The sequence below is a fragment of the Heloderma suspectum genome, chromosome 7 (genome assembly GCF_057233095.1).
Source record: "Heloderma suspectum isolate Gila_16-S chromosome 7, 16-S_ref, whole genome shotgun sequence".
In the NCBI taxonomy this organism is placed as follows: Eukaryota; Metazoa; Chordata; class Lepidosauria; order Squamata; family Helodermatidae; genus Heloderma; species Heloderma suspectum.
The window spans coordinates 3,573,164-3,643,604 of NC_139464.1; the positions used below are offsets into that span (position 1 = coordinate 3,573,164).

Here is a 70,441-nt window from a genome sequence, read left to right on the forward strand (position 1 = left end):
GTAGCTTGGCCTGCCTTCCACTTCCTATGTGTGTCCTTTTTTATTTTCAGATCATCTCCAAGCTTTTTGTGACGCCACATTGGCTTCTGCCTTTTTTTCTTGTTGGAATTGTTTGTAATTGTGCCTTGAGAATTTCCTTTTTTAAAAGCTCCCACCCATCTTGGACTCCTTTTCTCATTAGAGTCGCTTGCCATGGGACCTTACTGATCATTGTTCTGAGTTTATTAAAATCAGCTTTCCTAAAATCCAGACTACGTGTTTGGCGACACTTGGCTTTTGCTTCCCTTAGAACCAAGAACTCAAGTATGACATGGTCGCTGTCCCTCAGAGTTCCTGTAACTGCTACTTTATCCACTAAGTCATTTCTGTTGCTTAGGATCAAGTCAAGGATAGCCGATCCTCTAGTTTGTCTGCTTTCTGTAGGAGGAAGTTATCCACCACACAAATCAGGAATTTCCTGGAGGGGCTATGTTTTGCAGAATTTGTCTCCCAACAAATATCAGGGAAATGGAAGTCCCCCATTACTACTACATCATGCTTCCTTGAAACATTGGCTATTTGCTTTTCAAAAGTTTCATCCTCGTCTTGTCCTTGATTGGGTGGCTGGTAGTAGACTCCGACCACCATGTTCCTTTTATTCTTTGCTCCATTTATTTTAAGCTAGATGCTCTCGATGGGGCTACCAAACTCATTCTCCTGTATTTCTGTGCAGAGATTAATACTTTTAACATATAGCGCGACTCCACCTCCCTTTCTTTTCCTTCGGTGCTTTCTGAACAAGTTATATCCATCAAGTGCGGTATTCCAGTCATGGGAGTCATCCCACCAAGTCTCAGTTACATGTATCAAGTCATAATTTCCCTCCTGTATTAAGAGTTCAAGTTTGTTCTGTTTGTTTCCCATACTCTGGGCATTAATATATCAACATCGAAGACCATGTGCTGCATGGTTTGGCTTTCTTCCTACATGTTTGTAATTGTGCCTTTAGAATTTCCTTTTTTAAAACCTCCCACCCATCTTGGACTCCTTTTCTCTTTAGAGTCTCTCACCATGGGACCTTACTTATAACTGTTCTGAGTTTATTAAAATGAGCTTTCCTAAAATCCAGGGTACGTGTTTGACTACACTTGGCTTTTGCTTCCTTTAGAACCAGAACTCATGTATTACACGGTCACTTTCCCCCAGAGTTCCCCTAACTGCTACATATCATATTCTGTCCCTTTTTCAAGATCCATCCTAGATCTGCTGATTGCATTCAGCATTCTTGCAAAATGTGTTGAAAGAGCGCTTGGGACATTGTCGGGTCAGCACTGGTTCCTGGCATGCTGTTATTCCTGGCATGTCTGTTATTCCCAGTTCCCAGCATGTCTGTTATTCCCGGCATGCTGATTGGCTCTCCCCCCCCCAGGTGTCCAGTGTTACAATTGTGTGGAGAGAGCTGGGGTCGCGCACTCCGCCCACTCCATCTCTGACCTCCCCGTGTTCACAGGGACGGTCTGCTGAGGAAGCATAACTGTGTTCAGGTGAACATGATTTCAAAACTCCGTGCAGTCAAGAAACCTGATAGTGCTGGGTTTCCCCCCAAAGGACAGTGTCCTCCTATTTGCAACCATTGTTTGTGCCCTTTAAATATGCTGTTTGTATTCTTCTTTGGTCAGTTCACAGTCTCTCAAGAATTCAAGGAAATTGCAGAGGTCTTGCTGTTCCTGGTGAAAATCCTGTATATGATGTATTAAATCTCAATGTTAATCAATTATGGTTCAACTGTGGGGTCCATTATCACAATGCCATGTCATGATAGACCACGAGAGAAAGTTCATTATTGTGTCTTTGTAGCAACCCCACCCTTCCTGGGGATTATATCATCGCTGTATTTTTATTTTATTTTCTAGGCAGCAAACCTCACATCCTTGGGTTAAAAGTTCTCTGCAAAAATTCCTGCAGTTGTTGTTGTTACTATTTTGGCAACATGAGCAGAATTGTCCTATATCCAAATTACACATCGTTCTTTCTTTTTTATGAGCTGCCATGCCCAGTCATTTCATCTCTTCAGTGCTCCCAGATGGAACGCTAAACAGGATTCCAACTTGGAACAGTGCACAGAACAGGACTATTACTTCCCAGCCATGGGAACATGGCACTTCATAACGCAACATTAAGATTACATTGGCTGTTAGTGCCAAATGGCACTAAATGGCTGATCACTCCCGCCCAACATTGCCTATTCAAAACTCGCTGAAAGTCCTGGTTAGCTGCCCATCTTGTGCTTCTTGTTCAGAAATGTCATGTCATAAGGAAATTTCTCCATTTGCCAGAAGTAATAAACCTGTTTAAAAAATATGAAGTTAGGCCAATAACTCCCTGAAAGAACAGAATGTACATGAATGCATCATCGCGGTTTGAACGAAGGCCAGTGGCCATTTATGATGGACAAACATCTCCATAACTTCTTCCCCCACTTTCTGCAGGGCCCAGGAGACTTGTAGAAATACGTGTCACACAAGAAAGATGACTAAATACCATATCCTGAATTTTGCTGCTGATGTTATCAAATTGTAGCTATTTTCTACAGAAGAGTTCACTGGAATAATTACCCATTACTTTCTGTCCACAAGCACGGGCATGAAAACTTCTGGGTTACCCAGGCCTGTTTACCTGAGCCCAAGAAAGAGGGTTCCCCCTGAGGCTTTTGGCCCAGCATGGCACAACTCAGTGGGAGTTGCACAGCTGATGTCACTGCTCTGCGTAGGCCTCCATGCCTCCCTGCAATGCAGCAGAGGAGGCTTCATAGCATTGGCGATGTGGAGACTCCACAGGTATGTCATTGGGACAATTTCATGGGATTAGACCAATTTCAGTGATTTGAGGACAAACAACATTTTAAAGAATACATTTTGAGAATAAAGATTATAGGATGAGCTTTGCAGTAGTGTGATGAACATTCTCCACAGGTTTCATGAAAGCATGACTGATTTCTGCAAAGCTGATAATTTCTAGAACAGCCTTCACCTATCTGGTGGCCTCCCGGGGTGTTAGGCTACAACTCCCATCACCCCAAACCAGCACCCATGCTGGCCAGGGGTGGTGGGAGTTGTAATCCAACACCCCAGGAGGTAGGGGAAGGCTTTTCTAGAGTTATATTCAGGAAGGTTAGGAAGGTTTCCTGGGGTATTTTGACAGCAGCAGCCCAAAGCTTCCTACCCTGCCTGGGGGGAGAAAGTGGGTGATTTTACCTTTGTCTCCTAGAGGGATGAGAGCATGTAAAGCAGGGAGGGAGGGACTGAGCTGCATTGTGCAGCCCAGCCGGGGGCGGGGGGTAATTGAAGGTTGAACGAAGACCTGCCCTCCCCAGGCCAGAGTTGCCCACCCACCTGACTCTTGTCAAGACTGGAGTAGCTGCTCATACTCAGGGATTGGATTGGGTATACCCATCACTGGACAGGCTCAGTGCAGGAGGGAGGAGAGTGACGGCACAGGGTCAACGGTGAGCAACCCAAGACATCGGAGTACTGGGGGCCGGCTTACCCAATTGACCTGCCATGCCCATGCCGCACTTCTTGCTGTGACCTTATTCAGCTGCTCTTTTGTTGCTATGCAGTAATTTGGGGGCCCTGGTCTGCTTGATGGTTGTTAGTGTGGGTGGGCCTGGCAAAGCTTTCGCCCCAATGGAAATAGCAGCTTCTGAGGAATAAAATTCATCAGGACCACAGCAGGGGAGGACAGGGTTAGACTCCCCCTCCCTGCCTGCTGCAATCCTGATAATGACCCCCCTCCACTAGTATTTACACTAAAAAGAGAGAGAGAAAAGCATGTCAAGTGCAAATGTGCATTTTCACAGTCTGTGTGGGAAACGGTGGGACGCCGCATTCTTGCTCCCAGCGTTGTTGTATGCAGCATATAGCTTTGGGGAGGAGGATTTTCAAGGTCGACACAAGACATTTTGTTGCCTGAGACAGAGCAGCAAACGCCTCCTGCTAACTGACAAGGTACGTCATACCTAAGGCTGGTCAAGTTATTTTGGCATCTGAGCCAGAAAATCCCAAAGTGCCTCTCTCCTTCCTTGGCAGTAAAAACACATCAGCAATACATTAAAGGCTTTCTGCACGAGGGTGTTAATGTGCTGCATCTACTTTCAGTTTTGTCACAGAACTGAGATCTGAGCACTACCTGAAGAGGGTTTCCTTTCCTGCTTTGCCACTGCATAACCTCTAGGGGGCACCATGGTATGGTGGAATAGCACAATTGCACAAGTGGGGAAAAAGAGTGTTCTTTTGCTTTTACAAATATGCCTGCTCTTCCCTGCTCTAAAACTTGCTGAAAGTGACTTTAGACACAGAAGTGAAACTAGAGGGTCACAGCATTGTTTAAAGAACCCATAAACAACCGTGAGTAAGGAATGATGAGTGCACACTAAATGTCTCATGTAGAAAAGCTCAAAATAGCTAACAATTTGCAGCCCTTTCATGACACCCCAGGTTTACTGCCTGAAGCAGCTGCTGGGCTGAACTCCCCCACTCTGCACTATAGTGGGAATACGCTTGGTGCTTCAGAGTGGTGCCCTAACGAAAAATTAAGCCCCTGTCACAACCAAATTCATAGGGACTCAGAATCCTTTGAATGACATGGGAAGAGAAACTGAGGAAGAGAAAGAGTTCCTTTTTTCAACTGCAGCAGAGTAAAGAAACAGAGGCAGGCCCAGGCAAAAGCCAGCTCCTTATCAGCTGCGGATTATATTCATTTAAAGCACAGTATGTTATGTTTTTATCGTACTTTGATGTATTTAATTGTTTTAATTAATTTTAATTATCTTGTAAGCTACCTTGATTGCCATTTTTTGGTAGAAAGGCATGGTACAAAACGAACAAACAAACAGACAGAAGGTATGAGCAACACTTCGCAGCTACTTTTTTAGGTGCGGTGACCAGAACTGTACACAGCATTCGAAGTGTGGTCCCACCATGGGTTTGTATAAGGGGAGTATGATATCAGCAGTTTTATTTTCAAATTCCTTTCCTAATTATGTTTAACATGGAAATTGCCTTTTTCACAGCAGCTCCATGCTGGGTCGACATTTTCATCGAGCTGTCCGCCACAACCCCAAGAGCTTGTTCCTGGTCAGTCACCACTAGCTCAGATTCCATCAAGTTATACCTGAAGGTGGGATGTTTTGTCCCAACATGCATCACTTTACACTTGCTTACACTGAACCACATTTGCCCTTTGGATGCCCATTCTCCCAGTTTGGAGTGATCCTTTTGGAGCTCCTCACAATCCCATTTTGTTTTAACCACTCTAAATAATTTGGTGGCATCAGCAAACTTGGCCACTTCGCTGCTCACTCCTAATTCCAGATCATTTTCGCTGTGGACGCTGATCCCCCCGAGGAGCTTGGTGGGTCCACCTCACTTTGGTCTGGTGGGCACCAGTATCATCTTAGACACTGCTGCCAAGCAAAGCCAAGAGAACTGTGAGTTAAGATAAGATGAAATTCAGGGATGAAGGACTACGTAGAAAACTACTGCTGCATTTCTGATCAGATGGTTCCCCGGCATCCAGGGATGGGCTGTGTGCTAGTGTGTGAGATCAAATCATTTGAAGCAGCCAAATACCCATTTTTACAATGAAACACCAGTCTGGACATGCTCAGAGGAACTTTTTAAATTATTATTTTCCTGGCACTTATATTCCTCTGGAGTTGGCAAGGCACTGAAACAGACCCCCAGACCTGAGTTGTGGTGAACCCTAGAACTGCCCCGTGGCGGTACTGGTCCAGATAGGGTTGCCAAATGCCATCTGTGATAGGGTCCCTTGCCTTTAATAGTTGGGTAACTATTAGAGCTACAGGGAAGAGCTGTAGCTCAGCAAAAGGGCACCTGCTTTGGAGGCAGGCGATCCCAAGTTCAGCCCCCAGCATCTCCAAGTTGGGCTGGAAAGGGCCCTGTCTGAAGCTCTGGGGAGCCGACTCAGTAGATGCTGCTTCCTCTGTCCCCAATGTGCAATTTCTCCCATCGTTGCAAAACTTTCCCAGGAGAAACTGAAGGTGACGGAACTCTATCTTCCCTAGAGCTCTCGCAGGCACTGTCTTCCGCCCCTTTCAACCTCATCCCCACTGACACTCTCTCTTGTCCACAGGAAAGGGAGAAGGAGGATGGGGCCTTCTGCTTGCTCCAGCCTTGCCGCCTTCCTTGGCTTCTTGCTCTGTGGGATTTTCCTGAGCGGTGAGTTCCTGTGGGGTCCTTCAGAGCGGCAGCCCCTTCTGACAGTGAGCATGCTTCTGGTTTGCTCAGAGCACTTTGGGATGACTCACATCAGGGCGTGCCTGTAGCAAGCCGGCATCCCAGGGCAGCCCCTCACGATGGGTTATGCGGTGCCTCTCCCTGGCAAGGACAAAACATGCAGGTTGAGAGCCTGCCTGGCATTAACAGCCACCCCACTGTGATGCTGGGGATATTGAAACAGGGATCCACAAGATGTTTTACTTTTACTGTCATTTTTATCAGGGGCCACAGCAAAGTGGACTCAACCAATGTGGGTGTCCTGTCCTAGTCATTCAGATGTGTTGTTTTTTCTCATGTGTCTGGATTAGACTAATGATACTTGCAAATGATGACCCTTGACTTTGGTCATTTCATATTAAGCATATGCAAGTGTTGTCCTTTACCTGTTACGAGCATATACCATTATGAACATATATTTTTGTTTGCATGTCCATTTTCTCTTTATTTGTAAAGAAACTTGAATAGTTTTGATTAGTCACTATACGTGACTAATTTCGTATCATCTATCTGTCTGTCTATCTATCCACCTACAGCCACCACTTTAACCAAAGGCTTTAAGGTCCCCTTTGTTGCAATATTTCTCTTTCAGATTCCAGCAGGCAGGGAGGGAATTAAAGAGTGCAGTCATCCCACTGGAGTGGGGGGAAAGTAAGGGAGACATAGCAATGGAGTGTACCAGCATTTTGGCAGAAGGGCAGGGGGATGTCTTTCTTTAAGTTGCCCCACCTTCTTGCTGGTCTTATTCCCACACTCTCCAGCCTAAGGGCACAATCCTAGGCATGTTTAGACATGGCTGGCTGGGGCATGCTGGGAGATGTAGGACTTTTTCTGTCTAAACATGCATAGGATTGCGCCTAAATCTGGCTGTTATTAGGGACTGGTGAAAATTTCATTTCAGTTGTGTTTTGATGAGAACACTCACAAAGTATGTACTTGGGAGAAAAAGAACTTGAGATTGAACAAATCTGAGTGCAGCAGAAAGCAAAATGGACAAATTTGCCCATCCTTAGGTGTAATAAATACTTGGTAGCAAAGGAGAGGCACTCTATTCATGATCAGAGGTTGTATCATCGGGCAACAGGCATTCAAACCGGCTACTGGTTCCAAGCCCCAGCGAGTTCTGGCTCAAAAATAAAATCTTTTTCTCAGGACAGCAAAGACCCTGGTGCTAACAACAGGGGCTGATAACTGCTGTGTTTCTTTAATTTTTATATTCTCACACTGGGAAATTATTAATGGGAATTACTTGTGGGTAGACTTGCTTAAGATCATGTTCATAATTTGCTTCTCAGGTCCCTTCTGCCTCATTGAAACAATACTTGAGACCTTTAGGGAGCAATTCTATGTGGATTAACACTTGCCTCCGACCCGGGGGGCGACCACCTATCCAGTGCAGGGCGGGACTGGAGGAGTGGTGAGGAGCGAATCTCCTCCCCCCGGCCCCGATCTGCTTTTGCAGCTAGACGGCTGATTTTGGCTGTCTAGCTGCTGCGGGACCTCAGAGTGCAGGAAGCGGCAGCCGGACAATACATAGGATGTGTCGTACCGGATTTCTGACTGCCCTGCCCTGCCCTGGGAATGCTCCATTTTCATCACTCCACCCTGCACTTATGAGCATGGAGCACAGGCCCAATCTGCACTGCCTGCAAGGCAGTGCGGGAGGTGGTAGGGGCTGGGTCTCCGGGAACTGACCAGGGCGCGGGCTCTGAGGTCGGTTCCCGGGACCTGACCTATCCTATGGCCGTCTAGCCTCTGACTAGCAGCCATAGGATTGCGCCCTTAGTACAAATGAATACTGCACAGCTGTGATGTTATTTTTTGATATCTTATGTAACCAGGGTTGGAAAGCTACCCTAACCAATAGTTGCATACAGCTGTTTTAAACCAGTGGTGCAACCTTCAGCCCGTGGGCTTGATTTTGGCCACCAGGCCTCCAAATCTGCTGAGACCCCAAATGAAGCTCCATGCTGCACCCTGAAGCCCTTCCCCAGAGCGCCAGAGCCTCAGAGGAGAGTGAGCAAAGGTGGTTCCATTGGGAACCATGGCCGCAAGGTGCCCATCAGGAAAAGCCACTGCAGAGTGCCAAAAGGGTTGAATTATTTAGCCCTTTTAGCACGGCTGAGTGCTGCGGGGTGGCTTGCTGCCAAATTTTGATGCCAAACCAGCCATTTTAAGTGTGTGTGTGTGTGTGTGTGTGTATATAATTTTATTTTTTCTTCCCAAGGCAGGCCTGGGAGGGGGGAGGGGTATCCTGCAAGGTGAAAAAGGCCCCTGGGCCTCCCACGGTCGCCCTCCCCTAATGTAGGGTCACTGACAGTCAGTGTAGGCAGTACTGAGCTAGATGGACCAATGGCCTGGCTCAATATAATCTCTAACCAGATCAAATGCACCACAAGAAATGTCATATGCTCAATTATAATGCTAAAAATATTTATAAGAATCAAAACATGCCAGTGAAATTCACACACAAAAAAGACTAACCAGAAGTTTACATGCACACCACACTGTCTCTAAATATTAATACTTGGTGAACTTGCAGGTGGTCATACATAATCAGTTGAAGAAATACATATCGCTGTCAACAGTTCATGACGGTAATAAGCCAACCCAAGTATCACGGTGAATAGGTCAACCTGTGTATATATACATTGAACCAGCTCAATGATAAGAAATTTCATGCAGTAATAAGTTCAAAAGAGGCACGTATCTTTACAACATAAATTGTTTTAAGTGCATCAGTCTAAAGAGGCAACCCAGATTATCTTGGGTAAGAAATCAGCAAATGTATATATACATAATACTTTCTTTAAATTACCACACTTAACAACAGTAAAGGCGCTTGTACATCACTCAGTACAATGGATACACACCACTTTTGTACAAATCATAATAATGATGAGCCAGACCTGATTATCTTGGGTGAATGTCTTGGATAAATTCTTGGGTGAATGAGAGCAACTCCAGAATGTGGTGTTCTTTCTACACTTCCTCAGAAGAAACTATTGTTTATATGACCAGAGTGTCCAATCAACTATATTCCTCCCTTACACCATGCTCAGTAATGAGGCTGAAGGCTGTTTGAAAAAATAATAACTTGGAGTGCTTCAGAAGATTTTTGCAGAAGCTTGTTAACTCCAGCACAAAAGCTTATTTTGTTGCCCTAGTATGTTGTTGTTGTTGTTGTTGTTCAGACGTTAAGTCGTGTCCGACTCTTCGTGACCCCATGGACCATTGCACGCCAGGCCTTCCTGTCCAACGCTCTCTCCCAGAGTGTGCTCAAGTCCATATTCATTGCATCGGTGATGCTATCCAGCCATCTCATCCTCTGCCGTCCCCTTCTCCATTTGCCTTCAATCTTTCCCAGCATCAGGGTCTTTTCCAGGGAGTTTCCTCTTCGCATTAGGTGGCCAAAATATTTGAGCTTCAGCTTCAGCATCTGTCCTTCCAATGAGCAGTCAGGGTTGATTTCCTTTAGGATGGGCTGATTGGACATCCTTGCAGTCCAGGGGACTCGTAAGAGTCTTCTCCAGCACCACAGTTGGAAGGCATCAATTCTTCGGCGCTCAGCCTTCCTTATAGTCCAGCTCTCACAGCCATACGTTGCTACTGGGAAAACCATAGCTTTGATTAGACGGACCTTTGTCGGCAAGGTGATGTCTCTGCTTCTTACTATGCTGTCTAGGTTTGCCATAGCTTTCCTCCCAAGGAGCAAGCGTCTTTTAATTTCAGGGCTACAGTCACCGTCTGCGGTGATCTTGGAGCCCCCCCCAAAAAATCTGTCACTGCTTCCATTTCTTCCCCTTCTATATGCCAGGAAGTGATGGGGCCAGATGCCATGATCTTAGTTTTTTTAATGCTGAGTTTCAAACCAGCTTTTGCACTCTCCACTTTCACCCTCAACAAGAGGCTCTTTAGATCCTCTTCGCTTTCTGCCATTAGGGTGGTATCGTCTGCATATCGGAGGTTGTTGATAATTCTCCTGGCAATCTTAATTCCGACCTGTGATTCATTCAACCCGGCGTTTCTCATGATGTACTCTGCATATAAGTTAAATAAGCAGGGTGACAATATGCAGCCTTGTCGTACCCCTTTCCCAGTTTTGAACAATCGGTTGTTCCGTGTCCAGTTCTTACTGTTGCTTCTTGACCCTCATACAGGTTTCTCAGGAGACAGGTAAGGTGGTCTGGTACTCCCATCTCTTTCAGAATTTGCCACAGTTTGTTGTGATCCACACAATCAAAGGCTTTAGCGTAGTCAATGAAGCAGAAATAGACATTTTTCTGGAATTCTCTTGCTTTCTCCATGATCCAGCGAACATTGGCGATTTGATCTCTAGTTCCTCTGCCTCTTTGAAACCCAGCTTGTACTTCCGGTAGTTCTCGGTTCACATACTGCTGAAGCCTAGCTTGTAGGGTTTTGAGCATCACCTTGCTGGCATGTGAAATGAGCGCAATTGAACGGTAGTTTGAACACTCTTTGGCGTTGCCCTTCTTTGGAATTGGAATGTAAACTGACCTTTTCCAGTCTTGTGGCCACTGTTGAGTGTTCCAGATTTGTTGGCATATTGAGTGCAGCACTTTAACAGCATCATCTTTTAGGATTTTAAATAGCTCAGCTGGAATACTGTCATCTTCGCTAGCATTGTTGTTAGTAATGCTTCCTAAGGCCCACTTAGGGATCGATGGAACACTTACCTTACCTTCCGTTCCATTCTGTTTCTGCGGTGGGGGGGAGGCACTCGGTCCCTCCCCCCGGAATCTTCGACAAGGGGGGGAGGCGATCCGGTCCTCCCCCCTGGAATCCTGCCTGGCTGGCTCTGCTCCGTGGCCAAGCCGCGGAGCCGCCAGCCTGCTCCAGCCGCCCGCAGCCGGACATCCAGCTGCTGGGCAGCCCTGCAGGGACGCAAATGGCGGCTGTCGTAGCCGCCGCCATTTGCGTCCCTGTTTTTAGCCATGATAGGCTACATAAATATTTACGTAGCCTATCACAGCAGGGGAAAAAAACTCAGTGTACGCAAATGGCGGTAGCCACCGCCATTTGCATACGCTAGGTTTTTTCCCCCCTGCCGTGATAGGCTATGTAAATACTTACGGAGCCTATCACGGCCTCTGCAGGGATGCAAATGGCGTCCCTGCGTTAGCTGTGATAGGCTACGTAAGTATTTACGTAGCCTATCATGGCTATGAAGAGGAGGAAGCAAATGGCGGCCGCAGGACGGCCGCCATTCACAAAGCAGCGCGGACGGGAGCAGGTAAGTGCTCCGTTTCACGTGCCTTTTGTGGGTTGGGGGCAGCGGAGACTTTGTCCCGCGCACCTTTTGTTGGTTGGGGGCGTGGGGGCTTCGTTCCGCAATGGATTTCGGGGGGCTGAATGCACTGGCATTCGGCCTCACCAAGATCCGTTGCGGAATTCTCTGACATCCCTAGGCTCACTTGACTTCACTCTCTAGGATGTCTGGCTCAAGTTCAGTGACCGCACTATCATGGCTATCAGGGACATTCAGATCTTTCCTGTATAGGTCTTCTGTGTTTTCTTCCCACCTCTTCTTAATCTCATCTGCTTCTGTTAGGTCCCTGCCTTCTTTGTCCTTTATCATGCCCATCTTTGCACAAAACGTTCCCTTGAGATCTCCAATTTTCTTGAAAAGATCTCTAGTCTTTCCCATTCTATTGTTTTCCTCAATTTCTTTGCACTGTTCATTTAAGAAGGCCTTCTTGTCTCTCCTTGCTATTCTCTGGAAATCTGCATTCAGTTGGCTCTATCTTCCCCTTTCTCCCTTGCTTTTCGCTTCCCTTCTTTCCTCAGCTACTTGTAAAGCCTCATCAGACAGCCACTTTGCTTTCTTGCATTTCTTTTTCTTTGCGATGGATTGAGTTGCTGCCACCTGAACAATGTTACAGACCTCCGTCCATAGTTCCTCAGGCACTCTGTCTATCAAGTCTAATCCCTTACATCTATTCCTCACCTCCACTGTATATTCATAAGGGATATGATCTAGGTCATACCTGAATGGTTTAGTGGTTTTCCCTACGTTCTTCAATTTCAGCCAAAATTTTGCAAGAAGCAGCTCATGATCTGAGCCACAGTCAGCTCCACGTCTTGTTTTTACTGACTGTATGGAGCTTCTCCATCTTTGGCTGCAAAGGACATAATCAATCTGATTTCGATATTGACCATCTGTGATGTCCATGTGTAGAGTCGCCTCTTGTGCTGTTGGAAAAGCGTGTTTGCTCTGATCAGCGTGTTCTCTTGGCAAAACTCTATTAGCCTTTGTCCTGCTTCATTTTGTACACCAAGGCCATGCTTGCCTGTTATCCCAGTGATTTCTGGACTTCCTACTTTAGCATTCTAATCCCCTATGATGAAGAGGACATCTTTTTTTGGTGTTAGTTCTAGAAGGTGTTGTAGGTCTTCATAGAACCGATCAACCTCAGCTTCTTCAGCCTCAGTGGTTGGGGCATAGACTTGAATTACTGTGATGTTGTATGGTTTGCCTTGGATTCGTACTGAGATCATTCTATAGTTTTTGAGATTGTACCCCAGTACTGCTTTTCCCACCCTTTTGTTGACTATGAGTGCTACTCCATTTCTTCTAAGGGATTCTTGCCCACAGTAGTAGATATGATGGTCACCTGAATTAAATTTGCCCATGCTTGTCCATTTTAGTTCTCTGATTCCCAAGATGTCGATGTTCAATCTTGCCATCTCATGTTTGATGACCTCCAGCTTGCCTTGATTCATTGATCTTACATTCCAGGTTCCTAAACAATATTGTTCTTTACAGCATCGGATTTTCTTTTCACCGCCAGACACATCCACAGCTGAATGTCCTTTCGGCTTTGGCCCAGCCGCTTCACTCTTTCTGGCACTACTTGGAAATTCCCTCTGCTCTTCCCCAGTAGTATATTGGACACCTTCCGACCTGAGGGGCTCATCTTCCGGTGTCATATCTTTTAGCCTTGTGATGTGATACGTTCCATGGGGTTTTCTTGGCAAGAATCCTGGAGTGGGTTGCCATTTCCTTCTCCAGTGGACCACATTTTGTCAGAACTCTCTGCCATGACCTGTCTTGTCTTGGGTGGCCCTGCACGGCATAGCTTATGGCTTCACTGAGTTATGCAAGCCCCTTCACCACAACAAGGCAGTGATCCATGAAGGGGTGCCCTAGTATGCTCCCGGTCAAACTATGTTGCTAAACACAAATGCCGAGCGTGTAGGAGGTATTTCATGGCTTAAGCATTAGTATATTTTGATTCCTATGAACATTTTTAGCATTATAATTGAGCATATTGCATTTCTTGTGGTCCATTTGATCTTGTTAGAGATTCTCCTTAAGGTTCAGGCAGCTTCAATATCAGGCAGCTTCTTCTGTTCCTACTTATGGATTCTGCCCTTTCCTGCCCACAAGATGATCCCAGGAAACCACACAGAGTTGGCTAATCAAACGCAGGTCCCCTGCCCCCCTCCAGTATAGGTTTCAGTTCAGTTCAATGCAAACTGAACTCCATGGCCAATAAACTGGAATTGATCCTGTGTTATGGAGAGAAGCTGAACTTCACCTTCTGAGCACCAAATTCTCACATCCAACCTGTGCTCACATACCTTCCCATTGTCGGAATTCAGAGTCACTCCATGCATGTCGCCCTTCTTTCTTCTAAACCCTCCATCCCCATCGCCACCATAGGGCAGCCGCTGACTGTGCTTTTTTTCTGACTTCCTGAGCAGATGCTGAAGCCTCATGCTTCCATTCTCATCGCCGGATAATATATCATGCAAAATGCTACAGGCTCTTCCTTACCAGAAGGTCCTTTTGGGAAGCAGAGGTGAGTGATGCTTCTTGAGTGTTCTGTCCACAAAACGTCAAAGGCCTTGAGGCAGTCTGTGGTGTGTGCTTGAGTGTGCATTATGGGCAACTCCCTTGGCAACCCACTAACCTTTGTTCTCCTTCCCAGCAGAGCAAATGGTTCTCTGCCTCATAGAGTCATCACAGGATTCGTTGTGGGCCAAATGTCCCCTCCCAACATCATTTGGTCTATGAGAAACCATGCTTCCTGACAATGGTTCAGGGTTGGGGTTGGTTCCTCCAGGCATCACAAGAGCCTGAGGACTTCGCTGCAGAATCCGTCCTGCTGTGCCCCTCTAGGTCCTGAGAGACAGAGCACTTGTGAGGGGAGTGGGCAAGGCCTGAGGGAGCAAACAAGGGATCAAGGATGGCCCAGGGGAAGCCACAGAGGAGCAGCTCTAGACAGCCCGTTTAGAGGCTGCCCAGCCAGATGCTGAAGGATCTGGGGGAGCTGCCAGGCTCAGCAAGAGTTGGTCCTACAAAGCCCATGGCTCAGCTGAGCCCTTGAGTTGCCAGCCCCAAGTTCAAAGTTCTGCCCAAGTACAAAAGAGCCACTTTTAGCTGATCAGACCGTTTGCACGGTTAAATCCAACCAAGTCATTGACCAAACATGCCATTCTTGGCTGGTCAGTAGCCACTGTGTTCCTCTGGCCCCTTCCTGCCCACTTTTCCAGGTCTATTCTCTTGCCTTCTCTCAGAATCACTGCATGAGATTCAGAGGTGGCCACCTTGCCTCCATCTTTAACAAAAGCGGGGCAGCAATATTGGCCAGTTACATTGGGAAGTGTCTCCGGCAGAAAAATAGTGTCTGGATTGGACTGCACGACCCAGCGAAAGTGAGTACCAGCTCTGCTTGCTTGCTTGCTTGCTTGCTTGTTGATTTTGGGTCGCCTAAGGTTGCCACCCCAAGCCCGCGTGCCGGGAGCGGGCTCCGCCGAGCGCAGCGGGACTCACTGCTGACATGTGCAGTGTTGTGCTGTCAATCACTTTTCGTCTGTTGCATCCGAAGTGGTGCAGACAGAGTTCCCTCATAAAGAAATGTACTGCAATCCATCTTTTAAAAAGAATCAGTTGATTACATTTGCATCTGCTCGGTCCCAGATCGCGGGGCGGGGCGGGGCGCTTCGGGGTGAGCCACGGGCCTGGCCACTCGCCAGGATCGATTCGCAAAGCCGTAATAAAACAGGCAAAGTATGTGTGCATTAAACAAAGGATGGTCCCTCTTTCACTTGCAGCGTTTTAAGGTAGTTTACATCCTTCGTAGATAGAGATTACTCCTGTGACATTCCTCGAGAGAAATGGTCCTTTGGCGAACTCTCTCTGAGGTAAAAAGTAGTTGGTTTTCCAAACACAGTATATTTATTACCTTCCTGCCCCTCTCAGCTTTTAAATGGTGCATCTTCCATCCTTGCAGGGATTGATTTATTATTTAGTTTTGAATATAGATTTAGATTCTGCTTTTTAGAAAAGGTGTGTGTGTGTTTTTTACAAAGCAGATGATTAAACATCTAAACCAATGAAAACAAGTAATATAAATTATTTGTAGCAAGTCATTTACAATGAAACCAAGTAAAGTAATAAGCCAAATGCCCATATTTAAATATTTATATGCTGCTTTTCTAACAATTTCTTCAAAATGGGTCATGGTAAAAACACAAAAAACATCACAAAGCAACGTATCAGCATTAAAACCAATATTTTAAACCCTAAGCAATAAGAGAAAGAGCAGCAGAGATATATAAATAACAGAGCATCCAAATCAAAGTCATGAGAGAAAAGCACCATCTTCTTTGAAGCCTAAATGATAACAATGCAGGTCAGGTGCCAAGCAGGCATCTCTAAGGGGGGGTGCTTCCAATGTGTGGTGCCACCGCCGAGAAGGCCCTCTCTCTGGGGGTTCATATGTGTGATCTAGGGTTTTATAGGTCAGAAACGGCACTATGAGTTGCAGCCAGGCCAGAACTAACATGGAATTCAATGCAGATCTTATAGTTCAGGCATGATAGGCCCACTGCAGCAAGTCTTTGTTAGTTAGCAGTCTTGCTGCAGAGTTTTGAACCAGCTGAAGTTTGCAAGTGGCCTTCAAAGGCAGCCCCATGTACAACACATTGCAGTAAATGGACGACTGTGGCGATGTCATTTCTGCCATGACTGGTATACCAACCAAAGCTGTTTAAAGGCACCAAGTCATAGATCTCACATGATGCATAAGACGGGGTACAATCTCATTCAAAAAAGCCTAATGCCATAGTCCTGGTCAGACACCTGCCTCATATAGCCCACCAGTCTTGTTTTGATTAAGTTTCAGCTTGTTAGCCCTGGTTCAACCCACTACTGACTTCTGGCATCTCTACAGCAGGCCCACCAGCATGCCTGGCCCCGACGAAAAGGAAAAATAGTGCTGGGTGTCATCAGCATACTGATAGAACTTCATTCTCCTGGAGGAGAAGGCTATCAATGGCTACTAGTCCTGAAGGCTCTATGCTACCTCCAGTACTGGAGGCAGTATGCCTATGTACACCAGTTGCTGGGGAACATGGGCAGGAGGGAGGATGCTGTTGCACTCATGTCCTGCTTGTGGGTTTCCATGGGCAGCTGGTTGGTCATGGTCTGAACAGAATGCTGGACTAGATGGACCTTGGTGTGATTCAGCATCAGGGCACTTCTGATGTTTTTATGTCCTCTTCTACTGTTCTTATCCTCCAGCCCCTTGATCCTTCTTCTTGGATAAGGCTATCACTATCAGTGGCTACTAGCCCTGGTGGCTATGTGCTACCTCCAGTATCAGGGGCAGTAAGCCTATGTACACCAGTTGCTGGGGAACATGGGTGGGAGGACACTGTTGCACTTGTCTCCTGCTTGTGGGTTCCTGGTCGACAGCTGGTCGGCCACTGTGTGAACAGAATGCTGGACTAGATGGGCCCTGGTTCTGATCCAGCATGGCTCTCCTCACGTTCTTATGCCCTTATTCTAAATCCTTGGAGAACCTCAGCCAGGAGTTTCATAGAGATGTTGAATAGTACAGAGGGAATAATAGAACCTTGTGGGTCTTCATGGTACAAACACTGTGAAGCAGAGCTTTAAAAAGCCCAGCACCACCTCCTGGAACCTACCGCACAAGTAGGAGTGGCGATGCTTCCAGGCCCTCAGTCAGGCAATCCAGAACAATGCTGTGGATGATAGTATTAGAAGCCGCTGAAAAATCCAGGAGGATCACACGCCTGTCCTTCTCCCAGAGTAGATTATCCATCAGAACAAACAAGGTGGCTTCAGATCCAAAAAAGGCAGGAAGCCATATTGCAATATGTAATCATGTCTTTGGATTAGTGTTAAAACCCTTCTGTAGTGGTAAAGAAAGACTAGAGTAATCAGAAAACTGATTCTAAATCTGTTGGCTATGTTGGCTGTAGGCTGTAGCTGAGGGGAGTTGTAGCCCAAAACATCTGGAGGGCCACAAGTCACCCACTCCTGTTCTAGATCCTGAGGGAGAGGTAAAGAAGTAATGGGGTTGGGAATAAACCAAGTTATTTTCTGATTGTTGAAAAAAATAGCTTGGTTTCCCAAGCCCAATTACAAATGCAACCACAGTGGGACAGGTGTTTACTCATAACTAAAAGCTGTTTCCTGACTCCTAGCTGAGCAGAGCAGAGCAGAGCAAAGGAAGCTGCTCCAGCTGGCCTAGGGGTTATACAAGCAAGAAAGCTCCCAGACAGCAAGCCATCAGAGAGAGCGGACAGGGAGAGCGAACAGGAGTTTGGCAGAGGGAGGTCAAGGGGGAGGTCCCTAACAATTTTTTAAATTTATTTTTCTTGTAACATCCACTTCCATACCAGTGGGAATCTGTTGTTAACCTCCAGTGAATAGAGGACAAGGCACAGGCTATCCCAGTACCATCAAAAAGCTAGAAACATAAAGGGAATGGAGACTATGGAAGGAAAAGACTCTCCAGTGGTGGTGACCTGCAAAGTCTGTGCCATGTTTGTTTTCTTGCCCGAGATCAACATGGCCTACACGTGCAACAAGTGCAAGTTGATCATGCTGTAGGAAGAAAAAGTAAGAGGACAGGAGCAGCAAGTGTCAACCCTCAAGGTAATAAGAGAACACGAAGAGTTCTTGGACAGAACGGTGGGACTACAGCAGCAAAGTGAAGAACAGAAGCTAGAAGAGCAACAGCAAGTTCTTTATTGTTTTAAACTGTTTTTATTATTGTTCATCACCCAGAGTGGCTGGGTGATCAGCCAGATGGGCAATTAATAAATTTAATAAATAAATAAATAAATAAATAGGTTGAGGCAGAGGTGGAAAATGCTGAGGCAAGGAAAAATGAAGTAGACGATACTCCTTGGAAAAGGGGGACAGGAGCAGAAGAACTAGAAGCCACTCTGCACCAGTGGAAGCAGTGGAGCTATGGAACCATTTCCAGGTACTTCAGGATGAGACTAGAGGACAACCCACAGAGGAAGAATTACAGGGTACCCCGCAGGACAGCAGGCAAGAGGTTGAAGGTCAGTCAAGCAGGGGCAATGAAACAAAGGGAGAGCCAGTGCGGTGTAGCGGCTAGAGTGCTGGACTGGGAGTCGGGAGATCTGGGTTCTAGTCCCCACTCAGCCATGGAAGCTCACTGGGTGACTTTGGGTGAGTAACAGACTCTTAGCCCAACCTACCTCTCAGGGTTGTTCTTGTGAGGCTAAAATGGAAAGCGGGAGGATTATGTATGCCGCCTTGGGTTCCTTAAGGAGGAAAAAGGGTGGGATATAGTTGTAATAAATAAATAATAAATAAATAAATAAGGCCTGAAACAACAAGAAGAGAAGAGTAGTAGTTGTGAGAGACTTCTCGCTGCGTGGGAGTGACACCCAAGTGTGTTGCAAAGACCCAAGGACTCACCAGGTATACTGTCTCCCAGGAGGAGAGGTTAGAGATGTGACTGAAGGGTTGCCTGCACTCATAAAGCCCACTGACAGGTATCCCTTCTCATCCATGTGGGAATGAATGATACTGCCAAGTGGCTCTATGAAGAAACGACATCAGACTTTGAAGCTTTGGGAAGGAAACTCAAGAACTTTGGGGCCCAGAGAGTTTTCTCATCCATCCTTCCAGTAGTTAGAAGAGGGAAAGAAAAATACTCCCGGTGAATGACTGGCTACAAAGGTGGTGCCGGCATGAGAGATTTGGATTCTGGGACCATGGGCTATACTTCCTGGAAGATGGACTGTTGGCAAGGGATGGGTTGCACCTCACAAGGGCTGGGAAGAATGTGTTTGGCCACAGCATGAAGAACTTCATCAGGAGGGCTTTACACTGAATCCAGTGGGAATTCAGTTTAAAGTTCCTACTTCATTTCCTACTTCAGCTCAGTCTTCTCCCGAAAGAGGGCTTATGACCCCCTGGCAAAGGCGAAGTAGAGGCTGAAGGAGCAGGACTGCAGCTTGAGATCGATAAGCCTATGGTCAAGGAACATCTAATTACTTTGAATGAGTTCAAATCTCCAGGGCCAGATGAACTGCACCCTAGAGTAATGAAGGAACTGGCAGAAGAGCTCTCAGAACTGATGTCTATTATCTTTGAGAACTCATGGAGGACGGGGGAAGTGCCAGATGACTGGAGGAGGGCTAATGTTGTCCCTATCTTCCAAATGGGATAAAGAAGGAACCTGGGTACAGACCAGTCAGTCTGACATCAATCCTTTTGAAAATTCTGAAACAGATTATAAAGCAGTCATTCTGTAAGCACCTTGAAAAAAATGCAGTAATTACTCGAAGCCAACATAGATTTCTCAAGAAAAATCCTGCAAAACTAATCTGATCTCATTGTTTGACCAGCTAACCTCCATTGTGGACTGTGGGAATGCGGAGGACATAATATACCTCAACTTCAACAAAGCTTTCAACAAAGTGCCCCACGATATCCTGACTAGCAAACTAGCTCAAAGTGGGCTAAATGAAACTATGAACAGGTGGATCCACAGTTGGCTACAGAATCGGACTCAAAGAGTGCTCATCAATGGGATCTTCTCAAACTGGGGAGAGGTAATGAGTGGGGTACCGCAGGGCTCAGTCCTGGGCCCGGTGCTCTTCAACATTTTTATGAATGACTTGGAGGAGGAGGTGCAGGGAATGCTGATCAGATTTGCAGATGACACAAAATTGGGAGGGATTGCTAATACCCTGGAAGACAGAAACAAAATTCAAAGTGATCTGGATAGACTGGAGCGCTGGGCAGAAAACAACAGAATGACATTTAATAGGGATAAATGCCAAGTTCCGCACCTAGGAAAAAGAAACCAAATGCACAGTTACAAGATGGGGGATATGTGGCTCAACAACACTACAAGCGAGAAGGATCCTGGAATTGTTGTCGATCACAAGCTGAATATGAGCCAACAATGTGATGTGGCTGCAAAAAGGGCAAATGCTCTTTTGGGCTGCATTAATAGAAGCATAGCTTCCAAATCCCGGGAAGTACTAGTTTCCCTCTACTCAGCACTGGTTAGGCCTCATCTTGGGTAGTGTGTCCAGTTCTGGGCACCACACTTTAAGAAGGATGCAGACAAGCTGGAGAGGGTTCAAAGGAAGGCAACGAAGATGATCAGGGGACTGGAAAGAAAGCCCTATGACGAGATACTGAAAGAACTGGGCATGTTTAGCCTTGAGAAAAGGAGACTGAGGGAGACAGGATAGCGCTCTTCAAGTACTTGAAAGGTTGTCACAGAGAGGAAGGACTCTTCCTCACAGAGAGGAAGGACTCTTCTCTAGGGATGGGGGAGAATTTCTCCCCGAAACTTCAGGGGGCCGAGTGCCAACGCATTCGGCCCCCCGAAATCAGCGGTGAAATTCTCCACCCCCCGCCCCCCCCCCCATGGGATGGGACTTACCTTTCACGAATGTCCCTCCCGGCAGCGGGTCCCGGCGGCGGTTCGTCGGGTCTTCATCAGGGGCGGGGGCGGCAGCCAGTCTTTCGACCGGCTGCCACCGCTGCCATTACAAGTGCAGTAAAAAAAAAACCCGTGATAGGCTACGTAACGATTAACGTAGCCTATCACGGCTAGATCTCCAAAGTCAGCTGTGATAGGCTACGTTAATCGTTATGTAGCCTATCACGGGGGTGTTTTTTTTTTTTTTTTTCCACAGCCGGGTAGACGGGGCATTTCTACCCGGCCTGAATTTCGCCGGCGAGGGATGGGGCGCCTCCCGCCCGGCCTGAATTTCGGCCGGGCGAGGCGGGGCGCTTCCCCCCCCTCGCATGAACTTCGGGGGGAGAAGCGAAGTGCCTCCTGCCCACCGCGAAGCAAGCTTCGAGGACAGGTAAGGGACTTACGTCCATCCCTACTCTTCTCGATCATCCCAGAATGCAGGACACAGAATAAATGGGCTCAAGTGACAGGAAGCCAGATTCCGGCTGAATATCAGGAAAAACGTCCTGACTGTTAGAGCAATACGACAATGGAACCAATTACCGAGGGAGGTGGTGGGCTCTCCCATGCTGGAGGCATTCAAGACGAGGCTGGACAGCCATCTGTCAGGGATGCTCTGACTTGGATTCCTGCATTAAGAAGGGGGTTGGACTCAATGGTCTAATAGGTCCCTTCCAACTCTACTATTCTATATTCTGTTTTTCTATATCTACAAGTTCATTTGTTTTAAAGTATTGCTACTTGCCTGCAACTGCCGTCCTAAATACATTTAAGTTGGAAAATCATTCAAGTTACTTTTGAGCAAAGAAACTTAGCCTCAGGATGCAGTATTTCAGATTAATAAGTCATCCTTCACCATGTCTCAGGCTTCAGGCCAAAGCCCGAGGGCTCTTCCTTTCCTAAAGAAAACTTATTTCTTGTCTGTACAGACTGGAAGGTGGACTTGGACAGATTCATCTGCTGCCAGCTACTGGGCTTGGCACTCTGGAATTCCCAAGAATCTAAGGAAGGGGAAGTCTTGTGTCGAACTCTCAGCTCCTACAGGTGAGCCTGATCAATGTGTAGCCAGAACTGTTGAGGATTAATGAGCTGGGCAACTTAAAGATTCCCCAGGGATGGGAATATGTCACAGAATGTGCAGAATGGTTGTGTGTGTGGGTGTGGGTGTTTTTAATGAATTAACAAAACATGAAAATACAGAAACAAAACACACATGCAGTCAAAATTACAGGTTACATAAAATTGTCTTCCAGTAGTGGGAAATTGTGCAGCCTGCCGTATGGACATGTGCAGCTATCACTACACTGTCACATCCTTCCACAATGTTCCAGGGGTGGCTAGCAGCTTTGGATGTGCATTATTTCCATTCACATGTGAAATTAAGCAATTCTATGTTTCCAAAGAACTTTCTAACTTTGCTTTTCCTGTAGTTGCTTAGTCAGTTTCTCACATCTGCTGACACCAGGTTCAGAGGAAGCTCTCTTGCAGTCTTCCATTTGTTTTGCTCTTCCCAGGCTTGCCACCACTAATATAAAGATAACTATTTTTTGTGCATTGCATTGTTGTCGTTACCCGCAACGGGAGGGCCAATTTGAGGTCTAGGGGCACCTTTTGTCCAGTAATTCCTGACATTTCAGTAAAGATAACCTTCTTTGCACCTTGGACCGCTCCTTTAGAGTTCTGTCTGGTTTTGACTGAAACCCAAAGTGGATTCACCACCCCACTGACATCGGAGCCACCAGCCTCCACTGTGTTATACATTCATAGAATGATAGTGCTGGAAGGGACTTTGGAGATCATCTAGTCCAACCTCCTGTTCAGTGCAGGCTCTGCAATGCAGGGTGCAGCTACAGCATCCCTGATGGAGGGTCATGCCTCTTCTGCTTAAATATTTCCACAAAGTAGAACCCACCACCTCCCGAGGCAGACTGTTCCACTGTCAAGCATCTCTTACCATTAGGAGGTTTCTTCGAAGTCTTAGTCAAAGTCTGCTTCCCTTCCTTGGTTCTAGTCCTGCTCTCTGGAGCAACAAGAACAACTCTTCTGCATGACAGCTTTTCAGATATTTCATGTCTCCCCTTCTCCAGGCTAAACATACCCTAGAGGCTGTGCTCACAGAGGTTATGCTGTGAATTTGTAGCACTCTGTGGTCGCCCACGGCACATGACGTTGTGGCCACCCCACAGCCACCCCAGAGTTTTCAGTGGAAAAACTGGAGTTTCTGAGGCTGCTTATACTCCAATTGATTTCTTTAATTCTCTTTCTGCTCGCCTCTGGTGCCATGCGCTCTATCCTCATTTACTTTGGCATGGTAGTGTGTGTTTCACCTGTCCCTGTCCTTGCTGAGCCTGGTCAAGGGGTGTTTCCCCTCCCATTCAGAAAAGCATCCCCAAGCAGTGCATGCACGAGTTAAGAGAACATTGCTATCCCTCGAAATAGCATTTACAAATACTGTCTCCCTGCCAAGCTGCAAGCAGGGTTTCATCACCTTTCAGGCAACACTTCCCACACAGCAGAGGTTTCATACATCGTAAATGAAGGGAGATCCTATGGGGCAAAGCAAACGAGAGCACCCCCCCCTTTCTGTGCATGTTTACTTGGAAGTAAGAAGTGTTTAAAGCTTTAAAGGCTAAATTTAGAAATGCTTCCTAAAGTAATCTTTTGCTTCTCCATAAAATCGCGATCCTGATGCTGTGCTTCTTTGATGTTCAAAGAGTTGTTCTGTAAAGTTGCCGTACTGATCCTTTGAGCTGGGGGGAGGCTTCAGAATTGTGAATTAGCTGCCCTGCATTCATAATAACGTAGTAGTAGCAGGGGGGACCCTGGACAGTGGGGGGAAGCAACCCTCTCCCATTGGTTGAACAGACCCTGCCAGTCTGATGACATCCAGTTCTACTTCCCCCACTCCACCTAGAAGTATGTTCCTTTCAAGCAGATTTTAAAGGTACTGTTGCACACCCGGTTTTTCTTGCTTCATGTGTCCCTGATAGACCAAAGCCAATACCTTGAAAATGTGGGTGATCATCCCATGTGCTTCTCAGTCCATTGTCGTGAACATCCCCCACCCCCAGGTCTTTCAACCGTTCCTCAAAGGACTTGGTTCCCCAAAGTACTCCCTGGTCACCCTGGTTGCTTTTCTCCCATGCTCTTATAGGAGGGCCACAGCTCAGTGGTGGCGCTGTTGATTTGCGTGCAGAAGGGCCCAGGTTCAATCCCTGGCAACGTCGCCGGAGAAAGAACTGCCTGAAACTAGGGGCGTACGAAACCCCACTCACCTGCGTCCGCAGGGGGTCTGCCGGGGGGAGGCGATCCGTTCTTCCCCCCCAGAATCCTCCCTGGCCGACGCCACTCCGCGGCGACTCCGCGGAGCTGCTGGCCGGGCCCATCCGCAGCCGGACCTCTGTCCGCTGCCGGGCTGCTGCGGCCGCAAATGGCTTCCGGCATAGGGGATGCCATTGGCGTCCCCCCTGTAGCCGTGATAGGCTACGTAAATATTTACGTAGCCTATCACGGCTAAAGGAGGGACGCAAATGGTGTCCTCTATGCAGGACACCATTTGCAGCCGCACACCGGAGCAGGAGATTGCAGCAGCTGGATCCGGACCCGCCGGAAGCAGGTAGGATCTGGTCCATGGGGACTTCACGGGGTGGCGGGGGGAGCAGTCCATTCCACCATGGACCCCGGGGGGCCAGATTCTAAAGAATCCGGCCTCACTGGAGTCCGTGGCAGAATTCTCCGCCATACCTACCTGAAACCCTGGAGAGCTGCTGCTGCTCAGTGTTGACACTCGACAGTACAGGGCTAGATGGAACAAGGGTCTGGCTTAGTATGATATGAGGCAGCTTCCTATGCTCCAAAGTTCTCTGAACATGCTCACATTTGTTAATATCCTTCTTAAAATGTGGTGTCCAAGGGTTGGACACAGTACTCCAAATTCAGTCTGACCAACACAGAATAGAACAATTATTTGCTGTGACCTAGAATACTTCTCCCCTTCATGGATCACTGCCTTGTTGTGGTGAAGGGGCTTGCGTAACTCAGTGAAGCCATAAGCTATGCCGTGCAAGGCCAGCCAAGACAGACAGGTCATGGTGGAGAGTTCTGACAAAATGTGGTCCACTGGAGAAGGAAATGGCAACCCACGCCAGGATTCTTCCCAAGAAAACCCCATGGAATGTATCACAAGGCTAAAAGAGATGACGCCGGAAGATGAGCCCCTCAGGTCGGAAGGTGTCCAATATACTACTGGGGAAGAGCAGAGGGAATTTCCAAGTAGCACCAGAAAGAGTGAAGCAGCTGGGCCAAAGCCGAAAGGACACTCAGCTGTGGATATGTCTGGTGGTGAAAAGAAAGTCCGATGCTGCAAAGAACAATATTGTCTAGGAACCTGGAATGTCAGATCAATAAATCAAGGCAAGGTGGAGGTGGTCAAACATGAGATGGCAAGATTGAACATCTACATCTTGGGAATCAGTGAACTAAAATGGACAAGCATGGGCAAATTTAATTCAGGTGACCATCATATCTACTACTGTCGGCAAGAATCCCTTAGAAGAAATGGAGTAGCACTCATAGTCAACAAATGGGTGGGAAAAGCAGTACTGGCGTACAATCTCAAAAACTATAGAATGATCTCAGTACGAATCCAAGGCAAACTATTCAACATCACAGTAATTCAAGTCTATGCCCCAACCATTGAGGCCGAAGAAGCTGAGGTTGATTGGTTCTATGAAGACCTACAACACCTTCTAGAACTAACACCAAAAAAAGATGTCCTCTTCATCATAGGGGATTGGAATGCTAAAGTAGGAAGTCCAGAAATCACTGGGATAACAGGCAAGCATGGCCTTGGTGTACAAAATGAAGCAGGACAAAGGCTAATCGGGTTTTGCCAAGAGAACACACTGATCATAGCAAACACTCTTTTCCAACAGCACAAGAGGCGACTCTACACATGGACATCACCAGATCGTCAATATCGAAACCAGATTGATTATGTCCTTTGCAGCCAAAGATGGAGAAGCTCTATACAGTCAGTAAAAACAAGACGTGGAGCTGACTGTGGCTCAGATCATGAGCTGCTTCTTGCAAAATTTCGGCTGAAATTGAAGAACGTAGGGAAAACCACTAAACCATTCAGGTATGACCTAAATCATATCCCTGATGAATATACAGTGGAGGTGAGGAATAGATTTAAGGGATTAGACCTGATAGACAGAGTGCCTGAGGAACTATGGACAGAGGTCCGTGACATTGTTCAGGAGGCCGCAACTCAATCCATCCCAAAGAAAAAGAAATGCAAGAATGCCAAGTGGCTGTCTGATGAGGCTTTCCAAGTAGCTGAGGAAAGAAGGGAAGCGAAAAGCAAGGGAGAAAGGGGAAGATATACCCAACTGAATGCAGAGTTCCAGAGAATAGCAAGGAGAGACAAGAAGGCCTTCTTAAATGAACAGTGCAAAGAAATCAAGGAAAACAATAGAATGGGAAAGACTAGAGATCTCCTCAAGAAAATTGGAGATATCAAGGGAACGTTTTGTGCAAAGATGGGCATGATAAATGACAAAGAAGACAGGGACCTAACAGAAGCAGATGAGATTAAGAAGAGGTGGAAAGAATACACAGAAGAACTATACAGGAAAGATCTGAATGTCCCTGATAGCCATGATAGTGCGGTCACTGAACTTGAGCCGGACTAGAGAGCGAAGTCAAGTGGGCCTTAGGAAGCATTACTCACAATAAAGCTAGCGGAGATGTCAGTATTCCAGCTGAGCTATTTAAGAGCCTAAAAGATGATGCTGTTAAAGTGCTACAATCAATATGCCAACAAATTTGGAACACTCAGCAATGGCCACAAGACTGGAAAAGGTCAGTTTACATTCCAATTCCAAGGAAGGGCAATGCCAAAGAGTGTTCAGACTACTGTACAATTGCACTCATTTCACATGCTAGCAAGGTGATGCTCAAAATCCTACAAGCTAGGCTTCAGTAGTATGTGAACCGAGAACTACCGGAAGTACAAGCTGGGTTTCGAAGAGGCAGAGGAACTAGAGATCAAATTGCCAACATTAGCTGGATCATGGAGAAAGCAAGAGAATTCCAGAAAAACGTCTATTTCTGCTTCATTGACTACGCTAAAGCCTTTGATTGTGTGCATCACAACAAACTGTGGCAAATTCTGAAAGAGATGGGAGTACCAGACCACCTTACCTGTCTCCTGAGAAACCTCTACGAGGGTCAAGAAGCAACAGTAAGAACTGGACATGGAACAACCGATTGTTCAAAATTGGGAAAGGAGTATGACAAGGCTGCATATTGTCGCCCTGCTTATTTAACTTATATGCAGAGTACATCATGAGAAATGTCGGGTTGGATGAATCACAGGTCGGAATTAAGATTGCCGGGAGAATTATCAACAACCTCAGATACGCAGACAGTACCACCCTAATGGCAGAAAGCGAAGAGAATCTAAAGAGCCTCTTGTTGAGGGTGAAAGTGGAGAGTGCAAAAGCTGGTTTGAAACTCAACATTAAAAAAACTAAGATCATGGCATCTGGCCCCATCACTTCCTGGCATATAGAAGGGGAAGAAATGGAAGCAGTGACAGATTTTTTGGGGGGGGCTCCAAGATCACCGCAGACGGTGACTGTAGCCATGAAATTAAAAGACGCTTGCTCCTTGGGAGGAAAGCTATGGCAAACCTAGACAGCATAGTAAGAAGCAGAGACATCACCTTGCCGACAAAGGTTCATATAATCAAAGCTATGGTTTCCCCAGTAGCAAGGTATGGCTGTGAGAGCTGGACCATAAGGAAGGCTGAGTGCCAAAAAATCGATGCTTTCGAACTGTTGTGCTGGAGGAGACTCTTACGAGTCCCCTGGACTGCAAGGAGGTCAAATCAGTCCATCCTAAAAAGGAAATCAACCCTGAGTTCTCATTGGAAGGACAGATACTGGAGCTGAAGCTCAAATATTTTGGCCACCTAATGCGAAGAGAAAACTCCCTGGAAAAGACCCTGATGCTGGGAAAGATGGAAGGCAAAAGGAGAAGGGGACGGCAGAGGATGAGATGGCTAGATAGCATCACCGATGCAATGAATATGAACTTGAGCACATTCTGGGAGAGTGCACAGGACAGGAATGCCTGTCGTGCTGTGGTCCATGGGGTCACGAAGAGTCGGACACGACTGAATGACTGAACAATAACAACAACAGAACACTTCTGTTAATGCAGCCTAATAATGTAGTTGCTCTTTAAAGAGCCACATGATACCATGGACTCATTTTGAGTGTGTCATCCCCCAGGACACGTAGATCTTTTCACAGGTACTGCTGCCAAGCCAGGTCTCCCCCATCCTATATTCAAGCCTTGGGTTGTATCCAATGTTAGCCTAACTTAATCCCATTCACAGAATCCTAGAACAGTAGGGTTGGGAGAGGTCTACAAGACCATCGAGTCCAACCCCCTGCTCAGTGCAGGAATCCAAGACAAAGCATCCCCGACAGATGGCTGTCCAGCCTCATCTGGAATGCCTCCCTAGGGAATTGGTTCCATTGTCGTATTGCTCTAACAGTCAGGAAGTTTTTCCTGATGTTCAGCTGGAATCTGGCTTCCTGTCACTTGAGCCCATTCTTCCGTGTCCTGCACTCTGGGATGATCGAGAAGAGATCCTGGCGTTCCTCTCTGTGACAACCGTTCAAGTACTTAAAGAGCGCTATCATGTCTCCCCTCAGTCTTCATTTTAATGGGTCTACTCTAAGTAGGACTAACAGTAGATACACTCAAATCTTTGTACTTAAATGCAAAGGTTTACATTGATCTCTGCTGAATCGTGTCAGGGGGCCTTCCTCACCATCGATTTAGTGCAGAGTGGGAGCACTTTGAGGTCTTCACATCACATGATGTCATCTGCAATCCGCAGCCATCCAGCAGCTTCCATCCTGAAAAACCACATTTTCGGAAACCCCTTTTACTCTGGATTCTTAATTTAAAGTGGCCCTGCCGCTGTGTGCCCCGCATTAAATCCTGGGCAGGCCTCTGGGATGTGGCTCTGACCTTCCCCGCTTCCCTTTCCCCCCCTTTCACGGTAGGGGCTTTGGGAGGCTTCCTTTCCCACTTCCCCTGTAGCCTCTTTGCCCAGTCACGGCAAGCACCCTGCCTTCCTGAGTGGTCTGTGAGCAGGGAGGGAGCAGGCGAGAGAGAGGCTGCGGGGCTGGTGGGGTCAGGGCAGCTCCACTCTCTGCTGTTTCTCATTCATAAATCGGGCGGGGGAGGAGGAAGTCACCGCCACCCCCTTCCTCCTACAGGAGGGTGGCAAGTCCGAGTGAGGTAAAGCGCCATTCTGACGTGGAGGGACAGCAATTTGCTGAAGGGGCAAGGCAGGCCAGTATATGGAACTGGTATTACTTGCTCTCTGATTCAGAAGAGCCGGGGGAGCTGGAGTGGGAAACAAGCCTCTGTCATCCGCTGAGCAGTGCTTCCTGGGTGGATGATGTTCTGCTCTCCTCCCAGATTCTGCCCAGCCAACCCCAAACTTTCAAGCCCCGTGTGACTGGAAAAGCATTTTTGGGTGCTGTCTATTCCTCTTTTCTTGCTTCATGCATCCCTGATGGACCAAAGCCAATTCCATGGAAATCCAGATCATACCCTGACACGCTTCTCATTCTATTGTTGTGTATATCCGGTCTGTGTTAGTTTTGCACCAGTGTTCCATTCTTTGGAGATCCTTTTGAATCTTGATTCCATCTTCTGTGACACTGGCTATCCCTCCCAGATTGGGATAGACAACTCTGTCCATTTTGGTTTCTGCAGCTTTCAGACTTTTTGAAGCACAAGGCACAGGACACACATACACTCAGCTTGTAAGGAGCAGTGTTCTACATGACAGCAGGCAGTTTATGCACAACTCCTAGCTGAAGGTTAGTGTAACACCGGCAAACTTTGTAGATATCACTTTACTGATCATTATGATTGTTACTATACAGCCTATGAGAACAGCATAAGTTTTTATTTACTCTTTTATTAGCCCATGAGAACAGCACAAGTTTTTATTTACTCACATCTTTGACTGCTCAAAGGAAAGGATGTATGTTTTGCTCCCTCCAATTCCAAGGTTGGCACGCCACGGCCACCCTCAGGGCAAGGGAAGAGGCATTTACACTGACAATCAGAAGCACAGCGTTTATTTAAAGCTCCTGGAGTCCATCTTGGAATCAATAATCAGACAGACACAATTTCTCTTTTACTTTCTAGGATATAAGAAGTGGAACATCCGGAACTGCAACTCAAGGCGTCCGTACCTGTGTGAGCATATGTGCTAGTGCGGACCGTTGCTTCTCTAGGCCTCCAGAGGCTGTTCAGCATCTGAGGCCATGCCACCAAGCTTCAGACAAGAGGGTCTGCATGGCGAGTGGGGCCTTCTCTGCTGAGAACCCAGACCTATATTTTAATGTATCCTCCCTGTAGATTGGCTCTGGGTTAGTTTGTTTATGTCTCCTGATCCCTGATTAATGTAGCCCAAAAATAAACCCTGTCTTTCTCTCTCTTGCTCATTAAATACAATTCTTCTTCTTGCACGTTTATAGTATTATATACATGGATATCAGAAGCCCTGCTCATTTCATAGAGGAGACCAGACCACATAGTCTTCTAGCCCATCCCTTTTTCCAGAAGCACAGCGAACCTTCCCCCCAGAACTTCCATTGAACAGCCCCATGCAATCCAAACCACTGGTGCCTCAAGCTGGACATGAGTGAGCCCCACATCTGTGTGCCTTTGAAGCAAGTATGGAGCAAGGCATTTCTGTGACTGAGGCAGAGAGGCCCAACAGCATCTCCCTTCCTCCTAACGAACAATATTGGGGCGTCTTGGCATATGGTGTGACCGGGAAGTTACCAGAAATGCCCCACATGCCCCACTCCTCACCTCTAGTAATTTCTCTAGATTGATCAAATAACTAAGAGAGCAATCCCATAGCCCCTAAACCACATGTGGTGGGCCACAGAATGGTTCAGGTTCCTGGGTCCAAGGTTGGAGGCAGGGGTCCGAGCTCCCTGCCCCCTCCCCCTTGCAGCCGGTGCAGAGAGAGCCATGCTGGCTCCCTCTCCGAGCTTGCAAAGGTGACCTCAGAGAGGAGGGAAAGGAGGAGGTTCTGGGGGTGGGGAGGGGAGGGGACTGAGGAAACAGGGATACAAACTATCCCCAGCCTGTCCCAGCCTCCTTCCCTCCCCCTCCACAGAGCCTACCTAGAGGGGCAAAAACGCCCGTCTAGCAGAAATGCAGAGCAGGAGAAACGCAGAGGTGACGATCAACTCCACACTCCTCCCAATCTGCATAGGATGCCCATCAGCCATCCAGATAGGATTGCCCCCTAAGTTTTGAGGGAAGTTGAGTCAATGACAGAGAGGCAGGGGCTTTCCCGTGGTGCCTTGAGCCCTTAGAATGAGCTGCCTGAGGAAGCTTGATCTTGTATCCCCTTTCCTTAATCAGAAAATTATGGAATGCCCGTCTGTTCATTCAAACGTAGTCTGTGTGCAAGATATCGGCATCCCCTGCAACCTCAACAAATATTTCAACAGCACTCTCCAAGCAGAATTAATAGACCAATCTCATGATGCAAAATGACACCTGGAAAAAAAGGTGCAAGGGAGAGCAAAGGTAAGCATGTGTGCAGTTTCAAGGACACAGAAACCATGGTGTCATGCAACGGCGAATACATCTAACACAACCAGGGCTCCAGATTAAATCGAAAGCCCCGGTTTTACACAATACTTACTTTCCCACAGGGGTGGGCAACACGTGGCCTGTGGGTCACATAGGCCCCCTCCCCTAGCCTTAAGCGCAGCCCTGCCACTGCCATATCAGCTCTTTTGGCCCTGGCAGCAGCATTAGCAGAAATGCACTTTTGCTGTCAAATTCTGGAGGCAAATCACACTGGCTGCCTAAAACAGCCACATTTAGCATTAAAGCCTTGTTTTAAATTAGGTGGGGAGGGTGGCCCCGTGGGGGTTGAAACTGGCCCCTGGAGTTGCCCTGCTTCCCCCATAGTGCAAGGGAAGGCGCAGTGGGTCGCTGCTTGGGCTGGCTCACTTCAATCCCCTTGCAGGTTTCTCTTCCTTTCTGCTACTCTGAAGGAGTCACGGAGGCTGCGCTTGGACTGAGTTAGCGCAGATAGCTCTTACGAGGGTCTTCAGTCAGTGACCCTGCCCACCGAGGACGTGCACACAAGCCAAAGGGGGCAGATAATAAGCAGTGATACGATGGGGCTGAGGCTGGGTGGAGGGTGGATCTTGTGACATGGAGGTGGGGTGGCTGGAGGTGGGAGCAGAGGAGAGAGAAAGCAGTCAGGGGGTAGAGAAGGCAACGTAGGGGTAGGATCAGAATGACGACCAAGTCCTGTGCACTTGGACTCCTTGGGGCAGATTTCACAGGATTGGTGATCAGCCAATCACCAATATAACAAAGGTTTAAATAATTCCAGGAGCCCGTGCTGATCTCCTAGTGCAACCTCAGCCTGAAAACGGGATATGCTCTGGGAAATTATCTTTAAGGAGATTCCAAATGTAGCCATCCTTGCTGTATAGTTCTCTCTGAAATAGATACCTATTACTCCTGTAGACCCTACTGGGTAAAAAAGGCAGGCCTTTTTTTTCTCTGCCCTCTCTCAGCATACCACAGGTCAAGAAAGGCTGCACCAAGTCCAAGAAGTTAATAAACAGTGTCAAGGAAACTATTAGAGAAAAGAAGGCTTCCTTCAGAACCTGGAAGTGTTGCTCAAATGAGGAGAACAAAAAGGAACACAAACCTGCACAAAGGGAATGCAAGCAGAAAGTAAGGGATGCAAAAAACGACCCCCATTCTCTGTGACTGCAGCCAGGGATTGGGACACTGCTCTTTGGCCCTTGAAGGTCTTGTCCACCAACCTATCTGCCTCTCTGAGCTTCTCCGGGTCAGCAACCTTTGCTTCAAAGAAACAAACTTGTTCCCCGAGAGCCAGGATGTCATGACCCTCCCTGGGGACTCCTCATCTGACGAGGAACAGTCCTTACCCGGGGGGGGGGAATCCAGGAGGCACTCTGCCACACTGACACTGAACAACAGGACCCTCTCACATTTCATCGGAGGAGCCAGAACAGGAGGAGGCTCATCCAATAAGCCCCAGGAACAAGAAGAGGTGCTGCTTGAAAAGGCTCACTCAGATCAACCTCTCAGTCGCAGGTCTCAGCTGCAAGCAAAGCCTTCTCAGGAGAAGGGCATCTAAAGGCCCTTGATCAGTTGCAACTGGGGGCTGGTTGGGGCCAGGAGTAAGCCAAGGTCTAGCTCAGGTCTTAAAGGGGCAATCTACATTACAACTTTAAACTGGTTTCAAACCTGTTTTTAGCAATTACGGCTACCAAATACAGGAATTCTGGGAATTGTAGCTCTAGGAAGAGGGGCTGCTTGGGCAGAAGACAGGGGTCTCTAGCAAAGAATTCTCAGTATCCTCATGAAACTGCAGTCTGCCAGATTTATTTATTTATTTATTTATTGCATTTATACCCCGCCTTTTTCCCTCTTGCAAGGAACCCAAGGCAGCTTCCATTATCCTCCTCCTCTCCATTTTATCCTCACAACAACAACCCTGTGAGGTGGGTTGGGCTGAGAGTCTGTGACTGGCCCAAAGTCACCCAGTGAGCTTCCATGGCCGAGTGGGGACTAGAACCCGGATCTCCCAGCTCCTAGTCCAACACTCCAGCCACTACTGAATTCTTGATTTATGACCCGGACTGTTGATGTCTCTGTTTTATTGCCTCCTCCCTGCTGCTTTTCAGACACTATTATCTTCTTGGCTTTTTGACCTCGGCACGCTTTCCTTGACGATACTTTCAAGTCATCCCAAGTTTTGATATTCCAGTTTCTGCGGCAGTGACCTTGTATTTTTCCTCGACCAGTGTTCCCATACTCAGCTGGCTAGGAGCCAGCACTGCCCAGCCACAAGTCCCGGGGGAGCTTCCAAGCAGCACACAGGAGCTCCTCTCTCCGAGCACCCCCGTCCAGGGCTTCCGTCCAGCAGACGGAGAGTCACACATGTGGCAATACACTACATAGCCCCCACACCCCGGCTGGCTTTCTACCTTCATAACTGTTTTTTTCTTAATTGCTATTTTTGGGTTTGGTTACCTGGAAAACTAAGTTGCTACTAGAAGTTGGGGAATTTATTTTTAATTATTTATTTACAGTTACTTACTATGAGAGGGGGGGGGAGAGTCGACTGCCCTGGCCTCCTTGCCCTGTTGCTAAACTTGCAGGGGTGCCTGACTCACTGGTTTGCTGACACTTTGTCCCTGGGGCTGAGACGCTTCTCAGCAGGGCTCCTCGTGCCAGGAGAACTGGCTCCCTCACAAGCCTGCCTCCTTATACAGCTTGGCACAACTGCTGCTGCAGCCGATCTGGTGAGAGGGCCTTGTTTGAAAAGCAAGGGAGGCTGAGGCCAAACTGCTGGTCTGCAGTAGCTTCTAGTGGGTGAGAATGTAGGTCAATTGGGCCCCCTGGGAGTGGAGATTTCTCTGTTTAGAGGAGAGGACAATTGTCAATGGGTTGTTGCAGGAGACAACGAGTTGGTGATTTGGGAAGGGATGTGGTCCAGCGTCCCCTGGGGATGCAAGGGGCTGAGGGGCTGACACTGGCAGAGTGTCATTTAGGCAGAGATTTAGGCAGAGATGTGATCTGCCACAGCTGAGTCCCTTTTTGTGTGTTCTTAAAAACTAAATGATCAGCTGAGCTCTCAGACTATCTGAGCTTTAATTTACAAACTGCTCTACAAGCCCTAAAACTTGTACTGAGCCTACTGAGCCTACTGAGTCCACGCTGAAGCTTGCCTATGCTTTTTCTTGCTGATAAGCAGACTGTGCCACTGGCTAGGCCTGCACAGCGGCTCTTGTCAACACAGAGCTACATATCACTCTTATGGCCCCTTTCTAAGCTTGGGTGTAGTTTAAATATGCGGCTGAGGTTCTCTTCCTTCATATCCTTTTTACCTCACTGTTTAAAACCTCCCTCACCATATATATTGTATATAACCCTGAAAATTCCCATAATACTCTGTGCATCTGATAAAGTGAGCTGTAGTCCACAAAGGGACTACAGCTCACTTTATCTAGGGAAAGTGGGAGGCCAAAGGAAGAGGGGCCGACCAAGGGCAAGGTGGATGGATGATATTCTGGAGGTGACGGACTCGACCTTGGGGGAGCTTGGGGTGGTGACGGCCAACAGGAAGCTCTGGCGTGGGCTGGTCCACGTAGTCACAGAGAGTCGGAAGCGACTGACCGAATAAACAACAACAAGTTCACAAAAGCTTATGCCAGAATAAATGTGTTAGCGTTTAAGGTGCCTCAAGACCCATTGGGTTTTTTTTGCTGTTAGTAAAGTTCCTTTGAGGTGGTGTTCACTCAGATGATGGAGACATGTGATGTCTTGTCCTCAAGGGTCCCATGTGTGATGTTTGGCGTTCTTAGGCATAAACAGAACACTCCAAATACAAGGTTGCAAAGGCAGCTTTTACTGAGTGAGTCACAATACAAACATATATTCCCCCCTCTTGCAGTATCAGGTGAGTCCTTTTATACTAAACAGTGTAACACTCAAATGAGTCCCCCCACGCAACACAAACAAATGCAAACACATCTCATTACACCGTGGAGTAGGCTCACATATAACCAAAGGCTCCCATTTGGCAAGCAAAGAGGTTTATTCTTTAATCCAAATACAACCCAAGCGACAGCATGCCCTCCATGCTAGGAACAGACTAACCCAATGCACTCGGTTAGTTAAAGATGCTACAGCTGTGCTGGGAAGAAGTTCACCTCACCACAGAGCACATGAGAAGCAAGAGGATTTTTCAAATTCTGAATGTTTAATATGAGCTGTAAGAATCTGTGTCAGTCTCCAGGCTCCCTCCACAGGGTCTCTGTAAGATATATTTCCAAGTGGGGTACTGGCTCCATCTCGCCTCTATTGCACATGTATGTAGATGAGTGCACACAGTAATGTGATGCACACTCGGTCTCTTATATGCTAAGGAGGCTCAGGTTAGATTACTGCAAGGTGCTCTGTCCGGGCTGCCTTTGAAGGTGGTTCAGAAACTGCAGGTTGCACGAATTGTGATGCCCAGGTTGATAATGACAGTGACTGGCGCAGAGAGCATCACTTCTGTCCCACTTTCATTTGCTACCTGTATGTTTCTCAGCCCAAGTCAGGGGCAGGTTTCAACCTTGCAGTCCCAAACCTTACATGGCTTGGGGCTGCAGAACCTGATGGAGCACATCTCCTGGTATGGGCCTATTCATACGCTACCATCACCGTCTGAGGCCTTCCTCCAAGGGAGGTCTGGACGGAGCCTCTTGGCGGTGGTCCACTGAGTGTGGGAAACTCTATCCAGTGAGGTCCACCTGGCACCAACGTTGTCATCTTTCCAGCCCCTAGTTAAGACTTTTGGGCAGATGATAGGTCTTCTTACTGGGGATATTTTGTCATTTATCGTCTTGGCATTTCCAGTTGTTTTTAGCTTTTAAAAAATGTTTTAACACTTAGCATCTTTTAACCCCTGCTTTGAGATGCACTGAGTCATTTTCAAAGAAAGGTGCTTAATCAGTGTATTAAATAAGATTGTTGGCCTTCATGCTATTAGCAATATAATCCTCAAATACCTTTATGCATTAGTTATTGTCTTCTTCCATTTATTTTGTACAAGTTTGGGTTCCTTTTTGTTCTCCTCACTTGGGCAAGACTTCCATTTTCTGAAGGAAGCCATTTTTTCCTTAACCCTGCTCATTTTTTCCTTAACCAATCTTGTGGCATCTTGGACTTGGTACTACCTTTCCTATATACATTTCGGCTGAGATTCTATTACTGTGGTTTTGAGTAACCTTCAAGCACTTTGGAGGAATGTGACTTAGAGACAGGCAAACAAGTGATGTTTGCGCTCATTAAGGGTCTCTAAATTCCTCCTTGAAGCTCATTTCACATCGATCGTGTTCATCAATGCAAGTCCCTTTCCCCCCCCCAACCAGGAAAGATATGCATTTTTAAAGGTGCACATTTTCCCCACAGAGTAAAGCATGAATGTGTGGATTTGGGGGAGAAGGAAATGTACATTTGCACGTGTGTGCAAGTGCACACTTTCAAATGCAAACTCAAGTTTGGGAAATTACAAAACATTTCCAAGAATTCCAAGCAGGAATGATATTCTCATCCATCCCTAATGTAACTCTCTTGACTCCCCCTTTTAGCCTCCTTTTTACCAGTCCTCTCATTCCAGAGTGTATCAGAATTCCTTAGCAATTTTCCACTTAAATATACTTTAAACTTGATAGCTGTTTCCAGTTGGTTCAACAGTACTCACACCTGACACAAGGTCCTGGGCCACACCACTAAGGATTAAACCCAGGGCTGCCTCCCCTCTGGTCAGTTCCATGACCAGCTGTTCTAGGGCACAGTCACTGGACCCCTAAGGTATCAAACCTTTAACCTCTTTATCATAATTGGAACATGCATTTACCAAGTCCACGTGTGGGTAATTTAAGTCACCCATTATTGTTTGAATGCTTACCTGATTTCATTCTCCATCTCAAGATCACCCTGAGCATTCTGGTCTGGGGGGCAATAGCATGTTCCCAGTACTAAATGGCTTTTGGAACCTAGTATTGTCACCTAGAACCTAGTATAGTGACCCTGTGGAGGAGTCTGCCCCTTTTAAGGTCCCTATGGAATTCCTTCCTATGGAAATTGTATCCCGATATGCCTGTATCCCACCGCTTCTCGCTGTTCCACCCTGCTTCCCTTATGCCCCTTATTCCCTCACATAGACTTCAGAACGTTTGTTTATGTGTTCTGGTGCAAGCTGCACTGCATAGTGTCAAAGACATGGAAACACATCAGACATTTTCATGCATATTTCATTTGGGTTTTTTCCTGGAATTAGAAGAGATGATTTTGGAAAGACAGAATTATGAAAAAAAACAAATCTTGAGAATGTAGATTTTGGATGAATACAGTGGAGACCTGAATAACGGGATTATTTGGAGCTGATGTGAAGCTTCTACCCTCTTTCTTATTTAACAAAGGGACTTTCAAAATTGACAGCTCTCATTCATCAGTGATTGGGAATAATGAGAGACCAAGGCTTTTATTAAATTGGTGCAGAATTTCTACCGAAGGCAAAACTCACAAATATTTTTAACGTGAAAAGTTTTATTCCGGGAGGCAGGCCAAAACTTTTGGCATATGTATCGTAGGCCTGGTTGAAAAAGTGTTCCTGCTACAGCACAGACTTGCAGAGATAGCTGCTTTCTAATCTACAGTTGAGATCATTCCATTTCATAAACCCTGAAAGGCAACAGTGATAGAAGGTCAGAGATGTGCCTTATTATTTCTTAAAGACAGACCCCCTTTCTGGTTCTCGTGATCCCCTCTGAGGAAAAATGTGGTTAGAATCCCCTTGTGTGCCTCTCTCAACCCAGAGTGGAAATGCACAGACCCTTGGGGTATGAGAACATAGTAGTTGTGAGATTGTGACACAACTATTAATTGTGTCGCATTAATAGATTAATGTGATTAATAGATTAATACTCAAAAGCATTAATAGAAGCATTGCTTCCAAATCCCAGGAAGTACTAGTTCCCCTCTACTCAGCACTGGTTAGGCCTCATCTAGAGTACTGTGTCCAGTTCTGGGTGCTGTCAGGGTGGACACTGAGCCCATAGAATCCCAGAGTAGTTCTGATTCGGAGGAAGAGCAGTCGCTCCTGGGAGAGGAGCGCGCCCCTTTTTCCCAGGGCCCGCAGCTGACAGAGATTCCTCCCACCAACATTCCTAGATTAGAAAGCAGTCCAGGGAGTGACCCAGCACAAATAGCAGACTGGGTGGATGCGCGGCGCAGACGCAGAGAGCGGCGCCAGATGGAGGGTGCGGAAAGGAGGCGTAGCGCCCGGTTGGCGCTCAAAGAACGGTTGTGCCCAGAGGATCCAAGGGAAAAGGGGAGGGATTCTCCCTAGTCCTTATATTCAGGGGTCTGCCAGTAATTGCCTTTCAAACGGGGACTAACTGTTCCAACTTAGGGCATAGGGATGCTGCTGCTCAGATCTAGTTGCTACCTGTAGAGTTGTTAAGTTGTAAAAGAAGAATAAAGCTTTGAAAAGAATCCCTTTGTCTGTGTCTGGACTTGGCTACTGGATTAGACTGAGAGAGCCCTCCAAGGAGCCCTTGACAGCTTGGTCCCCGTTCCTCTTTTTTTTCCCTCTCCTCTCTCTCTCTTTTCTCCTACTGCCTTATGGAGGGTGCCAGGAACCCAACGGTGCAAGCTCTGGCGCAAGAGAACCAGATGCTCCGTGATCAGATGGCTCAACTGACGGCTGCTGTGCAGAATCTACAGGCAGCGTTTCAACCCCCCCCACCTCCGATTCCCCCACATCGCAAGTGCCCGGTGGCTTTGCCAGAGAAGTTTCCTGGTGAGAGAGGACTTTTTCAGATTTTCAGGGCCCAGTCAGAGCTGTACATGCATCTTAGACCTGAGGATTTCCAGACGGAACAGGTTCGTGTGGGTTTCATCATTACCCTACTGTCAGGCGTGGCAGCTAAATGCGCTTCGGGGCTCCTACTCGCTAATGACCCCCTGCTCGGGGACTATCAGGGTTTCATGACAGCCATGGCACATTTTTCGGTGATCCCCTGCGCACGCAGACGGCTTCTCGGGAGATTCGCCGCCTCCGGCAGGGCAAGGACTCAGTTTCCAGCTACGTGACAACCTTTCGCTTGCTGATGCAGGATTTACAATGGAATGATGCCGCGCTAGTGGCTCAGTTTTTGGATGGTTTGAACGACGAGATCTTAGATGAGTTGGCGTGCACGCCCTGCCCGCCTACTTTGGAGGAGCTCATCCAGACCTGCCTTCAGATAGATAGTCGGCGGGAGGGGCGCCGCCAGACCTGGCAGGGCGCCGGGAACCGGGATTTCCCTCCTCCCATTCCCCCACGTTTCCTGCCTCCTTCCCCACCCCCCGCTCCAGTGCTGGGGGTGGAGGAGACCCCGATGCAGCTGGGGGCTACCCGAGCCTCACTGCCGCCAGAGGAGCTTCAGCGCCGGCGAGTTGAGCGCCGATGTTTTCGATGTGGAAGCCTGGGGCATTTCGCCAAGACCTGCCCAGTTAAATCCATGGCTCCGCTGCCTCCTCCTCCTCTCCTTACCCCTCCTCCCCCTCCTCCTCCTCCTCGTCCCCAGGCTTGACTAGACTGCCCCCCAAGCTTGTTGGGGGCCTCCAGTGTGGGGGTCAGCTCCTCACCGGCTGGGTGCCTTCCCCAACCCCCCCCACCCTCCCATCTGCGGTTGCATGTTCACCTCCGCTCCTCACAGCGGGGTAGGGTGGAGGCACTAGCTTTAGTGGACTCGGGGGCTACGACCAGTTTCATGGATGAGACCTTCGCCCTCTTACACGGGATTCCTACCCTGCCCCTTCCTGCCCTCTTCGCAGTGCAGACCATTGATGGGCGTCCTCTCTCTTCGGGCAAGGTGACCCGTATTACAGTTCCACTCACTCTACGCACCCAGTCCCACGTTGAGCAGATTCAATTTCACTTAGCCAAAGTTCCCTTATACCCAATCGTGCTGGGTGTTTCCTGGCTAAGCACAACCCTCAGATTTCTTGGGGGTTTCGGCAAATGGAGTTTGCATCTCCCTACTGCCAGGAGCATTGCCTCAAGGAGGAGGCGCCAGTCCCTGCCCAGGCTTTAACCCTCCCCCCCCCTCCTTCTCTGCTTCTGGCAGTCCTTCAGCTACCGTCATCCTCCCAGAGAAGTATGCAGCTCTTCGGCATGTGTTTGACAAGAAGGAGACCGACCGGCTTCCCCCCCCAAGGCCTGGCGGCAGCTGCGGTGCCTCACTCTTGGGAAGAGCTCCTTCACTCTGCACAGGCTCAGGATGATTTTGTTCGCACAAAGGTGCAGGAATTGGGGCTAGCCTCTGCCCCCCACACTCTACCCCCTTTTCTTTGCGAGGTGGCCTGCTTTACCATTCCGGCTGGGTCTATGTGCCTTCTAGACCCCTCCACGAGAGGGTCCTCCATCAGTGCCACGACTCCCCCACAGTGTCGCCAAGACCCTGCATGGAGTGACGAGGGATGTCAAGTCCTATGTCGCCTCCTGCCCAACCTGCCAGCAAGCGAAGGCCCCCTCAGGCAAGCCCACAGGCTTGCTTCACCCCCTGCCTACCCCCTCAGGACCTTGGAAGCTGCTCTCCCTTGACTTCATCACTGACTTGACTCGCTCACACGGTAAGACCACTATTCTGGTGGTGGTGGATTTGTTTTCTAAGATGGCCCATTTCATCCCCTGCTCGGGGTTGCCCACAGCCAGGGAGATGGCGGAGCTGTTCGTGACGCATGTTTTCTGCCTCCACGGATGGCCCGAGGGCCTCATTTCCAATAGGGGGGCCCAATTCACTGCCCATTTCTGGAGGGAGCTACTGGCGTTGCTCCATGTGACGCTTGGTCTTTCCTCCGCCCACCATCCACAGACGGACGGTCAGACCGAGCGCACCAATGCTACTCTGGAGCAATACCTGCGCTGTTATGTCAATTACCAGCAAGATGACTGGGTTTCCTTGCTGCCTCTTGCAGAATTTGCTTATAACAATGCCTGCCATGCTTCCACCCACCAAACTCCATTTTTTGCCAATTTTGGTTACTGCCCCAAGGCCTTCCCGTCCACCCGAGCTCCCTCTTCGGTGCCAGTGGCCCAGGACTTTTTGGAGGAGTTACGAGCGGTACACCACCTCTTACGGGACTCCCTCGAGCAAGCCAAGACAGCCTACAAGGCCTCGGCAGACCGGCGGCACCAGCCAGGTCCGTCTCTGCAACCGGGGGACTGGGTTTGGTTGTCCACCCAATACCTCCCCTCTCACTCGCCCGCAAGGAAGCTCGCGCCTCGCTGCACGGGGCCTTTCCAGGTTACGGCCCAGATTAACCCTGTTGCTTTTCGCCTGGCTCTCCCCCCCTCCATGAAGATCCATCCTGTTTTTCACCGGTCTTTGCTGTCCCCCCTGGTTTCTGGCGATCCTCATCGCTCAGTCGGCTCCCCCCCACCGCCAGTGCTGGTGGAGGGGGAGGAGGAGTTTGAGATCACGGAGATTCTGGACTCCCGCCTTTCTCGTGGCCGCTTGCAATATCTGGTTGACTGGAAGGGGTACAGGCCTGATGAGCGATCCTGGGAACCTGCAGAAAATGTGCATGCTCCGTTGCTGCTGCGGCGCTTCCACCAGCTGTACCCCCACAAGCCCGGGGCCCCAGGGGAGGAGCACGAGGGGGGGCCTCATGGGAACGGGGATGATGTCAGGGTGGACACTGAGCCCATAGAATCCCAGAGTACTTCTGATTCGGAGGAAGAGCAGTCGCTCCTGGGAGAGGAGGCGCTCCTCTTTCCCAGGACCAACAGCTGACGGAGATTCCTCCCACCAGCATTCCTAGTTTAGCTAGCAGTCCAGGGAGTGACTGAGCACAGATAGCAGACTTGGTGGATGCGCGACGCAGACGCAGAGAGCGGCGCCAGATGGAGGGCGCGGAAAGGAGGCGAAGTGCCAGGTTGGCGCGCAAACAACGGCTGCGCCCCGAGGGTCCAAGGGAAAAGGGGAGGGACTCTCCCTAGTCCTTACATTCAGGGGTCTGCCAGTAACTCCCTTTCAAACGGGGACCAACTGTTCCAACTTAGGGCATAGGGATGCTGCTGCTCAGATCTAGTTGCTACCTGTAGAGTTGTTAAGTTGTAAAAGAAGAATAAAGCTTTGAAAAGAATCCCTTTGTCTGTGTCTGGACTTGGCTACTGGATTAGACTGAGAGAGCCCTCCAAGGAGCCCTTGACAGGTGCCACACTTTAAGAAGGATGCATACAAGCTGGAGAGGGTTCAGAGGAGGGTAAGGAAGATGATCAGGGGACTGGAAACAAAGCCCTACGAGGAGAGACTGAAAGAACTGGGCATGCTTAGCCTTGAGAAAAGAAGACTGAGGGGAGATGGGATAGCGCTCTTCAAGTCCTTGAAAGGTTGTCCCAGAGAGGAAGGCCAGGATCTTTTCTTGATCATCCCAGAGTGCAGGACACGGAATCATGGGCTCATGTGACAGGAAGCCAGATTCTGGCTGAACGTCAGGAAAAACTTCCTGACTGTTAGAGCAGTACGACAATGGAACCAGTTCCCTAGGGAGGCGGTGGGCTCTCCCATGCTGGAGGCATTCAAGACAAGGCTGGACAGCCGTCTGCCAGGGATGCTCTGATTTGGATTCCTGCATTGAGCAGGGGGTTGGACTCGATGGTCTCGCAGGCCCCTCCCAACCCTACTGTTTGTAACCCTATGATTCTAACCAATTTTTTATTTTATTTTTTCTGACAAAATCAGTAACAAGAAAAATGTTTTGGGTGGAGCAAACCAATGGGGGCAGGGGAAGGAGGATCCCTGGCCGATGAACCAGCGCTCCTATGCCCTGCTGGACTCCTTGCTGGCGGGGGAGACAGTGCGGGCTTGGTGTTTTTCCTGCAGTTGGAGTTTTTCCTGCAGGCAGGAGGGGGGTTGGTGTTTTCCCTGCTGTGGGGGTTGTGGTGTTTTGTTTTGTTTTTGGCGTTTTCTTGCTGTTGGCGTTTTCCCTGCTGGCAGGGGAGAAGGGGGCGGGTTGGTGTTTTTCCTCTCCCCTCCTCATTTTACTGCTATTTTTAAAAATTACGTTTGCCCTACCTTTGTTTCCAGTGGGAGGGAATATAAATATGCCACCTCCAGGACTGGCCTACTTTTCCTTCCGATCCAGGAATGTGCTGGAAGGACAGGAGGGCTTTGGAGCTGGTGGATCCAAAACCTCCCTTGACCTGCCCTGAACGCCCCCCACACACCCCCACACCTCGGAATGCCTCCTTGCCTGCAAGTCAGCGATCTCAGCCAGCCCAGGACACCCTGGCCTCCATGGGCTCCGGCATGCCGCTCCCGGGCCCAGCGTCCCTGAGCTGCTCCTCACCTTCCATGATGGACATTTGGCCACAGTGTTCGATTCCTCCCTCATTGTTTGGTTCCCCAGCATTCCAAGCAGTGAAGGACACCGGATTCGAATCACTCCATTTCCACCTTCCGGTCTGAGACACCATGCGTACAGAGAAGAAACCAGCTTCAGTGGGCTTATCATGCATGCTTTTTAAAATTTATTCATTAAATTTCTTAATCGCCCATCTTGCTGGCCACCCAGCCACTCTGTCCTGCCCTTAAGCCAGGAGTGAGGAACCCCAGCCATCCTGGGGTCAGGATCTGGCCCGTTGGGGTGCCCTAGACAGCCCTGCCTCCTTCCTCAGGCTCCTTCTCTTCCCCCAAGCACTGATCATTTGGAAGCTTCTGGCCCTTGCAGTCTCCCCCCACCCCTACCAAAAGACTGAACTGTCTTTCCTAGGCCCTACTGGCAGCGAGAGCTTTACGCTGAAATATGCTGGTATTTTTGGCCCCACCCCTATTTCTTTGGCCCCGCCTCCTTGCCTTCAGCCCCGCCCACCACTGGAAGGCAGCCTCCGAGAGCTTCTCCAAAACGGAATTCTGCCCTCTGGCTGAAAGAGGGTCGTCACTCTTAAACCTTAACAGATGACAACTTTACAGAAAGTGTTGAAAGCAGGAGCAGCCATTCCATTTTTCAGCCTTCCTGCTTGCCCCCACCCCGCCTCTCGCTTGGTCCCACAACCCAGGTCCCCTTCGCTGGCCTACTCCCTCTTCTCGGTCGGTGTTGGGGCACTGCCACGGGGGAAAGAAGTGAGTCAGGGGCTGAGTACTCACCTTCTGGGGGTCCTCCAGTCCGATCCAGACAGTTTCCACCTCAGGGTAATTGTTGATAATGTATTTAGCCACTACGGTCAACTCTGACTTGGTGGGAAAGGAGGCGAGATGGCCGCCAATGCCATGGCTCTGGCAGTTTATCTGAATGGAAACAGGGCAGGGCGGGGGTCAGCATTTTGTTCTGTTTTAAGTGCAGGTCTGTCCATCGTGCCTCCGCAAAACTCTGCTCAAGGAGTGTGGCTTCCCTGCATAGGGCTAACCAGTGATCCAGACGAGAGAGAGGTGCTAACTGATCCGTAGACAGATTGTTCCGGGAATGGAAGGACCACCTGTTCTGGACGGGGCCGTGCCATGTCCACAGCCCGGGGAAGTTTTGGCCCTGCTGCTGGAGAACTGGGAGGCGGCTGGGTGTTTGCCCAGCTTCGACTGGGACCGAAGCAGGGCCCCTCCTGGAGGAGGTGGACTCGCCACACGCAGACGTGCCTCAGGGTGTAGTCCCCTGCATGTTCAGACACAACTTCCTACAAACCCAGCATTCCCCAGCCAGCCATGCTGGGAGTTGTAGGACCTTTTTCTGTGTAAACATGCCGGGGATTCCGCCCTTAGTCACTCGCTTCCAGACAGAATTACTCTATGTGGGGCTGCCACGTATTACGCCGATCAGCGCTGGCTTCCTTTTCGTTTGGGGGCCCGATTCAAGGTGCTGGCCATTATGTACAAAGCCCTAAATAGCTTGGGGCCAGGATATCTGAAGGACCCTACCTCCCGTATGAACCAGCGAGAGCCGGTCCAGCTGCACTGTGGACAGGAATGGCCCCTGGCCCGCAAAGGAGTGCTCCCCGACGACTAATCCCAGCTCCGCTGCCAAGCCCTTCTTCTTACCTCTGACTCTGCCCATGTCAGGTTCTCAGGAAAGACTCCATAGCAGCTGTCAGAATACTTTATCCAGTTCTTGGGGCAGAGGGAAGCCTTGGCGCCTGCACAGACAGGAGGAACGGCTGTTACTGCGCACACCCAAAGTACCCGCAGGAGGAGCGGAGTTTGCTGAGGGGGTTTCTCCGCGTGAAGTAGTTGGGGGGCTGCACTTGGGACCATGACTGAGTGAGGGCTGTCTGTCCCCATGGAGCAGGGCTGTTCCTAAAGACACTGCCCAGGCTGTGCGGAGCATCGGCCCTCCTCACGACAAGAGTGCCCTTAGCGCCGTGCTCCTGTGCGATACGGTGGACATGGCCCGCTTCGACAGGAAGGGTGCAAACTGCTTGTCCGGGGCCCTTTTTTCCATGCCATGAGCAGTCTTAGCGCAGGGCTTGTCCCTCAGCAGAGCTGGGACAGGGGCAGCCCGCCGCTGCCGACTGTGAATGCGGCTGCCATTCCTGGGGGGCTGCTGTTGTTCAGTCCTCTGCGTGTGGTGAGCCTGGCTCGCCGCTCCGTGCAGCGCCGGATCCCTCAGTGCAGGGGAAGATGAGGCGGTGTGCTCAACAGGGGAGCTGCGCCTGTCCTCATGGGACGAGGGCCCACCGATGGGACTCCATCGGGCAGTGCTGATTCCGCTCTGCTCCCTGCCCTGTGGGAAATGGGGAGTCAGCCCTGCCCCCTCAGCGAGGGGACGAGGGCTCCTCGTCATGCCCATGTCTGGGGTCCTGGTTGGCAAACCGGTGGCTAGTTGAACAGAGGCCAGCCTTGCCAAATGGCACTCCACGCCCCCAGGAGAAACTCCCCCATATTGGATTGCAGTCTCTCCCCCTCCCCTTATTTCTCTTTGTCCTCTTTGTCCCACTTACGCTCCTGCCGTAGCCTGAGCAGATCCCAGTCCTGCCACCACTGCTGCTCCACGAAAAAGAAAAGAAAAAAAGAAAAGGCATCCCTCCGAAGAGGGGCGTTTCCCCATGGGTCACGCGAACCTGCTCTCAGCCGCAGGCAGCCTACAAAGGGAATGGAGCAGCAGAATGCCGGCTTCCTGAGGAAGCTCCCCCAGAAGCCAGAGCCCGACGTCGTGGAGCAGCTATTTGGGGCAGCACTAATCCAGTCACAGCACTGAAGGGCCACACGGCAGGTGGAGACAAGCAGGAGGCCAAAGGGAGCTCTCTCCCAGAGGCCAAAGGAGGCCAAAGGGAGCTCTCTCCCAGAGCTGGGCCTGCGCTTCTTGCAGGTCTTGGTGGCGGTTGAGTCCCCTCACCCAGACATGTTTCAGTTGGATACATGGGTGCTGAAGTGGGGTTTGGAAGAGCGGGTTAATCAGCCCAGGAGTGAAGCATAAATCTAAGATCCACCACAGGGGCTGACAAACCTTCCTCCTCTTTTTCGTCCAGCCCAGAAGTCTCAAGGGTTAAGGAGTGGGGCGATTAGCTTCGGTGCTGAGCACTGCAGAGGGGGCAGCAGCCAGAGCCCAGAGAGTCAGTCCAGTTGTGGCTATCACAGTCTGATAAAAAAAACAAAAAACGCATCCAGTGTCCCCACAAAGCTGGTATGTTGCCATTCAGGCACATCATGTGTTTTTCCTATGCTGCATTGCCAGACAATTTTGTGGTGGTGCCCACGACACTGCTTCAAAATTCCCAATGTGCCCACAAGCCCACCGAAGTTGCCTCCCCCTGCTAGTAGATGGACTGGTTTTAAAATTGTGGATAAGACTAAAGAAGTGAGCTGGTCCTATGTAAGTCTCGGGAGGACTCAGACTTAGCCATTTACTCCCCCCATCTCTCTTTTACCAGGATTTCACCCCTTCCAGGAACTCCCGGGATGTGCATCTCAGCAGGACTGAGATCTTCGTAGTTTATGTAAGCTACCTAAGTCTTCTACTCTTTGTGGTAAATATGAACTTAGACACTACACAATTTTCTGCTTCGGCTAGATGGACAGATGCTGCCCTATTCAGAGAAAGCTGACCTAGCTGCAGTGACACATGCCTCAGTTACACCTGGATTAGCTTGCTGCAATGTGCTCTATGTGGGGCTGCCCTTGAAGATGATTCAGAAACTGCAATTGGGGCAGAACGTGGCAGCTAGAATGCTTGTGGGACTTGGGTCATATTACTCCTATCCTGTATCATTTGCATTGGCTGCTTGTTAGTTTCCAGGCCCAATTCAAGGTGCTGGTTTGGGCCTTTAAAGCTCCACATGATTTGGGACCACACTATCTGAAGGAGCATGGGAAACAAACAGGATGAACCTGAAATCCTAATATGGGATGGTAAGTGTGATCTGGTAGTATCACCGAGACCTGGTGGGATGAGACTCCTGATGGGAATGTAGCACGATGGCATCCCCAGGGCCATAGGACAGAGCAGAACCCCCCTCCGAGGTTGGGCACAGAGCTTTGCCCTCAGGGGAGGGGATGTAGTCTCAGATCCTTCCCCTCTGCTCCCCAGAAGGATCTGTGCCCCTCGCTCTCTGATGCCAGAGCTCTGGCACCCATGTAGGTTATACCCCACTTTCCCCTCCAAGTAAGGTGCCACTCAAGGCAACTACAAAATATAAAGCGCATAAAAATAAGCACCATTAAAACACATCTACAACAAGCTGAAAGCAGCAGCAGCATAAAGCGCAAAGACACGAAAGCAGCAGTCAGCGCAGGAGCTGAAGGAGCCGCGCGAGGCTGTGTGTCAGGCTGGTGCCAAGGGCCGGAGCCGCGGCGCCACTCTGCTGGTTTTGAGTCGCAGGGGCTGAACTCTGAGGACCCTGGCAGGGACTCACCTGGCAAGAAGAGGCTGGTGGCCAGAAGGCCCCAAAGGGAGAGCTGGAGGGATAAGGCTGGTCCCATTTGTACCTCTGGGGAGAGAATGAAGGAAGAGAGAGGGTCAGCAGCAGCGTTCACACTGGAGCAGTTCTAGCCAATTTGTCTGGGGGCGGGTCAGCCTCTTTACATGACATAACGCCTCAAGGAGGTGGAGGGGAAGGTGCTGCCTGGGAAGAGTCCTGGGGGAGGGAGCCCAGGCCCTGCGGGGGACCTCTGGAGGCTGAGCTTCCCATGCTCACCCACATAATCTCACCTGCAGCCCCTTTCCACCTTTGCAGGCCAGTGGGTGGATCATGGACCGTGACAGCTCAGAGCTGTTGCAAGGGGTCTCATTTTCCTGCCCCCGTGGGTTGGCTTGGAATTGAACGTGGATGATTTCAGAGCCCAGTCTGAGGGGAGCTCAGGGGGTCCTTAAGTGATTAAGCAATGCCATGTGCTTGGAGAAAAATACTGAAGGATCAAAATTACACGTGTCCATAATGACCTCCAGAGCCCTCACAGCAGAGATAAAACACGTGCACACTGCTGTAATATCCAGTCCAGTGGTCAAATCAGAAATTCAGTCTAATTTTCAGGTCTCGTTACTGCGTATTTCATCTCTCCAGGGAAGGTACAGCATCTGTTCTCTTTCAAACCTGCTGTGAGGACTTCTGATAGACAATCAGAGTCAAAGTGACCAAACCACAATGGTAACTCACCTTTCCGTCCTCCTGACTCTGCTTGTCCTGCCTGAAATGAAGGCAAATTTGTCTCCTGTTCACAACAATAACCCCTCCTGGAACATTTGTAGACTAAGGGCTTCTTCACACAGAGCTTTTATCCTGCAATCGAGACCTGCTCACTCACGGAAGTTTGCAGGTCCTTTAGATGATGTCACTAACTTCCAGGGCGTCTCCTTCCCTAAATGATGTTTATTCAATTGTTTAAAAGATTGGAGATAATGAGCTATTAAATTACCACTCTTGAGTTCTGCTTGAGTTCCTTCTGTGAAAAAGGAAGAGCCGCAGTAAGAGGAGCAAGACCAATGAAACATATGGAGACTCAGGTAAGGAGGAAAAGGGGGGGGGAAGGGGAGGGGGGAAGGAAGCACGTGTAAAGGGAGCCTGTCGTGGTCCTGCATTTAAAATGGAAGCAGAAAGCCCTGTTTTAACTGCGGGATTTTAGGCTGGTGTAGAGATGCTCTCAGTGGTGTGGAGCGGCATATACCAGTGATGCAGTCATCAGTTAAATGGATCAACCACAAAGCATGCTCAGAGAATTTTCATTTGAAAGCTACCATGGATGAACAGTGACCTAGCAATAAAGCAAGTATGAAGAAACCAAAGCCGGGGAGTGGAGCACAATGTTCCATTTTATTAATTTCGACATAATTTATCAGTAATTGCCTGACGTTCCAATGATGACCACCATCTTAGATTGTTGCAACAAAGGACTATATGGAGTGACAGAGGTATCACTGGCGCTTAGCACTGATAACTCAAAATGGAACCTCCAAACCGGAAAGGATCGCTCCGACATTCAGATGCCATCAACAGAGTACATGGGACACCCTCGGCTTTCAGGCCAGGCTTGTCATCCCCCAGGGCTATTTCTTTGGTCCTTTGGAAGATAGACTAGATCATTTGGTCCAATCAGCCTTTCAGTCCCTCTTAGGGAAGCTTGAGGAATTCTGCATTAAGAACATAAGAGCATTCAAAGTAGGGATGTCAGAGATTTCCGCCACGGATCTCGGTGAAGCTGAATGCCAGTGCATTCGGCCCCCTGAAATCCGTGGCGGAATGTATGCATTCAGCCTATGCAGTGCATTCGGCCTATCACGGCAAAAAAAGGGAATGCAAATGGCGGCCGCCGTAGCCGCCGCCATTTGCGTTCCCCTTATTTTTGCTGTAATAGGCTACGTAAATATTTACATAGCCTATCACGACAAAAGACAGGGGTACAAATGGCGTAGTGGCCACCATTTGCACCCCTGTCTTTTGCCGTAATAGGTTACTTAAATATTTACGTAGCCTATGACGGCAAAAAAAAAGGAAATGCAAATGGCAGCGGCTAGGGCAGCCGCCATTTGCGTTCCCTTTTTTTGCCATGATAGGCTACGTAAATATATATGTAGCCTATCGCAGCAAAATACAGGGACGCAAATGGTGGCGGCTATGGTGGCCACCATTTGCGTCCCTGTGCAGGATGCCCAGCGGCCGGAGAATTTCGGGGGGAGGGACGGAGAGCCTCCCCGCCACCGTGAATGTCACCCTTCGAAAAGGTAAGTGATTTTCGTACATCCCTTATTCAAAGAGACCTGCTGGATCAGACCAAGGGTCCCTCTAGTCCAGCATTCTGTTCACACAGTGGCTGACCAGCTCTTGACCGGGAAGCCACAAGCAGGACATGAGTGCAACAGCACCCTCCTGCCCATGTTCCCCAGCAACTGGTGTACTGAGGCATCCTGCCTCCGGTACTGGAGGCAGCAGAGAGCCTTCAGAGTGTATTGCCCCAGGAGTGTAGCCAAGTCATTTATAGTGCTAAAGGGGCCTAGAGATCCATAATGCTTGCTTAAGTTCATTATTGGTGCAATTCCCGTGCTAGTAAGCCTCTGAGCATGTGCAGATGAGTCAAAAGGCCAATAACAGCCTTCTCAGAACATTCCTCACTAATGAGGAGAATGTCTTATCACTGATGTGCCTGAGAAGCAGGATTTGTTTACCATAAAGCTGCAGGTGGCTGTGCTGAGAACCAAGTGCTGTTAGTTTACGCTGAGAATGAACGCTGGGGGTGCTTGCTGGTGCTATGCTGACTTATTGCCAACATGTAGCGTATAAGACCCATTGTACCCAATGGCTTGGGGTTCAGAGAAGCTGTCTGATCCAACCATTGGGTACGCCTGTGTGCTGTAAGTTACCCAATAAAGTCTCCTTGTAAGTAAACCTTTGAGTCTGATTTATCACTATCTTGGCACCTCTAACCTAAGAGTTCAATGCCCACTGCAGGGGCAATACACAGGACTGGTAGCCATCGATAGCCTTCTCCTCCATGAATTTGTCTAACCCCCTTTTAAAGCCGTCCAAATGGGTGGCCATCACTAGACCTTGTGGTAGCAAATTCCATAGTTTGACTCTGCGCTGTGTGAAGAAGCCCTTCTTTTTATCGGTCCTGAATCTCCCACCAATCAGCTTCATGGGTTGACCCCAGTAGGTTCTAGTATTATGAGAAAGGGAGAAAAATGTCTCCCTGCCCCCATTCTCCACACTATGCATCAGTTTGTACACCTCTGTGATATCTCCCCTTACCCGCCTTTTTTCCAAGCTAAACAATCCTAGCTGTTGTACCCTTCTCTCATAGGGGAGATGCTCCAGCCCCTTGATCATTTTAGTTGCCCTTTTCTGCACTTTTTCCAGCTCTGCAATATATTTTTTTAACGTGTGGTGACCAGAACTGTACACAATATTCCACGTGTGGTCACACCATAGACTTGTATAGGGGCAGTATGATATTGGCAGTTTTATTCTCAATTCTTTTTCTAATTATGCCTAGCATGGAGTTTGCCTTTTTTACAGCGGGTGCACACTGGGTTGACAACTTCATTGAGCTGTCCACCATCTCTTTCTTTGTTAGTCACCACTAGCTCAGATCCCATCAGGTTATACTTGAACTTGGGATGTTTTGCCCCAATGTTCATCACTTTACACTTGCTTACATTGAACTGCATTTCCTTTGGTTTGAATTAGGTTCTTTTTAAATCACACACACTACGTGTTTTAATTAGTTCACCAATGAAAGGTTGTCTGTGTTATCACTCAAAATCATTTTGTAAATGGAAACTATTAAGGTAATTATTACTCTCTGTACTGTCCGCATTTCATTTGCCTCTAAAAATACAGTTCATATCTCTCCCCCACCAGCATGTATATAAAAAGCTGTCCATTTGAGGTTAACACCTCAGGAAATGGACAGTGTGTATAAAAGCTTATCCCAGAAATTTTTTTTAGAAAAGTGTACTTGGGGAGAAAATATGTTCAAAAATACAAATCTTTATGTGGATTAAAGAAACCCCTTCAGATTAATGTGAAAACAGGATGGAATGGTGTTATAAATGAACACATGAGAAACTGACATGGACTAGAAATAGACTGGGGCGGGGATGACTTCATGACAACAGAATGAGCAGTATGTTGGAGTATTACCAGGATTTTCATGGAAATGGCTTTGATCAGAGGAGGGCAACAAAGATGATCAGGGGACTGGAAACAAAGCCCCATGAGAAGAAACGGAAAGAACTGGGCGTGTTTGGCCTTGAGAAGAGAAGGCTGAGGGGAGACAGGATAGCGCTCTTCAAGGACTTGAAAGGTTGCCACAGAGAGGAAGGCCAGGATCTCTTCTCGATCATCCCAGAGTGCAGGACACGGAACAATGGGCTCAAGTGACAGGAAGCCAGATCCCGGCTGAACATCAGGAGAAACGTCCTGATGGTTAGAGCCATACGACAATGGAACCCATTACCTAGGCGGGTGGTGTAGGGATGGCAGAGAATTCCGCCACAGATTCCAGAGATAATCTAAAGAATCTGGCCTCCCGGAATCTGTGGCGGAATGGCCTCCTGCCCCCCCCCGCCCCCCTACGGAATCCCCCAGGATGGAACTTACCTGGGGTGGATGCGGTGGATTTGGTGGCGGCAGCCGCCGCCATTGCCATCCTTGCAGCTGTGATAGGCTACGTAAGAATTTATGTAGCCTATCACAGCATGCCCCCCCCAAAAGCATATGCAAATGGCGGCAGCTACGGCAGCCGCCATTTGCGTTCCCTATTTTTCGCCGTTCTAGCCTATGTAAATATTTACGTAGGCAATTACGGCGAAAAAAAGGGAACCGCAAATAGTGCCCACTACGCTATTTGCGGTTCCCTTTTTTTCGCCGTAATTGCCTATGTAAATATTTATGTAGGCTAGAACAGTGAAAAATAGGGAATGCAAATGGCGGCTGCCATAACCGCCATTTGCATACGCCGTTTTTTTTAGGGGGGCATGCCGTGATAGGCTACATAAATTTTTACATAGCCTATCATGGCAGCCTGGAAGGACACAAATGTCGGCCGCTACGGCAGCTGCCATTTGCATCCGCAGCAGCCCGTCCGCAGCCGGAAGTCTGGCTGCGGACAGACTTGGCCGGCTGCTCCGCAGAGCTGCCGCGGAGCAGAGCGGGCCAGGCAGGATTCCGGGGGGGGGGAGGACCGGATCGCCTCCCCCCCGTCGAGGATTCTGGTGGGAGGGACAGAGCACCTCCCCCCCCCAGCAGATGCCCTGACCGGAACAGGTAAGGGATTTGTACATCCCTAGGGTGGTGGGCTCTCCCACACTGGAGGCATTCAAGACGAGGCTGGACAGCCACCTGTCAGGGATGCTCTGACTTGGACTCCTGCATTGAGAAGGGGTTGGACTCAGTGGTCTTATAGGCCCCTTCCAACCCTACTATTCTATGGTTCTATACATCATGGACACATGAAGCAAGATAAGCCAGCTGTAGCATTAGGGATGGCGGAGAATTCTGCCACGGATTTCAGTGAGGCCAAATTCTGCCACTGGCATTCGGCCCCCCAAAACCCGTGGCAGAATGGCCTCTCACCCCCCGCCACCTCACGAAATAGCCCCGGAACGAAACCTACCTGGGGCTCCGGCGGCAGCAGCTGGTCTTTCGACCAGCTGCCGTGACCGCCATTGGCATCCTGCTCTTTACCATGATAGGCTACATAAGTATTTACATAGCCTATCACGGCAAGCCAAAAACCCCCACAAAAAACAGCGTCCGCAAATGGCAGCGGCTATGGCGGCCGCCATTTGCGTTCCCTATTTTTAGCTGTTTTAGCCTACATAAATATTTACGTTGGCTATTACGGCAAAAAAAAGAGGAATGCAAATAGCGTAGTGGGCGCTATTTGCGTTCCTTTCCCCCCCCCCCTCCATAATAGCTTACGTAAATATTTACGTAGGCTAAAACGGCGGGGAAAAACGGAACGCAAATGATGCCCACTACGCTATTTACGTTCCCTTTTTTTCCTGCTGTAATAGCCTACGTAAATATTTACGTAGGCTAAAATGGCAAAAAATAGGGAACCCAAATGGCGGCTGCCGTAGCTGCCGCCATTTGCCTATGCTGTTTTTTTGGGGGGGGACCTGCTGTGATAGGCTATGTAAATACTTATGTAGCCTATCACAGCAACCTGGCTAGATGCAAATGGCGGCCGCTACGGTGGCCGCCATTTGCGTCCGCAGCAGCCCGTCCACGGCTGGAACTCCGGCTGCGTATGGCCCTGGCTGGCTGCTCCATGGAGCCGCCGCGGAGCAGAGCCAGCCAGGCAGGATTCCAGGGGGGAGGACCAGATTGCCTCCCCACCGTCAAGGATTCCAGGGGGAGGGATGGAGCACCTCCCCCCCCCACCGCAAATCACATCCGCGAAAAGGTAAGCGGCTTTTGTACATCCTTAGGTCTTGATAGGCTGGAGTGCTGGGCAGAAAACAACAGAATTGAATTTCATAGGGATAAATGTAGGGATGTACGAAAGTTCCAACACTGATCTCGGGGAGGCTGAATACCAGTGCATTCGGCCCCCCGAAATCAGTGGCGGAACGGCCCACTGCCCCCCCCCGCCCCCCCCTGGGATGGGACTTACCTGGGGTGGATCTTCCTGGAGGCGGCGGCTCTGGCGGTGGCTCTGGAAGCGGTTCAGTGGCAGCTGTGGTGGCCGGTCTTCCAACCGGCTGCCGCCTCCACCATTTCCAAGTTTTAAAAACAAAACAAAAAAAAGTGATAGGCTACGTAAAGATTTACATAGCCTATCACGGCTAAATTTTAAAAAACACCATGATAGGCTACATAAATGTTTACGTAGCCTATCACGGCTGATTAAAAAAAAAACAAAAAAAACACGCGCGTACACAAATGGCGGTGCTCATGGGTGCCGCCATTTGCGTTCCTTATTTTGGCACGTCTTAGTCTACGTAAACATTTATGTAGACTACAGCGAAAATAAGGGGAACGCGAATAGCGTAGATGCTACGCTATTTGCGTTCCCCTTATTTTCGCCGTAGTCTACGTAAATGTTTACGTAGACTAAGATGTGCCAAAATAAGGAACGCAAATGGCAGCGCCCATGGGCGCCGCCATTTGCATACGCGCTTTTTTTTGTTTTTTGTTTTAATCAGCCATAATAGGCTACGTAAACATTTATGTAGCTGATCACGGCTGACTGCAGGGACGCAAACGGCGGCGGCTATGGCTGCCGCCATTTGCGTCCCTGCTAGCCAGCGGCCAGATGTCCGGCCGCTGGCGGAGCTGCCCGGCGGCTCCGCAGAATCCCTGCGGAGCGGAGCCGGCCGGCTAGGATTCGGGGGGGGAGGGACAAAGCGCCTCCCCCCCTGGCCAGAATTTCAGGGGGGAGGGACGGAGAGCCTCCCCCCCAGCATCAGCATAATCTGCGAACAGGTAAGTGACTTTCGTACATCCCTAGATAAATGCCAAGTTCTGCACCTAGGAAAAAGAAACCAAATGCACAGTCACAAGATGGGGGATACGTTGCTCAACAACACTACAAGCGAGAAGGATCTTGGAATTGTTGTCGATTACAAGCTGAATATGAGCCACCAGTGTAATGTGGCTGCAAAAAAGGCCAATGCTATTTGGGGCTGCATTAATAGAAGCATAGCTTTCACGTCCTGGGAAGTATTAGTTCCCCTCTACCCAGCACTGGTTAGGCCTCATCTGCAGTCCAGTTCTGGGCACCACACTTTACGAAGGATGCAGACAAGCTGGAGAGGGTTCAGAGGAGGGCAACAAGAATAATTAGGGGACTGGAAACAAAGCCCTATGAAGAGAGACTGAAAGAACTGGGCATGTTTAGCCTTGAGAAGAGAAGACTGAGGGGAGATGGGATAGCGCTCTTCAAGTACTTGAAAGGTTGTCACAGAGAGGAAGGCCAGGATCTCTTCTCGATCCTCCCAGAGTGCAGGACACAGAATAATGGGCTCAAGTGACAGGAAGCCAGATTCCGGCTGAACATCAGGAAAAACTTCCTGACTGTTAGAGCAATACGACCATGGAACCCATGACCTAGGGAGGTGGTGGGCTCTCCCACACTGGAGGCATTGAAGATGAGGCTGGACAGCCATCTGTTGGGGATGCTCTGACTTGGATTCCTGCATTAAGAAGGGGGTTGGACTGGAGGGTCTCATAGGCCCCTTCGAACCCTACTATTCTATGATTCTATGATTTTGGCGGGTGCAGTCCAGGGGGCGAGGCTGGAGGCCCCCAACAGACACCCAGACCCAGTCGGGCGCCCACAACATCCATATAGTGGCCATATTTGATCACCGGATTCCAAAAGGAATCTTAAGCTGTACACCAGAGAGCAGTACTGTTAAGTGTTAACCCTTCTCAGGTGTTCTAATGTGTAATCATGGAAAATCAGAGTTCTGAAGCAGGTGGAGTGTTTCCACAGATAAAGGAGGGTCTCCATTTACAGATAGTTGCCCCTTACATGTGGAGGCTGACAAAAACGGGGACAGTGGAGTGGTGTGTAAAGATTACATGTGAGGAGAACACCCATATAGGGCATTACTTTTCATACCTTTAGAAAGATGCACCTAAAACTGCATAGTGTGTTACTGTTTGTGCCAGTGTCATGCTGACTTCTATTCAGCTGGTTGCCCATCATATCGCAAAAGGTATTAATAGTTATCTTCCCATCAGTACTAATTGTTCAGGCATTTTATTTGATAAGGAAATATCTCTATGTACTAACTTTAGGTTGTTTGATTCAGCTGTTAACTTGATGAAGAAACTAAAGAAATATTAACAAATTAGCGTGTGCAGCCTCATTAGTTTGTCCTATTCAAACTAAAAAAGCAACAAGACTTTGCTTGATTTGAATAAGGGTTCCAAGTCATGATGAGAGGATAGGTATATTTCTATTCATAACCCTTTAACAAAATGGTATGATTCTATGATACGGTCGTGTTTGCCCATTACTCAATTGTGTCCCACCTCTGCATTAAACTGCATTTTGTTTTTTAAAAAACTGCATAAAAATGCACATTTCATAGAAACATGGAATAGTAGGTTTGGAAGGGGCCTATAAGACCACTGAGTCCAACCCCCTGCTCAGTGCAGGAATCCAAGTCAGAGCATCCCTGACAGATGGCTGTCCAGCCTCGTCTTGAACGCCTCCAGTGTGGGAGAGCCCCCCACCTCCCTAGGTCATTGGTTCCATGCTCGTATTGCTCTAACAGTCAGGACGTTTCTCCTGATGTTCAGCCGGAATCTGGCTTCCTGTCACTTGAGCCCATGATTCCATGTAATTTGTGTATTTACATTAAAGACAATTTTTAAAATGAATTTTCTCCCAAAATATGCATTTCCAAATGTATTTTCAGTCACATTTTAACACATATTTTAATACCTGCTTAATCACCTCCATGACCTCATGCTTAGCATGGTCAGCAGAAGTTCCTACATGGCTTCTCCTCCTGCCTTAAGCTGTCAAGCCCCAGTGGGGCTTTTCCTGGCCAAAGGAAATTGTCGTGTGCAGCTGGGGCTGTCGGAGGCTTTGTCCATTGTCTCTTGGAGCAGAGGAAGCTCGGAAGCTGCCTTATACTAAGTCAGATCCTTGGTCTAACTAGCCCAGTGTTGTCGACACTGACTGGCAGCAGCAGCTCTCCAGGGTGTGACAAACATTTGTCCCAGAACCCTTTGCATCTTGCAAGACTCCTGTACTGACCTGCATAATAGGCTGTCTTGCAAATATTTATCCAAAATAAAAAGTTATTTGTCCTTTCACATATTTCTCATAACTGTATCTCTCTCATATGTTTATACTTTTCATAAAGAAGCAATGCAATAGTAAGGTATATTCCTATATGAAGGTCGAATCAGTTTGATTATTACAGAGGCATTCAAATAGTGGCATTCGTGCTGCTATGCTACAACTTTTCACCGACCTAGAAGCCTGCTATGGGAAAGATTCAATTTCACAGCTTAACTCAGAAAAAAGCAAAATGTGTTTCTGATAAGAAAGTTGGGGAAAGGAATAATACATGTTCATGTTATGATGCAAAAAAGGAAACAGGACCTATGAAAGAGAAGCAGATGTTATCCTGTTGTGAAAGGAAGAGGCTAAGAAAAGTTTACAAGTAATGAAGTAAATATATTACTTCCCAAAATCATAGCTGTGAACTTTAAGAAAAATAATAACTATTGTTAAAGAAATTCCATTCCGCAGAAGGGAAACTTATGTCAACTGTTCCAAAGAAACTCATTCATTCATTCATTCATTCATTCATTCATATGCTGCTCCACATCAGAAGTTTTCAGAGTGGTGAACAACGAAGATAAAAGAATAAAACACCAGGTTAAAACAGTTAAAATGTTTTTTAAAAAAGACAAATTCCAGTAAGGTGGAATTTAATAAACTGTGGCTGGTCACACAAGGAAGGCCTCTCAAAATAATGTCTTCAGGAGGCATCAGAAGGAACACAATGTTGACACCTGCCTGTCCTCCAAAGGCAGGGAATTCCACAGGAAGGGGGCCACCACGATGAAGGCTCTTTTCCTGGTGGACTCCAACCAGGCCATGTGTCCACGTGGAACCATCAGGAACATGCCCTCCAGCTCCAAGGACTTCAGTGACCAGGCAGGTTGGTAAAGAAGGAGGTGCTCTCTCAGGTATCCCGGTCCCAAGTTGTTTAGGGCTTTGTACACTAGTACTAATACCTTAAACCTGGCCCAGTAGCGAACAGGCAGCCAGTGCAGTTCCCTCAGCAAAGGAGTTACACGCTGAAAAGGGGCAGCTCCCGACAACAGCTGCATTCTGCACTAGCTCCAGCTCCCGGACCAGCCTTAAGGGCAGCCCCACATAGAGCGCATTGCACTAATCCAGTCTTGAGATTGATTATTATTGTTATTATTATTATTACCCCGTCTTTTCCCAGTACTGGGACACAAGGTGGCTTACAAAAATTAAAACAGATACAATTAAAACATATGAAAATATACAAAAGTTAAAATATAATTAAACAACAATACAATTAAAACTATATTAAAACATTAAAACAGCATTTTAAAATAGCATTTTAGCAGCTTACCCCCAGCCCCAGGTTCCAACTATGTCCCAAAGGCCTGCTGGAACAAGAATGTTTAAGCCTGCCTCTGGAAACACATCAAGGAGGGAGCCATCCTAGCCTCTCTGGGGGGTGTTCCACAGCCATGGGGCAGCCACTAAGAAGGCCCTCTCCCGGGTTCTCACCAAACGTGCCAGTGACAGTGGTGGGACTGAGAGAAGGGCCTCCCCAGAAGATCTCAGGACATGGGCAGGTTCATAAGGGAGGATATGGTCTTTCAGATAACCTGGACCAGAGCCGTATAGGGCTTTATAGGTCAAAGCCAGCACTTTGAATTCTGCCCGGAAACAGACTGGAAGCCAGTGAAGCTGTTTTAACAAGGGAGTTGTATGCTCCCTGTAGCCAGCCCCAGTCAACAGCCTGGCAGCAGCTCTTTGAACCAGCTGCAATTTCCAAACACTCTTCATAGGCAGCCCCACATAGAGCACGTTGCAGTAATCCAAACGGGATGTAACTAAGGCATATGTTATCCTGGCCAGATCAGACATCTCCAGAAACGGGTACAGTTGGCACACTAGTTTTAACTGTGCAAAAGCACTCCTGGCCACCGCTGAAACCTGAGCATCCAGGCTTAGGGCTGAATCCAGGAGCACCCCCAAACCACCAACCTGAGTCTTCAGGGGGAGTGCAACCCCATCCAACACAGGCTGAATCCCTATTCTATGATCTGCCTTTTGACTGACCAGGAGTACCTCTGTCTTGTCTGGAGTAAGTTTCAATTTGTTCTCCCTCATCCAGTCCATTACTGATGCCAAACACTGGTTAAGGAAAGAAACAGCTTCCTTGGAATCTGGTAGAAAGGAGTAGTAGAGCTGGACGTCATCAGCATATTGGTGGCACCGAACTCCAAAACTCCGGACAACCTCTCCCAGCGGTTTCATGTAGATATTAAATAGCATGGGGGACAGAACAGAACCCTGAGGGACCCCACAAGCTAATGGCCACGGAGTCGAACAGGCATCCCCCAACACCACCTTCTGAGTTCGCCCCACTAGGAAGGAATGGAGCCACTGTAAAACAGTACCTCCAAGTCCCATCCCAGCGAGGCGTCCCAGAAGAATACCATGGTCGATGGTATTGAACGCCGCTGAGAGGTCCAGCAGAACTAACACGGACACACTCCTCCTGTCCAGTTCCCGGCATAGGTCATCCACAAAGGCGGCCAAAGCTGTTTCTATCCCATACCCAGGCCTGAAACCAGATTGAAATAGATCAAGATTCAGCAAAGCTTTCGACAAAGTGCCCCATGATATCCTGATGAGCAAACTAGCTCGAAGTGGGCTAGATGAAACAACGATCATGTGGATCCACAGTTGGCTACAGAATCGGACCCAAAGAGTGCTTATCAATGGGACCTTCTCAAGCTGGAGAGAGGTAACGAGTGGGGTACCGCAGGGCTCAGTCCTGGGCCCAGTGCTCTTCAATATTTTTATTAATGACTTGGAGGAGGAGGTGCAGGGAATGCTGATCAAATTTGCAGATGACACAAAATTGGGAGGGATAGCTAATACTTTGGAAGACAGAAACAAAATTCAAAGTGATCTGGATAGACTGGAGTGCTGGGCAGAAAACAACAGAATGGCATTTAATAGGGACAAATGCCAAGTTCTGCACCTAGGAAAAAGAAACCAAATGCACAGTTACAAGATGGGGGATACGTGGCTCAACCACACTACGAGCGAGAAGGATCTTGGAATTGTCGTCGATCACAAGCTGAATATGAGCCAACAATGTGATGTGGCTGCAAAAAAGGCAAATGCTATTTTGGGCTGCATTCATAGAAGCATCGCTTCCAAATCCCGGGAAGTACTAGTTCCCCTCTACTCAGCACTGGTTAGGCCTCATCTGGAGTACTGTGTCCAGTTCTGGGCACCACACTTTAAGAAGGATGCAGACAAGCTGGAGAGGGTTCAAAGGAGGGCAACAAAGATGATCAGGGGACTGGAAACAAAGCCCTATGAAGAGAGACTGAAAGAACTGGGCATGTTTAGCCTTGAGAAGAGAAGACTGAGGGGAGATATGATAGCGCTCTTCAAGTACTTGAAAGGTTGTCACAGAGAAGAAGGCCAGGATCTCTTCTCGATCATCCCAGAGTGCAGGACACGGAATAATGGGCTCAAGTTACAGGAAGCCAGATTCCGACTGAACATCAGGAAAAACTTCCTGAGTGTCAGAGCAATACGGCAATGGAACCAATTACCTGGGGAGGTGGTGGGCTCTCCCACACTGGAGGCCTTCAAGACGAGGCTGGACAGCCATTTGTCAGGGATGCTCTGACTTGGATTCCTGCATTGAGCAGGGGGTTGGACTCGATGGCCTTGTAGGCCCCTTCCAACCCTACTATTCTATGATTCTATGATTCTATAAGATAATCCATTCCATCCAGGAACCCTTGGAGCTGGGAGGCCACCACACCCTCTAATGCCGTGCCCAAAAATGCTATGTTAGAGACTGGACAATAGTTATCTAGTATGGTGGGATTCAGGGAAGGCTTCTTCAACAGAGATCTCACAACTGCCTCTTGTAAGCATAATGGAACAATGTAGGGATGGCAGAGAATTCCGCCACGGATCTTGGTGAGGCCGAATGCCAGTGCATTCGGCCCCCTGAAATCTGTGGTGGAACGGCCTGCCCCGCCGACCCCCCGTGGATCCCCCCCGGGACGAGACTTACCTGGGGCGGATCCTCCGGGCGGTGGCAGCTGTGGCGGCTGGTCTTCCGACCGGCTGCCGCCGCCGCCATTTGCAGTCTTGTCGCTTTGTTGTTGTTGTTTTTTACAAGACGTGATAGGCTATGTAAAGACTTACGTAGCCTATCACGTCTGGCTTAAAAAAAAAAACACGTACGCAAATGGTGGCGGCTATGGCCGCCGCCATTTGCGTTCCTTATTTTTGCCCGTCTTAGTCTATGTAAATATTTACGTAGACTAAGACGGCGAAAATAAGGAACACAAATAGCGTAGCGGACGCTATTTGCGTTCCCCCTTATTTTCGCCGTCTTAGTCTACGTAAATATTTACATAGACTAAGACGAGCAAAAATAAGGAACGCAAATGGCGGCGGCTGTAGCCACCGCCATTTGCGTACGCGTGTTTTTGTTTTTGTTTTAAGCCAGATGTGATATGCTACGTACGCCTTTATGTAGCCTATCACAGCTGACTACAGGGACGCAAACAGTGGCGGCTACGGCCACCACCATTTGCGTCCCTGCTAGCCAGCGTCCGGATGTCCGGCTGCTAGCGGAGCCAGCTGGTGGCTCTGCAGAATCCCTGCGGAGCGGAGCCGGCCGGCAAGGATTCCAGGGGGAGGGATGGAGCGCCTCCCCCCCCCAAGCAGAACCCAGCAGATCCAGGTAAGGGCACTTTCGTACATCCCTACGATGGGCCAGGGTGTAGAAGGCCCCTGGCCACTCAAAACAGCTGCGCTGGCCAGCTCCCTGCAGATGCAATGGTGGCAGGAAAGAAAGACTTCTTTGCTGCCCTCACTGCCACGGAGTAGGCTTTCAGAAAAGCTCTAGCCCGTGTTCGATCAGACTTGTTCCGGGTTTTCCGCCAACGTCGCTCTAGTCTCCGTCTCATTCGCTTCATCACCGCCAGTTCCCTAGAGAACCAGGGTGCTGGTCTGTGTCGGGCTCCGCTCCGTGAGAGGGGACGCTCAGGAGTGATTGTGTCCACCGCCCCGGCCATTTCCGTATTCTAGGGATCACCCAGGTCTTCGACAGAATCGCCTGCTGAGGCAGCAGGAAAATCCCCCAAAGCCGTCAGGAAACCATCCAGATCCATCAGCCTCCTGGGGTGGACCAACTTAATCAGTCCCCCATCCCTGGAGAGGCACTGAGTTCCAGTGAGTCTAAACCCCACCAGGTAGTGATCTGTCCATGACAAAGGGACAACAGAAAGTTCCTCCACACCCAGATCCCTGTCATCCTGCCCATCAGGTCTAGAGTGTGACCTGCTGTATGAGTGGGGCCAAAAACCACTTGGGACAGACCCTTGCTTGTCATGGAGGACATGAAGTCCTGAGCCACTCCCGACAGGGCAGCCTCAGCATGGATGTTGAAGTCTCCCAGCAGAACAAGCTGAGGGGACTCCATCACTGCCGCCGAGATCACCCCGGCTAGCTCAGGAAGGGAGACTGTTGAGCAGTGGGGTGGGCACCACCAACAGAATCCCTATTCTGTCCCGAGCACCCACTTAAGTATATGCACTCAAACCCAGTAGACTGTGGGCCAGGGCACCTGGTGAGGGGAATAGTATCACGATAAACCATTGCAACTCCACCCCCCCCTGCCCCCCAGGTCTAGCCTGCTGTTCTACAGAAAACCCTGGGGGACAAAGCTGAGATAGATTAACACCCCCAGCTTCATCCAACCAGGTCTAATGCCTGTACCACAGAGGCCAAGCTATCCCTGTCCAGCAGAGGCTGTAGCTGGCGAACCAGCTGAAGCTGGTAAAAGGCACATTAAGCCGCAGTGGCCACTTGGGCCTCCAGTGACAATGACGGATCTAGGAGTACCCCCAGAATACGAAATATGAGTGAGAAAATACAGGAATTCCAGGACATTCCACCTGTCCCCACAGAACCCAACATCATTTCTCACAGGATGCAACATCTGTCCTCAGATGGGGACAATGGCACCAGTCCTCACTGACTTCTCTGCTCCATGTTCTCCCAGCTCAGAAATGTGATTGGGTAAGATGCTGGAGAGAGTGATCTTATGTCCCCTAGGCAGTGTCTGGGGGAGCCGGGGGGTTTGATTTCCCACCTCCAAGCTCAGAGACAGTGCTACAAGCTTGTACCTGGGAAACTGTGCTCCCCACCCCTTCGCCCTCCCCCTCATGACCAGGGCGGAGAGAAACATGGCAGCTGCCCCCCCCCCCGTGCCTGTCCATGCTCATAACATGGAGCACAGCCAGGGTGAAAAGGGGGTGTTCCTGGGGCTGGGGAGGGGAGGAGACTGCCTAAGCTGTTTCAGACAGCTTCTTATGTGGTCTCCAGCCCCGTTCCCGCCCCCTCCCCGAAGCTATGCTTAGACGTCCAAAGAACAGGCAGCTAAGGCAAACTCCGGTGCAGCTGGAGCACAGAAAGACCCCTCTCCTCCATGCTCCAGCTACCCTGTGTTGGATAGGGAGTCTCCCCTGGCCTCAGAGGAAGTCAGAGGCCACTGTCTATCTCAGCGGGACTGCGCCCTTAATCTTTAGAAGGGAGGCGGTGACCCTTTAAAAAGCTTAAAAGATGTGTTCTGTTTTCAACTACTTGGTATCTTTGTGTATTTAATGGTCTTATATCATAAGATGTAAATCGTGTAAAAGCCTTGAGATTTTGAAGTAAAAAATGAAAAGTAGAGATGAGAGGCGCTGTTTAAGCCCAACGGGATTTCACAGTGTTTCCATTCCAAGAAGCGGCGGAGGGCTGTATCAGGGGGTTTGTTTTTCTTCTTTTTCTGGAAATGTTTTGCACTTTTTTTTCAGGTCCCGTGATTTGTGCAAAGGGGGGGGGTCATAATTTTTTTTAGATTTTTTTCCCAGTGATCTTGTGGACACGTGCACGATCGCAAGTCTGCATGTCCGCTATGTCGCCCTGCAGAGTCATGCTCTCCTCTTGTAGATCTTCTTGTCAGTTTCATCCTCTCCACACATTACTTCAACTAGCCCAGCAGCAGAGGCATATTCTGTACTTGTCAAAGAACTTGTCAATTTCATCATCCCCTTCCGGGCTCAGGCCCCCCTTGCTCAGGAAGTGGGGTGCTGTCCAAGGGGCTACTCTTCTCTGCCTTGCTGTGCTTCTTGTTTACCCAGCATAACTACTGGCCTAATGCAACCTTTGCCTTGCCAGTCATGGCTTCCTTCTACTAAAACTTACTTGAGCACCCAATTGACCATCTGTTTGCCTGGAGGCCCAGTCCTAGCCAGGACACTCCCTGTATCCCGTCCCTTTCTTGTTAGGCTCAGGTACTGATCTGTGGCTGAGTTCCATAGATAGCCTGCTGAATTCATTGGCGCAAGATGTGGTGAGAGCTGCTAAACTTAGATAGCTATTAAAGGGGGGGATGAATAGACAGTTTAATGGAGGGTAAAGCTATCAACTGCTTCTAGTCACAGTGACTATAAGTATAAGCTACCTCCAGAATCGGAGATGGCATGCCTTAGAATACCTTTTGGTGGGTAAACACAGTAGGACATGGCTCTTGCCCTCATGTCCTGTTTGTGGGTTTTCCATGGGCATCTGGTTGGCCACTGTGGGAACAGGGTGCAGAATCAGATATGCCGCTGGTCTGATCTAGCAGAATGCTTATGTTTGCTTGCATATTTGTTTGAGTTCATCAATGTGGGGGAATGAAACTGTTTCATTTTGTATCATGTTTCTGGGTTGTAAAATGGTTGCTTTCTGTTTTAGAGGCTGTTCTGACCAGGAATGTTAACACAGAACTTTATCACAGGCTGGGGTCTACATACCTGAAGTAAGAACTCTGCTGATATATGCCCATGTGCCATTTACAATCAGGGAATCAAACAGAGCTTTTAGAACAGTGGCACCTCACCCTGCCCCAGGCTCTGGGGTGCCCTGCCTTTAGACCAGGTAAGGCCAAAGGCAGGTCACTTCTTTAGACCTTATCTGTAGCTGTAGTGTTTTCCATACATGCTGCAAGTATCTTGGGAGGCATTTAGTTGATTTACTAATGGGGGGGCTTTAAAAAAATTTATCGTGTGTTGCTTTATGGCTTTATCTTACTACGTTGTATTTAAATATTTTATACTGCTTTGAACATTGGGGAAATGACACCTATATTAAATAAATGAACAAACCATCTGGGTTTCTTAATTCTGTTTCCTCAAACCCAAAGACTATTTTGGTGCATGACAAAATTCCCCAGGAACTGTGCATGTTATGTCACTCTTACCTGTAGGCCTCAGAGGTTGCCATCCATGTCTATTTGCTCAAGCTGCACTGTAGTATATGATTTGCAGAGTTGAAGATACTGTCACACAGCAGTGTTCTGTATGCCTTTTTCAACAGGGAGATTCATAGAATGGGAAGGGACCTCAAAGGTCATCTAGTCCAACCTCTTGCTGATGCAGGAATCCATTACTACAGCATCCCTGACAGAGGGCCCTCTTCCCTGTCCTTAAAAACCTCCAAGGGAGGAGTGTTCACTGCCTGAGGCAGTCTGTTCCACTGCCAAACAGATTGTACTGTCAGGAAGTTCTCCCTAAAGTTTTGTCAAAATCCCCTCTCTTATCATTTGCTCCCATTGCTTCAGGATTGACCCCCTGGAGCAACTGAAAACAAGTTACCTTCATTGTCTATGGGACGATGGCCCTTGAAATATTTGAAGGTGGCTGTCACATTGCTTCTTGCTCTCCTCTCCAGGCTAAACGTGCCCAGCTCCTTCAAACACAGGATTAGGTCTCCACAGGCCCCTCAGCGTCTTTGTTGCCTTCCGGTGGACACATTCTAGTTTGTCAACATCCTTCTTAAACTGCAGTGCCCAGAACTGGACACAGCACCCACATGAAGTCTGACTGAAGCAAAACAGAGTGGCAGGCGCCATTACTCCTTGTGATCTGGACACTGTGCAGCTAGAATTGCATTGGCCTTTTTAGCTGCTTCATCACACTGCTGCTTCATGTTTAGTTCGTGATCTACTAAAACCCTTAGATCCTTTTCACATGTACTGTTGTCAAACAAGGTGTCACCCATCCCGCATGCTGTCACCTGATTTTTCCTATCTAAATGCAGAATTTCACATTTCTTGCTGGAACTCATTTTGTTAATTTTGATCCAGTTCTCCATCCTGTCAAGATGATCTTGAATCAGGCCACAGACCCCTTTTGTTCTGAACAGTTCAGCTTTCTGTCACCACCATCTACATACTTTCAAATATCTAGATATTGGCAATAATGTGAGGTCTAGAAGATAGGGGCTCTTGTGAAATCTGGACAGAACTTCTGATTTCCAAAGAAAACCTCCCACATATTCTTAGATCAGGAAGATGTTTATTAAGAAAAATAGACAAAAACCAGGGATAACTATTATTGCCAGGCAGGATGAACATCTCTCCTTTCTATGGCATTAACTGGCAGACAAAAGGCATTCTCGTTTTGCAATCTCCACCATTCCATTTCTTAAAACCTGAAAAGCAAACATAAAACTGGGTCAGAGATGTTCTTATCTTTCCACTAGGGATGGGGAGATTTTAATTATAAAGCATTTTGAGGCAAAATGATGTGATTCGCAATTCCCAGATGAAAAGCTGATCAGAACACAGTTACCCTTCAGTTTCTAAATTTCTACAAATTGGTGCGGTTCTCAGCACAAAATTTAGTACAAAACTATGTACGTAAGAGAAAACAATGTACAAAATGCTAGGGATGTCAGAGAATTCTGCCACGGACTCCAGTGAGGCCGGATTCTTTAGAATCTGGCCCCCCAGAATCCATGGTGGAACGGCCTCCCCCCCCGCCACCCTGCCGAATCCCCCCGGGATGGAGTTTACCTGGCGGTGGATGCGGTGGCGGCGGCAGTGGATGCAGTGGCAGCTCCGGCAGCGGATGTGGCGGCGGCTCCGGCAGCGGCAGCTCCGGCTGGTCTCCTGGCCGCTGCTGGGCTGCTGTGGCCACAAATGGCGGCCGTTGTAGCGGCCGCCATTTGCATCCTTGCAGTCAGCCCTGATAGGCTATGTAAGTATTTACGTAGCCTATCATGGCAAAGAACAGGGACGCAAATGGCGGCTGCTACGCCATTTGCGCCCCTTCTCTTTGCCGTGATAGGCTATGTAAGTATTTACGTAGCCTATCACAGTAAAGGCAGCCATGCAAATGGCGTAGCAGCTGCCATTTGCGTGGCTACCTTTACCGTGATAGGCTACATAAATACTTATATAGCCTATCACGGCTGACTGCAAGGACGCAAATGGTGGCCGCTACGACAGCTGCCGTTTTCAGCTGCAGCAGCCTGGCTGCAGCCAGAACTCTGGCTATGGCCTGCCCCAGCGGGCGGCTCCATGGAGCCGCCGCAGAGCAGAGCCAGCTGGGGAGGATTCCGGGGGGAGGGATGGAACGCCTCCCCCCCACCGCGGATTGCCTGGCACAGAGCCAGGTAAGACTTTTGTACATCCTTACAAAATGCACATGTTACGGGAAATTGCACACAAAAATGAATTTGAACTTTTTGCATTTTTAAAAAAAATTCTCAGACTGATGCAGAAATTGATTGGAAAGGACTCCAGATTCAATACATGCGAAACTGACATGGGCTGGGACCAATTGGTCCATTCCTTCTTTTCACATTTTTCCTTCTTTCTTAAACAGATCCTCCACCCCCATTCCATTCCTAATTATGAGAAAATAATATGCCCAACTCCCCCCCCCCCTCCAATGGAAATTTGTGTAGAATATAAGACTGTTGTAAGTGTGAGATTTGGACACAAGTGAATCTTTGAGTGACAGAGACAGAGACTTGGGCTTCTGGATGGGCTCCTGTGAACCAGCTAGAAGTAGTAACGGGAAGACTTGAGCTTGCCGAAATGCTCCAAACTTTACTTCAAAGCTCAGTTCAGCTCATTCCCATTCTTGTTTGCAACCTGTTTTTTGGTTCATTTGAAATTGAAAAGTTGTGCGTTTTTAGAAAGTTGTTCATTTTTTTCAAAATTTACACATTTTGAAAAAGGTGTGCATTTTTCAAGTACACATTTTGCAAATGTGGATGCAAGTTCAGGAATTTGTGACCAATTTTGGAGAACCTCCACTTCTGTTGGTGTTCAAGTTCGGAGTTGCAAATGGGGTATTTTTTAGTGATCTGCGAACTGAAACAAAATTAGCTTACATCCCTAGTTAGGAGTTATATAGAAGGCAATATCACACCATATGTAGGTTCTCCCTCACAATTATTTGTGACACTTAAAGGTACAGGAACTGTCTGAAAATCCTATATTTATTTGCAAACCATTGAGCTTACTAGTCTGTAAATTGGTGAGAGGCGGAAAAGGAACAAGACACTTGAGTTGAAGCGCTTGGCCCCTGATGCTGGAAGTGTGTCAGGCTTGAAGAATTCAACCTGAAGCATTGATTCAGAATGTTGGCACACAAAAGGAGGACAATTTTTAGGTGATCAGATGCAATTGAGGACAGGGCTCCAGGACATTAAATAGTGAAGAGATGGACTGAGGGCAGGGGTGGGGGGAGATGAAGTGGAGTTCTCTCCCTAACCCCTGCCTGTAAAAAAAAAAAAAAAAAAGCCATATGGCCAGTTTCACTCTTCTATGCAACTAAGGCAAAGGAACCTCCAGCCTTCTGACTCTAAACAGGTTTTCTAGCTAATACAAGTGCAGGAAATATCAGTACCACTATGTGTTGGGAGCTCTGAACTTAGAACCAGACAAAGTCAGGCAGTGATCTAGGAGAGAGGCAGCGACCGAACTCTTCATAAGAATTAGACACAGTGCAGTATATATTGGAAAGCTGAGTGCTCTACAATGTTAATGGGGAGTCATTGGATAGATGATTAACTAGTGAAGTTGGCCAATGATTCTCTGTTGCACACAAAATCCTGACCCTTTGTCATATTTGCCAAAGTGTTTTATGCACAAAAGGAGAGAGAAGAACAGTGTGGTTGGGGGATGTGAAGTCTGGAAGAGAGTGAGGGACAGCAGAAAGGCTTTTGCCTTTTTGCTTCTGGCGATCATGGAAAACTTCCAATAAGG

At 48.6% G+C, this 70,441-nt stretch overlaps 3 protein-coding genes across 6 annotated transcripts in view; 1 reads left to right on the plus strand and 2 right to left on the minus strand.

Annotated features, from left to right (window-relative positions):
• The first annotated feature begins 2,760 nt into the window (after positions 1-2,760).
• LOC146339250 (C-type lectin BfL-2-like) lies at positions 2,761-30,605 on the plus strand. Of its 2 annotated transcripts, XM_084811667.1 has the most exons (6): positions 2,794-2,816; positions 6,133-6,218; positions 14,004-14,101; positions 14,820-14,957; positions 21,964-22,078; positions 30,284-30,605. In XM_084811667.1, the coding sequence occupies exons 1-6, from the start codon at positions 2,800-2,802 to the stop codon at positions 30,349-30,351; spliced, it is 522 nt and encodes a 173-aa protein (XP_084667793.1). In that variant the 5' UTR covers positions 2,794-2,799; the 3' UTR covers positions 30,352-30,605. The 2 variants fall into 2 exon arrangements, with proteins under 2 accessions (XP_084667794.1, XP_084667793.1); XM_084811668.1 differs by lacking the exon at positions 14,820-14,957 and having other exon boundaries at positions 2,761-2,816.
• Positions 30,606-37,963: 7,358 nt separating this feature from the next.
• LOC146339251 (C-type lectin-like) lies at positions 37,964-49,460 on the minus strand. Of its 3 annotated transcripts, none has more exons than XM_084811672.1 (6): positions 49,281-49,460; positions 48,540-48,614; positions 45,730-45,824; positions 44,848-44,988; positions 44,051-44,165; positions 37,964-38,392 (listed from the first exon to the last, which is right to left on the minus strand). In XM_084811672.1, the coding sequence occupies exons 2-6, from the start codon at positions 48,604-48,606 to the stop codon at positions 38,325-38,327; spliced, it is 486 nt and encodes a 161-aa protein (XP_084667798.1). In that variant the 5' UTR covers positions 48,607-48,614; positions 49,281-49,460; the 3' UTR covers positions 37,964-38,324. The 3 variants fall into 3 exon arrangements, with proteins under 3 accessions (XP_084667798.1, XP_084667799.1, XP_084667795.1); XM_084811673.1 differs by lacking the exon at positions 49,281-49,460 and adding an exon at positions 48,710-48,773; XM_084811669.1 differs by lacking the exon at positions 49,281-49,460 and having other exon boundaries at positions 48,540-48,687.
• An 18,260-nt stretch (positions 49,461-67,720) lies between these two features.
• LOC146339252 (C-type lectin lectoxin-Thr1-like) overlaps positions 67,721-70,441 on the minus strand; it is a 9,400-nt gene continuing 6,679 nt past the window's right edge. Inside the window, exon 6 of the mRNA XM_084811674.1 lies at positions 67,721-67,872. Coding sequence (XP_084667800.1) covers positions 67,805-67,872 — 68 coding nt within the window. The 3' untranslated portion in view covers positions 67,721-67,804. The remainder of the gene's footprint in view (positions 67,873-70,441) is intronic.

Coding starts and splice junctions, on each gene's coding strand:
- LOC146339250 (XM_084811667.1), top strand. Junction 14,102..14,819: donor GGTCCTTTTGGGAAGCAGAG/GTGAGTGATGCT, acceptor GCCTTCTCTCAG/AATCACTGCATGAGATTCAG. Junction 14,958..21,963: donor GACTGCACGACCCAGCGAAA/GTGAGTACCAGC, acceptor TTGTCTGTACAG/ACTGGAAGGTGGACTTGGAC.
- LOC146339251 (XM_084811672.1), bottom strand. CDS start 48,606: ATGGGACCAGCCTTATCCCTCCAGCTCTCCCTTTGGGGCCTTCTGGCC. Junction 44,166..44,847: donor GACTGGAGGACCCCCAGAAG/GTGAGTACTCAG, acceptor ATGGTGTCTCAG/ACCGGAAGGTGGAAATGGAG. Junction 38,393..44,050: donor CCAAATGTCCATCATGGAAG/GTGAGGAGCAGC, acceptor GTTGCCTTTCAG/GGTTTATGAAATGGAATGAT.